Here is a 71,719-nt window from a genome sequence, read left to right on the forward strand (position 1 = left end):
GTAAATAATCATGAAAATAAAGAAAAAACATTAAACGAGAGGGTGTGTCAAACCTTTGACTGGTAGTGTAAATTAAGTGCCAGATCTGTATAAACATTTGTAAAGCATTACCCATATGAACAAAAGGTCTTAACATTAACCTTGAAAAACAAATAAACAAACAAACAAACAAACAAAAAACAGCGGCATGGACTGACAGTATTGTTCTTAATTTTAGAACCAACATGACACGAAGGCTAGAATTATAGTAGATCATACTGTAGATATTCTGAGGTATGTTTCTCTCAAAATATTGAAAAATATATATGTAAATGTAAATCTTGCTAGTACAGGCTAGCAGTGGAAGATGTATAGGAAGATGGGTCTGTGTGAGTAAGCTGAAGGGCTTAGAGGTGGGAGTGTCTGCTTGTCTGCTATATAAATAGGCTGCATCCATCTTCGTCAGAGGTTTGAGTCTCTATCAAGTTTCCCAGACTCAATTGCCTTCTCAGCCGCAAAAACTCATTAAACCTCAGCCAAAATGGAGGCAATCAAAAAGAAAATGCTTATGCTGAAATTGGACAAGGAGAATGCACTGGACCAGGCTGAGCAAGCTGAGGCAGACAAAAAAGCAGCTGAAGACAGAAGCAAACAGGTAGGTTACGATCACAGGTTCATCATCACATGCCAAAAACACAGAAAACCATGCTTCATCCAACAGTAGTCTCATTAAACAGATGAGACATTATGATTCAGAACTCCTGTTGAATGGGATCTAATCATTTGCCTTTCATAAGGTTAGCAATTAGATTGCTCTTACTTCAAAAGTTTTTTTCGAGCGTCTCAAGATGAGACACAGCATAATAATATTTTTTGTCATCTTCTAGAAATAAAATGAATGAACAACTTTTTACAGTAATAATCATTCAGGCAGATGTAATTTCTGTAGAAGTATAAGACTGAGATCCAATGCTTATCTTTGCCCACGTCTGACCTGACTGATATGAACATTCAAGGTGCGTAACTATCAGACATTCAGAGTTATACTTGTGATTTAATGTGGGAATCCCAGCCAGTAGCCTCTGTTCCTTGATTTATGACAGATTATTTCTTTGTCTGTCACTATTCGTCAACAGTAGTTGAATTGGATAGCGCTACATGTCAGTTCACCTGCTATGAATTTATGAATTCTGACTACCTCAAAAAACACTTTTTCTACTATGATGGTGGTGCATGGTATAACAGATTTGCACTGTTTTAAGAAGTGATCTGTTGGCAAAGACATACCTGTACTATCCCCCCTGTCCAAAGTAGCAAAATCTGTTATAGCGTAGTCAGTGATGTTAGTTTCACTTGTAGAGTTGTCACAGATTTTGTGTTCAATGGATACAGTAATACTGATTTGCACACATGAGTAGTTCTTCTGGGCACACTGGCTAATTGAATGGAAACCAACTCCAGAGGGTCTTTCTGAGTGAAAATAAAGTTTCTCTGACATTAACATGAGATTTAAGCCATCTGGGTAATTCAGGGAATTGGACTCAGTGCAACCCCCTTGGTACAGTACCATGACTGTGGATTTTGTTATCTTATGCCTCCATTTGAAATATGTCAGAATGAGATCTCCCAATGTTTAAAATGAAGAGGGAGGATGATTACAGCAAACAAAAACCATGTAAATATTGTTTGTAAAACTAAATAAAAGTTATGATAGTTTTACTGTAGTTTTATTGTATTAATCAAGTAAATAAATTCTGTAATGGGTACATTTTGAACAGGATACTGTGGTGTCACTAACTCTGTGTTTGATCTCCTGCAAATTAGCATGAAGATGAACTTCTACAAATGCAAAAGAAGCTAAAAGGGACTGAGGACGAGCTTGATAAATACTCTGAGGCCCTGAAGGATGCTCAGGAAAAGCTTGAGGTTGCTGACAAGAAGGCAGCTGATGTGAGTAATGCGATTCCAAAAGTGCAATTATATTGTGATTAGTGCATTTAGACTCTATCAGACCAGTCATTTCAGAAAATCTTATATACTCCTCTGTACCACAAGATAGGTCAAATTAGTGTGTTTGAGGAGATTTGACTCTTTGGGAGATGCAGTATTCTTTCTTCCTATGCACAGAGAAAGTAAGCATCACACACAATAAACAAACTAAATATCAAATTTTTGTACCTTCTCATACTGTTAGACAGAGTAAGCTCTGAGATAAGGCTGTGAAAAAAGTAATTATGCGGTCAGTGTAAACCAAGCCTATTGGATTGTGTTGTTGTTTTCTTTTTTTTTTTTTCCATTCTTATCCTGCCCTGCATGGACCCCTCACAGCTGTTGGGGGATTCAGAGCCCTATTTTGGCTATAACGTCAGCTGCTCAACCTTGACTGTGAACAATGGTTCAAGTCCATTTTAGGTGCATCACTCATTCCTCCCAGGCCTCAGTATCTGCCAACCTTTAATTTGGCAGATAGCACTTAGTTAAATTTAGTCCTGCTACTTCTATTGAACAACTAAGTTAATTACAATACTGAATAAGAATACTTAATTCTGTTAGGTATTCGAGCCAATACTAAGTATTACCGCCACAAATAAAAAAAAAATAATAATTATTTTGTATAGACCACCAAAGAACACCTTCAATAACTTTCTATGAAGGTTCGCAGTAATCCAGGTCATAATATATCTAAAATAAAAATAAACCTGAGTGCAGACATTATGGTGTTCATAGCTCAATCTTAGAGATTGGCAGCTAGATCACTGCCCAGAATGGCCCACTGACTGGCACATAACAGAAAATACTCACAGCATGTAATAGTCTCAATATAGAAACTACAGCTGTCATCAAACAAATGCCAGTAAAGTAGTATGGCAGTATAGTGTAGGGCTTTTCCAGCAAGCTTCAAACTCTCAACACCCACCTTTCAATTTCACAATTAAGAACACACATTATTATTAACTAATTATATAATTTGAATTTATTAGAACACTACCTGTATATATTAATCATTACATTAGAATTGATAGGTTGAGGTTCTCCAACTGCTCTCGTGTCTCCACACCTGGAATTAAGTATACAACACACACTTCCCCAGTGCCTGGTTTTCTGTTGATCTGGCTAATCCAGGATTTGCTGATCTTGGTGAAGCTAACTGGGGTTTGATTTGTTATTGGTTCTACAGTTTGGTTCTTCAAAAATCCTTTGCCGACTCCACCAGCAGTCGTAAAAGGGACATCATTTAATTGTCTGTACACAAAAGTCTCCACAAATAACTAACTGTGAACAACCATAGAAAATTTTCAGGGCCAATTTTTTAATAATTACTAATAGTATTAGTATTTGCCTGGTAGTAGTCTTGTAAAATGACAATAACATAATTCAGTTTGATTATTACCTTCCACATGAAACAGTACCTGTCTAAAAGTAATAAATTGGGAAACACTAAAAGATCTTGATGATTGCACAACAATCTCTCCATATGAAAAGGGGCATCCTTTCACCGATGCACTGATCATAACTGGTTCCTCTCAAAAGAATGGCGTATTGGGCAAATTTTCTGTAGTGTTGAAACCATTCAAACAAGTGGGCAACATGTGGACAGGCTGACTCAGAATGGGATGCTGAGCACATGTCAGAGGCGCATTGCAGATATTTTTATGACACAGCACAGCAGAAACAAGGTTACAATGTACCATGGTGCAAGGTTAATATCTAGTCTCTGAAAATAGACAGCTTTCAATCAGCTATGGTGCACATGCCTCTTTAAAACCTTTTCTTTCAGAATAAACATGGATTAAAATTACGTTTAGGAAAATCCGGGTAAGGCTAACTTAATTATAAAAATTGTTTGTTTGAATTGGTCTACACCATATTTGTCTGTGCTCAGGCTGAAGCAGAAGTGGCTTCCCTGAACAGACGCATCCAGCTGGTGGAGGAGGAGTTGGACCGAGCTCAGGAGAGACTGGCAACAGCACTGCAGAAACTAGAGGAGGCTGAGAAGGCTGCTGATGAAAGCGAGAGGTGACTCCTTGCTGTGATTTTGTGATTTTTATCCCTTTGTTCATGTAGGCTATGTTCAGTGTTGTGAGACATAAAGGAAATGTTATTACTTTATCCCATTATTACTGTTAGTCAGATAACATCAGGCTAATAGGCACAAAAGGAATTTCTCTGTGTTTTTTCTTTTTTTTTGAACTCTCTTTATTAATTTTCTAACATTTTGAACAATACAGTCATACAAAAACCACACATACTTACACTCTTACTAACACACAAGACAAGGGGACAGGTCAAGAAAAAGAAAATAAATAATAAATAATAATAATTTGAAAGAAACTGTTGATACGTATATATACATAAAAAATAATTGAAAATTTAAAAATACATTTATTTATTAAAAATAATAAATAAAAATAAAAAAGGGAAGGTCTTAGTACATGTTCCAATGTCTCTTTTTGACCTGTATTGTGTTCAGTTTCATTCGCTGTGCATCCTTCCAAATAATCATGGTCACATCCAAACAACCCAAAATATAATAAAACAACAGATTAAAAACAATTAAATTAATTAAAATTGAAAATAATTGAATTAACCAACTTGGATGCTCTAGGTCCTCATTCCCAACTTGAGGGCCGGAGCGCCCTTCTAAATCTTGCCAGCCGACTGTGCATTACAGTTAAAATGACCTATAAATGGTTGCCAGATCCTGTAGAATTTTCCTTCCCGTTTTTTCAATGAGGATTTTATTTTTTCTAGCTCCAAGTGTTTCATAACATCTGCCATAGAATTTGCGTGGGCTGGAGCTGTTTTGTTTCCAGTTGAGTAATATTAATCTACGTGCCAGTAGGTTGACAAAAGACATCATATTATGCTCAGCACAGTTTTTAACTATAGTCGAGTCAATAATTCCTAGAGTTGGCACAAGAGGGTCTGCATTTATTGGTCTTTGTAAAATCTTTGACAAAGTCTGAAAAATATTGTTCCAGTAGTTCGATATCCTTGGACAACTCCAGAACATATGGCCAACTGATGCAGGTTCAAGTACGCATCGGTCACATGAGGGGTATTTTATGTAGTTTTTGTTTGGTCCAATGTAAACGATGTACTATCTTGAACTGCAGGAGGCCATGTGTTACGGTTTTATCCAGGGGATGTAGGACCCAAGTGCAGGACGAAGCATGACGAGGCAGGAGTGAGCAAAGAACTGAGTTTAATTAAACAAAAGGAAAGCGCTGCTGAAAAAGCAGGAACTCCAAAGACAAAGAATCAAACCGTCCAAAAAAAAAAAAAAAAAAAAAAGTAACAACAAAAGACACAGGGAAACCGAGGAAAGCAGTAAAAAAAACAGTAGTATGACGCAACCAGGAACAAAGGGGAAGGCAGGGCTATATATGCACACACGAGGAACAGAGGGTTGACGAGACACAGGTGACACAAATCAGAAGACAAGGAGGAAATCAATTACCTGATCAAAAAATAGGGAAACACGGGGAGTAATACAACAGGAAATCAGAAACTTAACAAAATAAAACAGGAAACAGGAAGACAAGAAACATGAACGAAACTCAAAACGGAACACAGGTGAAACAAAACCAGAACCATCACACCATGCACTAGGTATGGGCATTATGGACTAAAAATTTTATCCCTATAATTTCTGGTATTTATCATGGTAATGATAAAAATGACGATAAATAAACACCAATTCAGCCTAATCTTTTTGACTATAATGCATCGGCAAGTTTTATCTGAGTTGTTTTTTTACCGGACTCTTTGGATGAAGTCGACCCTGCTTCTGCATCACTGCGCATTTTCTGGCTATCTTCATATTCTGGTTTGTGCTTGTGTTTGAGGTGGTGGAACAAATTAGTGGTGTTACTGTCCTTTTTATGCAGTATTTGTTAGCAAACCTTGCATGTTGTAATTTGCTGCTCCGCATCAGACTTTTTAACCCCTTCATGCCTAGTGTCGCGAATTCGCGACGCACTGTTTCCGTTCATACTGCAGCTGAAATAACGCATTACTCCAATGTCGGTTTGCTCTAGTTTCTCATAGGACCAGCCGGAGTGGTAAGCAAAAATACAAATATTTCATTTCTTTATATAATTGAAAAATCAATTCAGGCATTAAGGGGTTAAAACCAAACCAGATAATGGAGGTGGAGCCTCGTTTAGGAACGAGCTCCTCGCTGTCCAGCGTATCCATAGACATATACATAGACACCTCATTGAGCGCTGCTGCCCACTGGAGCGGTGTGCCTACAGGGGGGCCATCTTGGAACAGGGCCACTCACTCCTACAGTGCATTACATCTATGGAGGAATGGTGTTTCTACACAATAAAAGTGATCATAAATCGCTCAGTAGAAGTCCGGCATCTTTTCTTTACAATCTTCTGTCAGAAGCTAGTCTGCTGATAACATTAAATAGAATTTGTAAAACCATATTTTTTATCATGGCTACATGTGTGACGTTTTTAACAAATCAATACGTTTGGAAATCGGTCCAAAATTCAGCGAATAATTCTACTTTGAGATTGAGGAGTACCTCTTTCCTTCGTAAATTCATGCTCCGCTGCCTCTGGTAGCCCTGTACCAAGATGGCGGCGCTTTAGGCACGTCCCTCCACAGTCGATGCGGCGTCTATGTATAGGCGTGTTCGACTTCATGCAGATCTGTGCAGATCTGACTTGACGTGATGCATGCTGGGTTGAACAAGTTCATTTTAACCAATCATATTCGAGGTCTATGAGCATGAACAACCCAGCATGCATCACGTCAAGTCAGATCTGCACAGATCTGCATGAAGTCGAACACGCCTTATATATGTCTATGGGCGTATCTGCTCCGCCTTCCGCCATTGTCAGTTTGTCAATATTCCATATGTGTTGGGCTGCGAGTGTGTCGCGCACATATACACGTCATCTATGGGAATTTATCGTTTTTATCGCGGGATGACATATTTTTACCGTGGGGAATGTTTTTGACGATACATCCCTATCATGCACATACTGAAGATTTATGAATTTGTGTTAGGGCTGTCTGCCATTGCTCCTCTGTAATCTCCTTGTCTAGGTCTTCCTGTCAGGCTGATTTCAGATGATCCATAGTAGCTGTACCTCTCGGATTAGATAGTATTTCATATATATTGGATATACCTCCTTTCTTACAAGGATCCTGCTTAAGTATTGATTCTATTGAAGATTGGTTAGGGGAATTCGGATATGATGGATTATGCTGTTTTACAAAGCTCCGTACCTGTAAATATTTGTAGAATTGTGACCTTGGTATATTGTATTTTTCCTGCACACCTTCAAATGCTGGGAATACTTTATCTATAAGTATATCTAAAAAGTTATGAATTCCTTTCTCCACCCAATCATTAAACATTGTATTGTGGAATGAAGGTGCAAAAGAGTGATTTTCGACAAGAGGGCTTTGAAGTGAACTGGACTGCCATCCATAAAATTTTCGCACCTGACACCAAATCTTGAGTGTATGGGAGATAACTGGGTTAGCTACTGATTCAGGGCATACAGTGAGAAGAGTTGAAAATGGCCTTGCTGGAAGGGAAGAGGGATAACAACAGGTCTTTACTAAATTCACCCATATCCGAGTTTTTTTTTTTTTTTTTTGTGGCCAGTATAGGCCATCATCTTAGTGTTGCTTGCCCAGTAATAAAGTTTACAATTTGGTAGTCCCATTCCTCCTACTGATTTTGGTCTTTCTAACAAAGTTTTCCTTAATATAGTTTTTTTTTTGTTATTCCAAATACATTCTGAGACAATTTTATCTATGTTATGAAAGAAGTCTTTTTTGATACAAATGGGAATACACTGGTATAAAAAAGAAACTTAGGAAGCATGGTCATCTTGATTATGTTAATTCAGCCACTTAAGGATATGGGGATATAGGGCCATCTTTCCAAGTCTTCTGTTGTCTTGTCTAGTAATTTCTGAAAATGCTCCTTATAAAGATCTGTGAATGTTTTGATAACGTTGATTCCTAAATATGTAAACTGGGTTGAAACTTTAAAGGGCTAGTTCTCAAAAAGTTGTTGGTCATTAACCGTCTTAATTGGGAATAATATGCTTTTGTTAACATTGAGTTTATACCCTGAGATTTGTCTAAATTTGCTAAGGATAGAGATTATTACAGGGACTGATCTAGAAGGGTCAGATACATGTAATAACAAATCATCTGCGAACAGCGAGACCTTGAGGCCTCACACCATGTACAAAAAAGACGTGTATACATAACAACTTTTAATAGGGTAACCTCTCTTAACCTTTCAAACCTCACATCCACCCACCCCACCCCCCACCGCTTCCCAAACAAGTATTGGGGGAAAAGATTGTCCACATCCAAAGGCACTTTGCCATTTAATACACCTCAGAAGAGGAGGGGAAAGTAAAGAAAAGATTAAAAGAAAAATAGACTTGGTCTCTAAGCTCCTTTCTGATATACATACATTTTGAACCTCCAACATTCGGTCTCTAACTGTATTTAACTTAAAACACGAGTAAATTGCAGTAGCAACAAAAATGAATCACTGATTAAATAAACATGAAATACCTCATATTTGCTTCTCAAAGATCAAGATCAAAGCGAATCCCAACCATTACTTGCGTGTGTGTGGGGGATGTCAGTCCACTTTAGCAATCTTTTGGTTGTAGTAATCTTCGGCAGCTTTTGGGGAATCAAAGGAATGTCTTATTCCGTTGACATTGATTAAGACAAGATGATGAGTAGGCTGTAGGTAACGTTGGCCTCTCGGAGCTTCCTTTTCACCGGGTTGAAAGCGACGCGCTGTCTGCTGACCTCCGGACTCATATCTGAAAACAGATTAACACCTGGTCCCCTCCATACGTCAGTTGTCCCTTTGCTTTGCCGAGATCCAGTATCCTCTGTCTATCTGTAAAATAATGCAGTCGGATGAGAATGGCCCGGGGTCTCTCTTCTCTGGTTGGCTTCGGGGCTAATGTGCGATGCGCACGGTCAATCGTCATCAGGGAACTGATGTTCTCGGTCCCAAGCACTGTGGTGAAAAAATCCGTCAGGAACTTGATCATGTTAGCTCCCACGGCTCCTTCTTTAATACCGACCAGCCGTAGATTTTGCCTCTTGCTTCAGGTTTCTAAATCCTGACATTTGTCGTGTCGTTTCTTACATTCCTTGTTGAGAGATTCTTGTGTCTGTTCCAGCGCATTTACTCTCTCCATCGTATTGCTGAGTATATTTCCCATCTCTTCTCGTTTATTAGCTGCCTCTGCGTGTGCCAAGCTGAGTCGTGCTAACTCGCCGACTAGCTCGTCCCATATGTATGTTGGCTGTTTCTTCGCGGAGAGAAGATATGTCTGTCTTGATTTCTTTAAATGATGCCGCGATCTCAGTTTTTATCTGAGCCAGTACCACTTCTCTGGATAACTGCAGTTCCTCTCGAAGCATCCGCAGAGACAACATTGTCTCGGGTGTGGTCTCAGGTGTGGTCTCAGGTGTATCCTCAATTGCACTGCTTCGCGTGAATGGAGATTTCTGTGTTTGTGTCGCTTGTGGTTTTCCTCTGTGTGAGCCCTTCCTCATGTCAGGGGTTTGTTGCTAAGTAGTTAATGTTTAGGTTGTGCCCTGTTTGCGGTAATTGGAGGTTCAAACTTTTTAAGTATTGATTTATTTGGCGGAGCTCTTCTCCTCTGCTGCCTACTCCATTTTCTATTTGAAAATTTCACTCCTATTACACCTCTGTTTAGTAAAATTGACTCATCATCTTGTTTCAATTTACATCTGCTTATCCGAGACTGGGTCATGGTGGCAACTTTCTAAGGGTCCTGAGGTGTTCCCAGGCCAGATGGGTTATATAATCCCTCCAGCAAGTTCTGGGTCTACCCCTGGGTCTCCTTCCGGCTGGCCATGCCTGATAAAACTCCAAAGGGAGTCCCATGATTCTCTGTGGTAAAGAGCTGGTCCATTGTTCCACAACCAGGATGGAATCTGCAGTCCTTCTCCTGGAATCTGCAGTCCTTCTCCTGAATTCTAAGTTTGACTACTGGTCAGACTCTCCTTTCCAGTATCTGGGAGTAAACTTTCCCAGGGAGGCTGGGCATTGTGATAACCCAATAGTTGGAGCACACCCTCCCATCCCCCTTTTTAAAGATGGGTACCGCCACCCTGGTCTGCCACTCCACAGGTACTTTGCCAGACCCCCAAGCAAAAATGAATAAGCAAGACAGCCCAACAATATCCAGAGCCCTCAGCATCTCAGGGCAAATCTCGTCCACCCCTGGTGCCTTGCCGCTTGGGAGGTCCTCGAAGGCAAGTTCCATCATCATCCACATGAGCGTTGCAATCTCCCAGAAAAACTACGGAGTCCACAGATGTAGCCCCTTCCAGGACTCCCCCCAGGGCCTCCAAGAAGGCCATATACTCTGAACAGCTGTTCGGTGCATATCCACACTGACAACAGTCAGAGCCTTCCCTCCACTGATTTGTAATCACATGGATGCAAACCTCTCGTTCATCAGGGAGTATCCCCACACCTACCCGACGCCACTCACCCTGGACAACTCCAGAAAAGTAAAGATTACAACTATAGAGCCCAACTATATCCAGACGCTAAAAACCAGAATCTTGCCCGGAAAGGTCCTCTGCCAGGTCTGGCTCCAGATGGGGATCCCAGTTTCAATCCCAAGGCGTTCCCAGATCAGTTGAGATATGTAATCCCTCCAGACAATTCTGGGTCTACCCCTCAGTTTCCTCCCATCTGGCCATATCCAGTAAACCTCTAAAGCGGTCCCTTTCCCCTTTTTTAAGGGAAAGAGAAGTTAGAGAGCGCAACCAGGTGATGCATCTCAAGTTTCTGGCGATTCTGGCGGGACTGCCTCAGGTGACGCACAGTCAGCTTTATCTGAGTGCACCATCTCTTTAAATGAGATGTTTGCAACATAGGCAGCTGGAGATCCCTGTACAAATCTCCCTTACGACTAAACCTTATGACATCTCAGTTCAGCTGTTCAAGATTCTGTCCTGTCAGCTTTTTACTGCAGTAGAGGCTCACTGATTTAAGGTCACAAGGTGACAAGAAATGCATTTTTTGATATCGGGCTACACAGAAAGCAAAACAAACATCACACATTATTTTATTGTTTTTTGTTTTATTTTGAAACTCTTTGTAACATATGGTGACCGGATACCCAGCAAGGCCATGCAGTCTTCACAACAGCTTTGCCACATAGAGAGAAAGGGGCTCTACATCAAAAGACAAGCCACTGGAGTTTTTGGAAAGAAAATAGGACAGAAATTACTGAAGGGGAAAACATTAACAAATGTAACTGCACTGAGAGCATCATACTAAGTGGCTAACCACTATTCAAGTCTTTGAATAATTACACATCAGGAAAACTAAACTGGTCCTTTTGTGCTCGTGTATGCACGGATGGAGCTGCTGATATTATGGGACAGCTTTCTTTCTGGTTCAACCTGCTCAAATGAAGTCAGTCTGTCACTTCAAGGAATTAAAGTTCAAGTTGCCAGATAAAGTGACTGTATTTAAAGCCAAACACAAACTGTGGGAACAGTGAGTGAATGAAGGGATATATAACCTGTTTCAAATATTATAATGGATTTGGAGTGAGACTGAATTTGGGCCTTCATTCTCCCAGCTGGAACAAGATCACCTATCTTTGTTTTTGAGTTTGAGCATTATTTCCCAATTGAAAAAAAAAGAAAAAGACCCATGGACAGGGAAGGAATGGATCCGCAACCTATTATGTACACGTTGTCTTAAGTGAACTTGTTCATGCTGGATGAAAATCAACCGCTTAAGGTTGCAAATGACAGTGGCATCTTTCATCTTTCTTCATTAAAGTGAAGGTAGACTATCCTGACATTGCTGCAAAAACACTGAAGACTGTACTTTCATTTCCAACGTCCTATCTCTGTGAAGCAGGATTTTCTTCAGTGACAGCAAACCAAACAAAACTAGATGATCGCAAGCGATCATAAAGGGGTCCATGCCATAACAAAGTTGTCCCTGAGCAGGACACAGAGGCATGAGTCACCAGTAGCGCCGTTTATAGACCGTATTGCACGAAACTTGTTGGGCTTGTAAGGAGTCATCCACAGATCATTATTGTCAAATTTCAAGCACCTGTGGTGGTTTGTGAGACATAAACATGTAGCTGTTGTAGTGCCCCCTACCGCCCGAATTTGCCGAAAGTCAGCATGACTGTACGCAAGCATATTATAATGATGGTTTCATAAGGATTGGGTGACCACTTCAAAAGTTATAGGCCTTGTCATATGAAATGTGTCTGTGTCACCTGTAGCGCCCCCTGTAGATGTAATGTCATGCAACTTGATGGGCGTCTACACAATATGTTACAGATTGCGTATGCCGAATTTCATTAAGTTAGCTAGTTGTTAGCTAGTTGTTTCTAGGGCACAAGGTTCTCGAGATATGAGCCAAAACGTAAATTGACTTATTATAGCTGTAGGAATGTGTATTTTCACCTTGGCAAAGTGGAATGGCAGGACTTCTACCAAGTTACCAGGTTTGATGCCTTTCGCCCTTTCGTTTGTCCTGGCCAGACATTTGTAGGTACACAGAAAATTATGGCGAAGGCAAAGAAGAAGAATAAAAAAATCGCAACAAAATCAATAGGGATTCCTGCAACTTTGTTTACATGGACCCCTAATTATAAGATAAGATAAGATAAGATAAGACTTTATTCATCCCCGTGGGGAAATTAGGGTGTTACAGCGGCAGGAAACAACAGTGCAAGATGCAGAAGATACAAAAAAAATAGAATAGAATAAGAATAGCATACGGCAGACAAATATGTTATGTACAAAAAATATTTACATATTGCATCAGAGAGATTCACAGTGTCTGGTCTGAGTTAAAACAACCAATTTGGATTGAGGAGTTAAAGTGTTAAAGGAGGATAAATATATATATATGTTGACATTCATGAATATCATGAATAAAGACAACAACAAACTCCAAGAGTTAGGAAATGCTGATGTTGAAGAGTCTGACTGCTGAGGGGGCAAAAGACCTCCGGAAGCGTTCCTTCTTGCACTGTGGGTGCAGCAGTTGGCTGAAAGAGCTTCCCAAAGTCCCAACTGTCTCATACAGGGGATGAGAGGGGTTGTTCCTGATGTTGGACAGTTTAGCCAACATCCTCCTCTCCCCCACCTTAAATTATTATTATCACTATTATTAAATTATTTAAGATAATTCTTAATAATTGAGCATTTGTACGGGGCAAGAAATGATTTAATGATTTGTCTGCACAGAGGTATGAAGGTGATCGAGAACAGGGCTCTAAAGGATGAAGAAAAGATGGAGCTCCAGGAGATTCAGCTGAAGGAGGCTAAACACATTGCAGAGGAGGCTGACCGGAAGTATGAAGAGGTTAAATTTTTTGTTGTTGTCTATTGGAATATGCAATTTTATACCGATGTTGACTGAGATGCTCTTATGCAGCTTATGTTTCTGAAGAAACTGCATCAGAGAACTTCTGTCCTGCCGCAGAATTTGAATGGTCAGCAGTACAGACAATTTTAAAACCATAGAGTTAGCGTTTGAAATGTAATAGCTTCCCATTGACCAATAGATGAACGTTAAGTAACACTGACTAATCAAATTAACTATAGTCGACAAAAAAATGTTACTGTTGACTGGATGTATTATTATTAATATGCAAATCTATGACTTATACCAAACAAGTGTAAACTGATATATATTAATATATGTATATATATATATATGTTTTTATCCAGGTAGCTCGTAAACTGGTGATTGTAGAAGGAGAGCTGGAGCGTACAGAGGAGAGGGCAGAGCTGGCTGAGGCGTGAGTGTGTATATCATGCCCCCAACACCTATATTGTTTTCTTTGTTTTGTTTTTGTTAAGGATAGCTGCTATCATTTTCCTGGAGCACTGCTTCCAGCAACGTCAGATAGTGTAGTGATGCAACTGGCAGGGTTTATAACAGATTATGCCTTTTCATTACAGCAGTGAATGAGCATCATAGTATTCAACAGCCAAACAAAGACACATGCATTGCAACAACTGCATATGTCAGCTCTTTGAAACACGGTAAAAGTAATATTCCCCTCATTCAAACAGGAATTAATCAAATCCGAACATCTGTATTAAGGTTCCCACACCGTTAGAAATTCTTGATGATGTAAACATGGCTCCATTTCCTTGCCTAGTCCCAGTTTATTTTTTAATTTTCATTAATCTGACCTTTTCCTCTTAAAACTTAAAAACTGCTCCCTAGTTCTTGGTCCCATTTTGCATAATGAATACTTCTTTTAATAATTGCTCATGTTTTTATGCCAATACTTCTGGAATACTTTGGTAACAACGTAAAAGCAGGTCCCTAATGGGATGATTTCAAACTGGGAGAACTGCTTTCACTATTTTTGTTTTGGTAAAACCACTTATAATTTGTGCTCATAAGTAAGCAGTGTAAAGTAAGCAGTAATTTGATAGCCTTACTTCTCTCTATTTCTCTCCTTTCACTGATTTCAAACTAAACAAGTAAATGTGCTGAGCTTGAAGAGGAACTGAAGAACGTCACCAATAATCTCAAATCTCTGGAGGCACAGGCAGAGAAGGTAGGACAAGGACAATGTACTCAGACCAAGATGATGCAGTATGCTTTTAATTTTGGTTGACAAATTAAAATGAAAACTATTAAAAATGCGCATCCTATGCTGCTTTACAAAGTAAAAAATGTTGAGTGACTCTGAGTGGCTGTGGTAGAGAATGTTGTCAATGGGGTTAGAGGTTCAGTCCCTAGGACATCCACATGCCAATGTGTCCTTGCAAGACACTGAACCCAAAGGTAATCTTGATGGTAGGCAAGCACTTTGTGTGGCAGCTCTGCAGTCATTGGTGTGTGGTTGTGTGCCAAATGGTGTATGATAAACATTTGAAAACTGCTAAAATAAAAAGGTGCTTGAGTGCAGACCATTTACTATTTACTTTGAAAGAGAACAAAATACACTTTGATTATATTATCTGCAGAAGGGGACCCATCCATTCGTTATACCCATGTATCTTCAGGATCCTGGGATTTTCCCAGGGTGCTTGGAGACATTGCCCAAGATGTTGGACAAACCCTTTACTTGCCACTGTTTTATAACTAGTTTTTTATGTCAACAAACCTATGCAGGCATAGGGAAATATTTGCTGAAGGCCCAAGCCATTATGTTTGAACCTAGAACCTTCTTGCCAACCAGTGTACCAATGTGACACCCCACTTAAGGACCAGTGATTACATCATAGAACTGCCTCTAAATAATATTGTTTCTTATCACAGTACTCTCAAAAGGAGGACAAGTATGAAGAAGAAATCAAGATCCTGACTGATAAGTTGAAAGAGGTAAGACTTTATTTAAGTATTTTTTTAGAAACTGTAATCCCTCTAGGGCGGCACAGTGTCGAGGTGGTTAGCACTGATGTTTCACAGCAAGAAGGTCCCGGGTTCCGCGTGGGTTCTCTCCAGGTACTCCGGCTTCCTGCCACCATCCAAAGACATGCTCATTAGGTTAATTGGTGATTCTAAATTGGCCATAGGTGTGCATGTGAGTGTGAATGATTGTCTGTCTCACTGTGTTAGCCCTGCAATAGACTGGCAACCTGTCCATGGTGTACCCCGCCTCTCGCCCGATGACAGCTGGGATAGGCTCCAGCCCCCCCGCAACCCTTCACAGGAACGAGCGGTTACAGAAGATGAATGAATGAATTAATGTAATCCCTCTGTTGATATATTTTTGGATTCAAATCCAAGCTATACCTTAGACGTTTTCAGGAATAAGTTTTGAGAGGTTGTCATGCTGCAAATTCTGTCACAAATTGTTCACCTCACATGTTGTCCAAACACAAGGTGTTTTTATTTTATCTCAGGCTGAAACCCGAGCTGAATTTGCTGAGAGATCTGTGGCCAAGCTGGAGAAGACTATTGATGATCTGGAAGGTGAGGCGCTCATTACACTTTTTCACAATGCTCCTAAATACCCCCATTAAACACTTTAAAATCACAAACTGTCTAGAAAAAAGAAGCACCAGTACAAACCTATAAATTTTACCATGTTTAAATCAAATTTAAATACCAACCAATGTTCGGTGATGTTTAATCACATGAAGTAATGATAATGATAATCCACAGTTCTAAAAAATATTATTTTTTTTACTTTTTTTTTATTCGTCTGTGTGTCATATTGTGTGGGATTTGTGCAAACTAAGAGGTTATGATAGACTTTTTTGGGTTATAAAGTGAAGTACTGAAACATCTTGCCACCATCGTTCTGCTCTTTAAAGGTGTGAATAACAAAGGCATAACTACCTATCTATTTAATTATTGGCCATCTTCTCCCTCAAATTTTTATGAGCTGGAATGAGCTATGGAACATGCCATCGCCACATTTAGCAACTGAAACAAACCAAATAATTGCAGCAACAGCTTTATTCTGAAAGCATACACAATTCTTGCTTCTGCAAAAGTAAATATTTCTTGTAATTCAAGTAAATCACATTGATAAGTGGTTGGTGAGGCCGTCTTAAAAACAAGCAATCGCAAGTTTAAGAGATGATCGCAAGCGATCATAAAGGGGTCCATGCCGTGGCGAAGTCGTCCCCAAGCGAGATGCGGAGGCATAAGTCACCAGTAGCGCCCTCTATAGACCGTATTGCACGAAATTTGGTGGGCTTGTAAGGAGTCATCCACAGATTATTATTGTCAAATTACAAGCAGTTTACTGTGGTGGTTTGTGAGATATAAACATGTAGTCGTTGTAGCGCCCCCTACAGCCCCGAATTTCACGAAACTTGGCATGATTGTACGCAAGCATATTACAATGATGGTTGCTAAGTTTCATAAGGATTGGGTGAATACTGCCTTGAAGTCATATGAAATGTTTCTGTGTCACCTGTAGTGCCCCCTGTTGATATAATGTCACGCAACTTGATGGGCGTCTACACAATATTTTACAGATTGTGTATGGCAAATTTCATGAAGTTAGCTATTGCAGTTTTGAGATATTGAAATGTTGCTTGTGTAGCGCCCCCTAGAGACCAAGGGTCACAAAAGTAGGGGTGCTTATACAGAATCATATTATTACCAATGATCTGAAGTTTGATTAAGTTTGGGTATATACTTCACAAAATATTAGCTTTGGAGTTGTGGCACGCTATAAAAATTAATTAGCCATTAACTTTCTAATCAATAACCCTGCTAATTGTCTTTCGAGAACTTTTCATTATCTTTGTCCATAGATGATACATGCCAAGTTTGGTTAGAATTGGATGAATGGGCTAGGAGTTGATTTTGCTTTGAGGTGCAATTTTTTTCAAAATGGCAGACAGAAATTAGCATGGCTTAGTCCATTAAAAGGAGTACATTAAAGGGAGAAAAAAATTTGTTTCTAAGGCACACGGTTCTCGAGATATGAGCTAAAACATGAATAGGGTTATTATAGCACCACCTAGCTGTAGGCATGTGTATTGACACCTTGGCAAAGTGACATGCCAGGACTTCTACCAAGTTTGATGCTTTTGGCCTTTGCCTTTTAGTCCTGAGCAGACACTTTTAGGGAAAAAGAAAAAAACAAAGGTGAAGAAGAATGATAAAAATCACAACAAAATCAAATACTAATTATGGCTATATAAAGTGAAGTGCTAGTTCAGGGAATTTTGGTGGTAAAATTATCAGATTTACCGAGGCAATAAATGGTCGTGATTGTATTAATGTTACTGTTACTGATACTGGAAGTACAAGTAACCAAGTTTGATTACAGCAATTGACTGGAATGTTAATCTCACTATGTATCAAATTCTGCACTACTGTGACAAAGAAATTTCCCAAACATGGGAGAAATAAACAATAAGAAACATACACTGTTCAGGCATAACATTATGACCACTAACATGTGCAGTGAATAACACTAATTATCTCTTCATTACGGCACCTGTCAAAGGCAGTAAGTGAACAATTTGTCCTTAAAGTTCAGAATATCTTGAAAAAAGCAGCTCTTGTGGTGTGTTCCCGGTCTGCAGTGGTCAGAAAGTCGGAAGGATGACTTGAATTTATTTCTAATGTCTGCAATGTTTTAGTAACAAAGCTCATGAAGTCATTACTACTGAGGGCTAAAGGAATAGATGGCTCAACAGAGCTGTGGCTCTTTGTCAGCCTGGCTACAGTGCTGAAAAGAAATCTGAGGTTGTTCTTGTTTTCTTCTATTAATGATGAATAATATGCTGTTCTAATATTACACAGAGCTTGTTTTATAAGTTGTTAAACTATCTTTCCAGGCTATGTGAGCTTCTTCAGAATTAATGTAATGCTGTTCCTTCCAGCTTTCAGACTGCCTGCTTTAAACTGCGCAAGTGTGAATTATACCAAGGAGCTAGCCTCACCTGCTTGATTGAATACAGTGACCTTCACTGAGTTAAATCGAAAGAAATTAACTCTTTATATCTAGTTTCTGCATCATCAGATAAGCATCTGCTGTAATGAAATTTCTTTACTTCTCTGTAATCCATCATTGTAACTTTGAGGAAATGGTCAGACCAAAGAAGGTTATGAATAAATGCTGTCGAACCTTCAGTTTCTATGCTTAGCGTTAGGACAAGATCTAAGGTGTGATTAAAACAATGAGTTGATCTGCTTACATTCTGAGAAAAGCCAACTGAATCTAATAATGACGTAAATGAAGATCTACATCTTCATCAACATGGATGTTAAAGTCACCTACTATAATGACATTGTCTGTTCTAAGTACTAAATCACATATAAACTGAGATAATTCATTTAAAAATTCAGAATAAGGAGCAGGTGGGTTATACACCTATGATTAATAGATAAATTAGAGTGGAAGATTGCTGCCACTCCTCCTCCTCTGCCTGTCCTTTGAGGAATGTGATCATTACTATGACTGGGTGGGGTAGACTCATTTAAACTGACATATTCATCATCCTGCAGCCACGTTTCAGTCAGACTAAATAGATAAATATGATGATCAATTATCAAATCATTCACTAAAAGAGATTCAGACGAGAGAGATCTGATATTTAAAATATTTATTTTTCTATTCTTCTGTTCTACCAATAAATTTGTATCGATCAGTATTAGGTTATTTTGAATAACTCATCTTTTGTTGAATCTTGATTTAAAGAAGATACCAGAGATGCCAGATACCAGAGCACAGGTCTAGTGAAATCCATGCCTAAACTGTAAAGGACCAACAAAGGTGGTCATAATGTTGTGCCTGATCAATGTACCAAACGTACAGTATACCATGCAGGGAGAGAGTGGTGCATTCAGAAACTTCCTAGAGCTATTCAGGGACACTTAACAACAACACATGTGTTATAACCTGAGGTTCTCACAACAGGTTCTGCCAGCAGAGTAGAATTTTCAGTTCACTCTATACAAGCGTGACAGAAATAAACTGTAGGAATCATTGACGAGAACAGTCCATCACCAATATTCAAAAAACTGAAAAAGGTAAGAGAACACATAGCGCTAGTGGTAGTTAGGCATAGTTGTTTGTTCTGAAAGTTATTGTGGAACAGCTCCACAAGTATAAGACCAAAACACAGCTGTACCTTATGACCAACAACTAAAACGGATGATAAGAAAAACTTGCGCTTAATCTCAATTTCTCAATTTCCAATTTCTCTGGCATTGTCTTAGTTTAACTTGTACTATTGGTGCCAAGTGGTAAAATTACACTGTGACATAAATGAGTAAGGCAGTTTTTCTTCCCCACTGTAACCAATAATTTATTAGGGAAAATGTCTATGTTATGTCATGAGATATGTCATGATTAGGCACTATCTCAACATTTTTTTAATATAATTCAATTAAGGTAACAGAAATTAATTGACAGCTCTGATATTACCTCTCCCAAAGCCTTCCCAACATGCATTTATATATATTTTATTTTACATTATTTTTATTTTCAAACAGAACTGCAATTCCACAGTTCTAATTTCAACCTCTCTGTATTAAATGTGTTTTCTTTTGCAACACACACCTTCCCTGTGCTGTGTGTGTGTGTGTGTGTATATATATAGATGAGCTTTATGCACAAAAACTCAAGTACAAAGCCATCAGTGAGGAACTGGACCACGCTCTCAATGACATGACCTCTATGTAAGTAGGAATATGTGTAATTACTGTGAGAATCATGTTCATTACAATTTTTAGTCTAACATTACTTTATGTAAAAGTCATTTTGCTAACTTAAAAGGGCATATCTGTGATACATGAGGATGTAAAAGACTTACAGTACTCACAAATTTGTTTGCAAATTTTTTTATGCAGTCATTTAAACAAATAATTGTTTTCTGTAAAACTATATTCTGCCACCATTTGCTATGTGCGTAAGCATTACTTGTAAATCACCATCGTTATGAAAATGCTCCCTGGTCCGTTGATATAAAGAATTCTCTGCTTAGTTATGACAACCTTGATTTCTTCCTAGAAAATTTGATAAATACCCATTTGTAGCATTGTTGCAAAGGGTCACTTAAGACATATGTTCCTTCAACACTGTCTCTTGTTTGTTTTGATTGCAGTTAAACATTCAGAAGCACAAGCTGTCATGTGACCTTTACTGCTGAACATTGAGTCTTCACTCGTCTTTGAACTTCTGTGTCAATTCTGTGCCGTACCACTGATAAACAAGAGCTGGAAGAAAATGCTTGAGTCAGTGCATTTGTGTCCATACCCGTGTTTGTTATTTAAAGTTTTACTGTTTTGTTTTTTTGCAATTAGTATAGCTAATACATTACCCAGTCCCTACAAGAGGCTTGTAGTATTCACTTAGGACCTCAAGACTGACCAGTTGATTGTGACATGGGGATTTGGTGTGTGTTTGTATTAATGAAAAGCAAATGCAAAGTGGAGCGGGTGATTTGTTGAGAGTTTCGTTTTGTTATAGTTACAAGAAAATTCTCAATATATAACTAAATAACTCAAATACATAACTCAGTTCTATACTGATACTTCAGGAATTTCATCTTCCCTCGTAATTATAAATGGTAGTGGTGGTGTACAATTTTTTTATTGCTACTTCCAAAGAGACCTCAGATGGGGATGAATATGCTGGCATTAATACCTAATGACTCTTGTGCTTCCTGAAAACTGCCTGTCTTCAGAAAATCATCAACATTTTCTCAAAAACTGTTTTCTGCTGATTACATTAAATCAAACCAAGCTTTTCTCAATAAATATTAGCCTACTAGGAATTTCCAATCTAGTAAAGACCTACAAAGGAAAAATATTTTATCCAAAGTGTTTTACTTTTTTTGGTGACTGTTATGTAGATTCTGCCCGGGGGAGTCCTGTTGCAATTATATCCACATGTTTTAAAAGCGGATGTTTAAAAAGAATATGGGGTGTTTATGCAGAAATGTTGAACCACTTAAAAGTAAAATGTGATTACTAGTTTAGTAAACGGATTCATTTTAAATTAGATTAATTATGCTCCATTTTTACTTCTCTACTTCTCGCACTAGGCAAATTACCACAAAGCTAAATTTCTGTCCTGTCTTGTCCTTGTCTCATTGCATATTGTGTGTGTGTGAGAGAGAGAGAAAAAGAAACATAACATCATCAACATATCCATAAACAGGTTTGTGTATTTTCTGCTATTTCAGGCCCCTATTATCCATCGCATTTGCAAAAGTCCAACTTTGTCAGTAATTTGTGCACGATGTGGTGATGACATTGAAGGCTATTGTGGTTCATTTGTGATGCTTTTGTTTGTCTGGTATTCCTCAAATCTAAGGTAAGCATATAAAACTGATGTCAGTAAGTCCCTTATAGTCATCCATAAACTGCATTTAAAATGACACTGCTCCTCATATTAGCAATAGCAATTAGCAATTTTAAGTTCATATTAAGGTTATCACTGCTTAAATATTTGGACAGATTGCATATTGATGCTTTGTCAACTTGAAGTTCAGAGACAGTGTGTTCATAATGATATATCTTATATATACACCTGTGCGGGCTTGTGTGTCTGGGTCACTGAGGTTGTGATATGTTGATAATGGACAGCAAGATCTACTCTTTCATCTGCTTTTAGAAGTAACATATCATTTGGATGGCACACAGAGAGCATCTATGCAGTTTCGTGAACATAAGCACATTGGCTGATAAGCTAAAGTTAGCTGAGCATTAATTTCTCAAGCTCTACTTAATGTTCTATGTACAACTAACTTGTAAAGGATCAAGTATTTTCTAGTCATAAGGCTCAAGTCCAAGTGAAGTCACAAGTCATTGGTATTAAACACCATGTTAAGTTGCAAACCTTTACATTTTGTCAAGATGAGGTTAAAGTCATCAAATCAATGACTTGAGTGCGACTAGTGTCCAAGTTATTTGACTCAAGTCCAAACCTCTGCTATTTAGTTTTCCAGAGACAGGGGGCTTGCATCAGGGTGTATTTTTGTTATTTATTTATTTTTTTCATATGGATGGATACCCAATTTTGCAGAAGTATGAATTTGGATAGGCCTTTAGGAGAAACCCAACTAAGAGATTATGCTTAAAGGGCAGTCAAACCGGCTATGAATCCTTGAACAAGTCTAGTCAATAAAAGATGGACATAACTGTGGTTAAGATGCTTTCCCAGAACCTTGTTGAACCATCTTTGCCAATTTTCCTGTAACTTCAAATGAATTAGCTAAACAGAAAACATGATTCAAAATCCAAAGATATTAACTATGTGTATATATACATAGAACTTATATACACACAACTTGTTAAGGTTGGAAAATTGGGAGTGAAAATTGGCCAACACACCTCCATAATTATCACTTGCAAGGCACAAGGAACCCCCCAAGGCTGTGTTCTGAGTCCCCTGCTCTACTCCCTCTATAAGACTGTACATTCAGACATTGCACCAAAACATTTTAAATATGCAGATGTTACAGTGGTAGTATGGCTATTATCTGACAACAACTTTTCAGCCTATTGGGAGGAGGTGGAGATGTTGTCTTCATGGTGCAGAGACAATGGAAGGTCCCCAAAACTAAAGAGGTGGTTTTAGACTTCAGGGCAGAGATGCAGAGGACTGAGCATTCCCAGGAGAGTGAGTTGTTACAAGTGAACCGGAGAGCACATCTTCTGTCTCTGGTTGCCAAATGGTAAAATAGGTAAGGCAGCACCTATAACCCCACAGAACATTCACAATTTCTGCAGCGCTGCTAAAGAACTTCTACGACGCTACCATCTAGTTCATGCACTCTGGTAGCATCGCATCAGAGTGGCCACTTTCTGGGAAGAGCCTCCACCCCGTCATAGCCAAGACAAAGAGAATGAAAATGAGCTTTGGTAACACTTTATAATAACTGTGATAATAACTGTGATGATAACACTATGAAATATTAGTAAAGCATTGGTAAATACTTAATTCATTATTTATAAAGCATTGCTCCTACATTAATAGACAAATGTAGTTGCTTTCTTCTTAATTCAATAGCATTTATATAACGTGTTTAATAATGGTATTTCCGTACTTTACAAATGAACAGGGACACCTCCGATGAAGATGCCTAGGATGACCATGGTGAGGTGGAGATAGGGAGGAGGAGTGTTGCGCATTGAATAGCCTGCAGATGAAGCGACATAATCACGTGATTTTAAAGCACAGGGACGAGAGAATGATTGGCTGGTAGAGGGCGGGTAAATACACTGCCTGGCCAAAAAAAAAGCTGCATAAGTGATGATGGTTGGCTAAGGTAGGGTAAGATTTCATGGTAAGCCAATCAGCGACAGGGCAGTGTTCAGTTGGGCAGTTGTTGTTTACACACAAACGCGCGTATAGCAGTATCACACAAGCAATCAGAGATAGCCTGCAGCAGTTCAGAGCATTCAGAGGTAAAGTTGCCGTTTTCAAGGTGGAAGTATAGGCACTACTTTAACCTCATTGAGGTAAAAGGCAAGGACGTACACATGAAGTGTACATACGCTCAGAAAAACAATCTAATTCTTAAATGTATTTAAACATATATATTTTTTACGCAATAGTTACTTTCCCTGGTAACTAATTACTTTTATAGTGGAGTAATTCAGTTACTATCTCAGTTACTTTTTGGGAGAAGTAACTAATAACTATAATATTTATTTATTTATTTTTTTAAAGTAACGTGCCCAACACTGCTAATCAGTGAGGCTAACTGGAAAAAAAGGCTTCAATTTGCTAGGGAGCATAAAGATTGGACACTGGAGCAATGGAAAAAGGTCATTTGGTCTGATGAGTCCAGATTTACCCTGTTCCAGAGTGATGGGGGCATCAGGGTAAGAAGAGAGGCAGGTGAAGTGATGCACCCATCATGCCTAGTGCCTACTGTACAAGCTTGTGGGGGCAGTGCTATGATCTGGGGTTGGTGCAGTTGATGAGGTCTAGGTTCAGCAACATTATGTTGCCCAAAGAATGAGGTCAGCTGACTACCTGAATATACTGAATGACCAGGTTATTCCATCAATGGATTTTTTTCTTCCCTGATGGCATGGGGTTATTCCAAGATGACAATGCCAGGATTCATGGGGCAAATTGTGAAAGAGTGGTTCAGGGAGCATAAGACATCATTTTCACACATGGATTGGCCACCACAGAGTCCAGACCTTAACCCCATTGAGAATCTGTGGGATGTGCTGGAGAAGGCTTTGCACAGTGGTCAGACTCTCTCATCATCAATACAAGATCTTGGTGAAAACTTAAAATTAAAAAAAAAAAACAAAGAAAAGAAAAAATTTAATAAATCTTGTGACATTGCACAGCAGAAGCTTATCACAACAATGCCACAGCAAATGAGTGTTATAATCAAAGTTAAAGGCGGTCCAACAACCTTTTTCCTTTTTTTTTTGGTGGCGAATTATTTTTTTTGGCCAGACAGTGTACTTCATTAGCTTCATTAACCCGCAAAATAGCACGAGTAATCTATTGCAACATTTAGAGCGGTGCCACACTAACATTAAGTTGAACAGTGAAAAGAAATCAAACTGAGGACGAGAGCAGAGGCAAAACAAAGCAGTTAAAGTTAGCATTCTCCCATTCCGTGATGCCACTTGAACCTCAAGAAGTAAGGAGACTTGTGGCAGAGTATGTGGTTGAAGACATGCAGCCACTGTCAACAGTGGAGTCTCCAGCTTTTAGAAAGCTTGTCAGGAAGATCCCCGTCCAGACTAGCAGTGACAAGGTAAGCTATCGTTGCCTCAACAGGTTCATTGTCACTGGGCTATAGGCTATAATTATAAATAGCCATCAGAACAGCAACATAACGTCAATGCGTATCCAGATAAAACATACAAAAAAATTTTAATGGGGGGGGGGGGTCATGAAGCCCTTCACAGTCGCACTAGACATCCTACAGCACATGTGTCAAACTGATCCGTGAAAGGGCCACTGTGGCTGCAGGTTTTCATTCTAACCATGCAGAAGCACACCTGACTTGGCTTAATCAATCAACTGAACTGCCTTCACACAGTCACTTCAGGTGTCCTCTTGCTTGATTGGAACAAAAACTTGCCAGCCACACCCACTGCATGGGTGCTGCATGGTTGGAATGAAATGAAAACCTGCAGCCACAGTGGCCCTTTCACGGATCAGTTTGACACCTCTGTCCTACAGGGTGAGGACACTTGTTTTTATGGGATGCTTCAACCAGCACTAGAGGTTCTGATGGCCAAAACCTTAGCAATGACAAATCGTCTATCGCCAATAACTACTGGGTTGCCTCAGCTTATTGTGGGAGCAATCACAACTCGATTTGCTGCAACAATTGATTCCAAGGCTGCACTGCTGGCTTCCGTCTCACTGCCCAAGTTTAAGCTGCGCTGGGTAAAAGAGGAAACCAGAAGAGACCACGTCACTTTCCTCCTAACAACAGAGGAGCCTGCAGCCCTGATGCCCGATGCCGCTCAGCCTGCTGCTGAGGAGGACTTTTTCTCCTTTGATGAACAGGCCAGTGTCTCGGCTGATGCACCAATGTCGGCTGAAACAGAGGTAACATCTTACTTGAATTCTGCCCCTGTGATGGAAAGCCTCCATCTGTTTCAAAGAATAAAAAAATCACACTTCATTATAATGCACCAACACCATCCAGCGCACCAGTAGAAAGACTTTTCAGTCTCGGGAGTCTTGTGCTCACCCCAAAATGCAACCGTCTTGATGATGGACGCTTTCAGCGTCTTGTCCTGGTGCGCTTCAACAGATATTTCAGTCAAGTAGTGGTGGTTGTGGAATAGGTTAGCTCCCCATTATAGAACCTTAAGCAGTCTATACAGGTCAATTTTACAGGCCGGGAGTCATTGACAGACTTCATGCACGGCGTGGTGAGCCAGCCAGCCAGCCGGCAACACAAGTTTCATGTACCTTGATGAAAAATGCAAAAAAAAAATTGCATTTTATGTTGTTATGGAACCTAATAATATAGTAATCATTAACCTGACCCCTTAAGTAGCCTACAGTAAAATAATTACAGCAGTAGTGATTTTACAGCATGTAGTGATTTTAATGCAAACAGGTCATTGATACAATAAAATTGAAAACTGAACGACACTGACTGTGTATACTGGGGGTGGGCAATTATTTTTCCCAAGGGGCCACATGAGAAACCGTAAATATCTTGGAGGGCCGTGGCAATAGGCTGCATTGGTATATTTTATTTTGTGCTGGTGTTTTTAGTAAAGGGATGATCAAGAAAGCAATTAGTCATACTTAAAGCTTGAAATGCTTTACAATGAACACATTCTCTGATAAAGTGCAGTTAATTAAATCTTAAATGAAATCTGTACCAATGAACTTATAAAATATAAACAAATTTATACACCGACAAAAAGTTTGACGTGAATTTTTGAAAGATTGGTGGAAATATGAGGTGACTTCTTGTTTCACCACTTGTGAGGGAGCTGTACTCACTCCCTCACTTGTCAGGTCAGCCCTTTCTTTTTGCATATTTACTTTTATTTAGTATGTCTTTATTTGGTTGATATTTGTTGGCTAGATATGGAGATGTTTGGTGCATTGACTTGGTTGCTGTATTTTCTCCAGGGTTTGTTGTATTGGTGTTGGTGTTTTTTTTTTGACCATTTTCTCTTTTGGAGGTGTTCCGGTCGAGGTGCTGTTCAGGAAGTGCACTTGAACGCCACACAGACACCAGGTGCCTTCAATACAGACCGGACCATCTAGGATTAAGAGGGGGAGAAACTGGGGTTGCTCTCTTTTGTATTTTCTTTGTTAAGTCCAATATTAATTTAAGATTAAAATATTTGTTTTGAAGTTAATGTATTTTAAAAGGGTTTAATTTAAAAACTAGTTTACAATTGTAGTTTCTAGGTTGGTTGTTTTCATTTTTACCTTTGTTCTTTTTTTAAAATGGTTTAGTCTACACTTAAGAGGGGGGTTTAAGTTAGCCGGGGTTTTTCTTGGGGGGGTGGGCCTGGAACTGGATGGCTTCTGCTGCCAGGTTATATTTTTTTGTATTTGTTTGTTAATAAAGTGTTCAGAGCTCTGAGTTCGGTGGCTTGGTCATCATTTTGGAACACTTTATGCTTCTTCTGAAGGCTCCTCTCATTCTGGGTGGGGGGGGTGAAAATATCAATCCCCAACATTTGGTGTCAGAAGTGGGATGAGACGCTGCAGTTCTGGAGAAGTGGAGTGAACCATAATGGGGCCTAAGCCAAGAATCCTGCGATCTGTTGACCCTCATCAAGAGGAAAGGCAAGAGTGTGGAGCTGTGGGAGGACAATCTCCATTGGAGGAGCACCAGGAAGGCCCACCAGTTACTGGAGATGGGGAAGCTCTCACTTCCATGCTTCAGCAGTGCCTCCAGTTCCAGAAGGATCTCACAACCAGGTGGGAAAAAGATTCCTTGAGGCAGGAGCAGAGATGGCGCCAAATGCAAATACAGATGAATAATCTCAGAGATGAAATAGAGGGACGCCCAGAACAAGCAGGTCTCCTAGCTCAGCCACCACCAGTGCCTGGAGATGTGAGGGAGGCACCTATTCCTCAGCCACCTGCCCATAGAGAAAATGCAGAACGGTTTTGGTCTCAGTCAGCTATTCCACGACTGGAGGAAGGAGATGACATAGAACAGTATCTCGCCACATTTGAGAGGTTGGCAGCAGCCTACCAATGGCCAGAGCAAGACTGGGCTGTGAGGCTGGTTCCGTACCTGACTGGAAAGGCTCGAAGTGCCTACGTGGCCATGGCAGCAGAGGACACCTTTGAGTACCAGAAGGTAAAAGAAGCAATTCTGGCTAAATTTGAAATTAATGAAGATGTTTATCAGCAGAGATTTAGAGATCCAGACATACAGCCAGGGGAAACTCCCCGTGAACTATACACTCGCCTGTCTGGACTCTATCAGAAGTGGGTGCAGCCTCAAGCCAAGAGTAAGGCACAAATTGCAGAAGTTTTTATTCTTGAGCAGTTTTACAGATGTCTTTCTCCTGAGATCAGAGTTTGGGTGCGGGAGCATGCACCAGCGTCTGCACGGACAGCAGCCCAGCTGGTTGAGACCTTCCTCAGTGCCAGAGGTGGTCCAAAGAACTACCGCTATGAAGCAATGCCGCGGAATCCAGCACCACAAGGCAAGTTTGTTGGCTCTGGTAGAGGTGGTGGTTCTGCAGTCCCTAGAGAAGTGGGTAGATCTTTAAATCAGCTAGAAAATAAAAGTTCTAATCCTGCTAAAGCTACACCTACCTGTTATTATTGTGGCCAGGAAGGACATATTAAACCCGAGTGTCCAGTTAGGAAAGCCAAACAGGTTTATTTTTGCACAGTACCCAGGCCAGAGGCTAGGCTGAGTCAGTCTGAGGGGAAGCGGCAGTTAGCTCCAGTGAAAGTAAATGGGAAACCAGCAATAGCATTGCTAGATACTGGAAGTGTTCAAACTCTGATTCATCCATCTGTCCTTCGGGAGGGTTACCAACTTGAGGGGCAAGGCCTGTCTATTACTTGTGTCCATGGGGACAAACATGGGTATCCAACCACAGAGGTTTATCTGGAGGTTGAGGGCCAGACTTACCTAGTGTTAGCAGGGGTGGTTAATCATTTGGCCTATCCGGTCATTTTGGGCCACGATATCCCTACCCTTTTGGATTTAGTCCAGTCACACAAACCAGTTAATGTGGTTACAAGGGCACAAAGGTTGCAGTTATCACAGCCGGCAGGAGAAGTGTCAGTGCAGGAGGAAGCAGTAGCCGGGGTACAGCAGGGAGAACACGGTCAAGCACCAGTTCAGGCAGATACTAATCCTTTGATGGATATGCCTTATGCTAATGCAGAAGTTCCCACTAGTAATGCTGAGAGGGTGAGGAAATCTAGACGGCAGAGAAGGCAGAATAAAATGCAAGGCACAGCAGACATAGTAGCAGGTTCATTGTTGGATATAGAGCAGGCAGATGCACCAAGTTCAGGAGGTACATTTCAGCAGCTACAGCAGCAGGACAGCTCTCTTCAGGACATGTTTAAGCAGTCAGTGACTTTACAGGGGCAGGACTTGGAGGTTCTAGAGGGAGTCAATTATGTTCTAAAGGGTGGGTTGCTGTACCACAGAGCTGGGGATTCTAGCTTGTTGCAGCTTGTAGTGCCACGGGATTTAAGGAAGAAAGTCTTGGAGCTAGGACATAGCATACCCTGGGCGGGGCACCTGGGCTCTAAAAAAACATTTGATCGAGTTGCTAGTCGGTTTTATTGGCCATGTTTGCAAAGGGAAGTGCAGAATTACTGTCAGTCATGCCCAGAATGTCAGCTGTCAGGAGATAAAGGGGTCTCAAAATTTCCATTACAGCCGTTACCCATTATTGATGTCCCTTTTAGCCGTATTGCCATGGATCTTGTGGGTCCTTTAGAAAGAACACAGGCAGGACACAAATACATCCTAGTGGTCTGTGATTATGCAACAAGGTACCCCGAGGTATTCCCACTAAGGGATACCTCAGCTAGACAGATAGCTTATGCTCTCCTACAGCTAGTTTCAAGAATGGGTATACCTTCAGAAATTTTGACAGATCGGGGCACAAACTTTTTGTCCAACACCCTTAGGCAGGTGTACAATTTGCTAGGGATTAAAAGCATTAGGACCACTCCCTACCATCCGCAAACTGATGGCCTGGTTGAGAGGTTCAACCGCACTTTAAAGACCATGCTGAAGAAGTTTGTTTCTGCAAATGGCAAAGACTGGGACAAATGGCTACCTTACCTGATGTTTGCTTACCGTGAAGTCCCACAGGCAGCTACAGGATTCTCTCCTTTTGAGCTGGTGTTTGGTCGGCAGGTCCGCGGTCCATTGGATGTCCTCAGAGAGAACTGGGAAGGCTCACAAGGGAAGCCAGAGAGTGTCCTGTCTTTTGTATTACAGATGAAGGAGAAAATGCAGCAGACGGTTAAGCTGGTCCGGAGAAATCTTGAAAAGGCACAGCGTAACCAACAAGCCTGGTATGATCAATCAGCCAAAGAAAGATCTTTTGATCCTGGTCAAAAAGTTCTCCTCCTTCTTCCTACTACAGAGAACAAGCTGTTGGGTAAATGGCAAGGTCCATATACCGTTACCAAAAAGATGGGGGCCACTACTTACGAGATCGAGATGCCAGAGAGAAGAAACCCCAAGCAAACATTCCACATTAATTTGTTAAAGGCTTGGAAATCCCGGGAAACTTCGGCAGAGCCACAGATGTTTGTGCGAGCAGTGGAAGAAGAGGATGATGCTGTTGGTGAGTTTCTCCCAGAGGTGCAATCTAGTGTCTGTCTGGATCTCTCTCATTTGTCTGTAGAACTGCAGGGGGAGCTTCTTGCCATCATTCCCCCTGAACTTTTTGAAGAAAAACCAGGGAGCACAGATCTGGTCAGACATGACATTAAGTTGAAAGATTTCACACCAGCGCGGCAGCGAATGTACAGAATCCCCGAAAGACTGGTTCCAGTGCTGATGGAGGAGGTTCAGGTGATGATTGACCTAGGAGTCATTGAACCCTCAACAAGTGAATGGAGCAGTCCTGTGGTTCTGGTGGTCAAAAAGGACGGTAGTATTCGATTCTGCATCGACTTACGTAAGGTGAATGCCCAGTCGCTGTTTGATGCATATCCTATGCCCAGACTTGAAGATCTCATCGAGAAGGTGGGCAAGGCACAATACATCAGCACTCTGGATTTGTGCAAAGGTTACTGGCAGGTGCCCCTCACCGAAGCTGCCAAACCTCTGACAGCATTCAGAACACCCCAGGGCCTCTGGCAGTTCACCAAAATGCCTTTTGGATTGCAGGGTGCACCAGCAACTTTTCAGAGGCTGATGGACAAAGTCTTGGCAGGAACAGCATCCTTTGCTGCTGCCTACCTTGATGATATCGTGATCTACAGCAACTCATGGTCAGAACATCTGGTGCATCTGCAGGAGGTTTTGCAAAGGATAAAGAAGGCTGGTCTAACCATCAACCCCAAAAAGTGCTCTTTAGCCAAAAATGAAACCAGTTACCTCGGCTACATTCTTGGAGGTGGTGTTATTCGGCCACAAAAGCACAAGCTGGAGGCTATCGAAGCCCGAGAGCGGCCAACAACGAAAACCCAGCTTAAGTCTTTCCTGGGCTTAGTGGGCTGGTACAGGAGGTTTATCCCAGACTTTTCCACTCGAGCTGCCCCCTTAACTGACCTCACACGCAAGTCCCAAGGAAAATTTGTTTGGGGTGAGGAGCAGGAGAAAGCATTCCTGGATCTGAAGGGTGCCCTTTGCAGCGAACCGGTGCTTCAGAGTCCAGACTTCGACCTGCCATTCACAGTGCAAACGGATGCCTCAGGACGGGGAATTGGAGCGGTCCTACTGCAAGGGCAGGGGGAGGAACGGAAGCCAGTGGCCTACATAAGCAGGAAGTTGTTTCCCAGAGAGATGCGCTATTCTGCTGTGGAGATGGAATGTCTTGCAGTCAAATGGGCTGTGGACTGTTTCAAGTATTATCTGCTGGGAAGAGAGTTCAGCCTTGAAACTGACCACAGAGCTCTAAAGTGGTTGGAATCCATGAAAGACACCAACTCTCGCATCACCCGATGGTTCCTGTCACTGCAGCCTTATCGTTTCCAGATCCACTACAGGCCAGGGAAGCAGAATGCAGTAGCAGACTACCTGTCTCGCTGATGGCGAGCCTTTCAGAGGGGGGTAGAAATGTGAGGGAGCTGTACTCACTCCCTCACTTGTCAGGTCAGCCCTTTCTTTTTGCATATTTACTTTTATTTAGTATGTCTTTATTTGGTTGATATTTGTTGGCTAGATATGGAGATGTTTGGTGCATTGACTTGGTTGCTGTATTTTCTCCAGGGTTTGTTGTATTGGTGTTGGTGTTTTTTTTTTGACCATTTTCTCTTTTGGAGGTGTTCCGGTCGAGGTGCTGTTCAGGAAGTGCACTTGAACGCCACACAGACACCAGGTGCCTTCAATACAGACCGGACCATCTAGGATTAAGAGGGGGAGAAACTGGGGTTGCTCTTTTTTGTATTTTCTTTGTTAAGTCCAATATTAATTTAAGATTAAAATATTTGTTTTGAAGTTAATGTATTTTAAAAGGGTTTAATTTAAAAACTAGTTTACAATTGTAGTTTCTAGGTTGGTTGTTTTCATTTTTACCTTTGTTCTTTTTTTAAAATGGTTTAGTCTACACTTAAGAGGGGGGTTTAAGTTAGCCGGGGTTTTTTTTCTTGGGGGGGTGGGCCTGGAACTGGATGGCTTCTGCTGCCAGGTTATATTTTTTTGTATTTGTTTGTTAATAAAGTGTTCAGAGCTCTGAGTTCGGTGGCTTGGTCATCATTTTGGAACACTTTATGCTTCTTCTGAAGGCTCCTCTCATTCTGGGTGGGGGGGGTGAAAATATCAATCCCCAACATTTGGTGTCAGAAGTGGGATGAGACGCTGCAGTTCTGGAGAAGTGGAGTGAACCATAATGGGGCCTAAGCCAAGAATCCTGCGATCTGTTGACCCTCATCAAGAGGAAAGGCAAGAGTGTGGAGCTGTGGGAGGACAATCTCCATTGGAGGAGCACCAGGAAGGCCCACCAGTTACTGGAGATGGGGAAGCTCTCACTTCCATGCTTCAGCAGTGCCTCCAGTTCCAGAAGGATCTCACAACCAGGTGGGAAAAAGATTCCTTGAGGCAGGAGCAGAGATGGCGCCAAATGCAAATACAGATGAATAATCTCAGAGATGAAATAGAGGGACGCCCAGAACAAGCAGGTCTCCTAGCTCAGCCACCACCAGTGCCTGGAGATGTGAGGGAGGCACCTATTCCTCAGCCACCTGCCCATAGAGAAAATGCAGAACGGTTTTGGTCTCAGTCAGCTATTCCACGACTGGAGGAAGGAGATGACATAGAACAGTATCTCGCCACATTTGAGAGGTTGGCAGCAGCCTACCAATGGCCAGAGCAAGACTGGGCTGTGAGGCTGGTTCCGTACCTGACTGGAAAGGCTCGAAGTGCCTACGTGGCCATGGCAGCGGAGGACACCTTTGAGTACCAGAAGGTAAAAGAAGCAATTCTGGCTAAATTTGAAATTAATGAAGATGTTTATCAGCAGAGATTTAGAGATCCAGACATACAGCCAGGGGAAACTCCCCGTGAACTATACACTCGCCTGTCTGGACTCTATCAGAAGTGGGTGCAGCCTCAAGCCAAGAGTAAGGCACAAATTGCAGAAGTTTTTATTCTTGAGCAGTTTTACAGATGTCTTTCTCCTGAGATCAGAGTTTGGGTGCGGGAGCATGCACCAGCGTCTGCACGGACAGCAGCCCAGCTGGTTGAGACCTTCCTCAGTGCCAGAGGTGGTCCAAAGAACTACCGCTATGAAGCAATGCCGCGGAATCCAGCACCACAAGGCAAGTTTGTTGGCTCTGGTAGAGGTGGTGGTTCTGCAGTCCCTAGAGAAGTGGGTAGATCTTTAAATCAGCTAGAAAATAAAAGTTCTAATCCTGCTAAAGCTACACCTACCTGTTATTATTGTGGCCAGGAAGGACATATTAAACCCGAGTGTCCAGTTAGGAAAGCCAAACAGGTTTATTTTTGCACAGTACCCAGGCCAGAGGCTAGGCTGAGTCAGTCTGAGGGGAAGCGGCAGTTAGCTCCAGTGAAAGTAAATGGGAAACCAGCAATAGCATTGCTAGATACTGGAAGTGTTCAAACTCTGATTCATCCATCTGTCCTTCGGGAGGGTTACCAACTTGAGGGGCAAGGCCTGTCTATTACTTGTGTCCATGGGGACAAACATGGGTATCCAACCACAGAGGTTTATCTGGAGGTTGAGGGCCAGACTTACCTAGTGTTAGCAGGGGTGGTTAATCATTTGGCCTATCCGGTCATTTTGGGCCACGATATCCCTACCCTTTTGGATTTAGTCCAGTCACACAAACCAGTTAATGTGGTTACAAGGGCACAAAGGTTGCAGTTATCACAGCCGGCAGGAGAAGTGTCAGTGCAGGAGGAAGCAGTAGCCGGGGTACAGCAGGGAGAACACGGTCAAGCACCAGTTCAGGCAGATACTAATCCTTTGATGGATATGCCTTATGCTAATGCAGAAGTTCCCACTAGTAATGCTGAGAGGGTGAGGAAATCTAGACGGCAGAGAAGGCAGAATAAAATGCAAGGCACAGCAGACATAGTAGCAGGTTCATTGTTGGATATAGAGCAGGCAGATGCACCAAGTTCAGGAGGTACATTTCAGCAGCTACAGCAGCAGGACAGCTCTCTTCAGGACATGTTTAAGCAGTCAGTGACTTTACAGGGGCAGGACTTGGAGGTTCTAGAGGGAGTCAATTATGTTCTAAAGGGTGGGTTGCTGTACCACAGAGCTGGGGATTCTAGCTTGTTGCAGCTTGTAGTGCCACGGGATTTAAGGAAGAAAGTCTTGGAGCTAGGACATAGCATACCCTGGGCGGGGCACCTGGGCTCTAAAAAAACATTTGATCGAGTTGCTAGTCGGTTTTATTGGCCATGTTTGCAAAGGGAAGTGCAGAATTACTGTCAGTCATGCCCAGAATGTCAGCTGTCAGGAGATAAAGGGGTCTCAAAATTTCCATTACAGCCGTTACCCATTATTGATGTCCCTTTTAGCCGTATTGCCATGGATCTTGTGGGTCCTTTAGAAAGAACACAGGCAGGACACAAATACATCCTAGTGGTCTGTGATTATGCAACAAGGTACCCCGAGGTATTCCCACTAAGGGATACCTCAGCTAGACAGATAGCTTATGCTCTCCTACAGCTAGTTTCAAGAATGGGTATACCTTCAGAAATTTTGACAGATCGGGGCACAAACTTTTTGTCCAACACCCTTAGGCAGGTGTACAATTTGCTAGGGATTAAAAGCATTAGGACCACTCCCTACCATCCGCAAACTGATGGCCTGGTTGAGAGGTTCAACCGCACTTTAAAGACCATGCTGAAGAAGTTTGTTTCTGCAAATGGCAAAGACTGGGACAAATGGCTACCTTACCTGATGTTTGCTTACCGTGAAGTCCCACAGGCAGCTACAGGATTCTCTCCTTTTGAGCTGGTGTTTGGTCGGCAGGTCCGCGGTCCATTGGATGTCCTCAGAGAGAACTGGGAAGGCTCACAAGGGAAGCCAGAGAGTGTCCTGTCTTTTGTATTACAGATGAAGGAGAAAATGCAGCAGACGGTTAAGCTGGTCCGGAGAAATCTTGAAAAGGCACAGCGTAACCAACAAGCCTGGTATGATCAATCAGCCAAAGAAAGATCTTTTGATCCTGGTCAAAAAGTTCTCCTCCTTCTTCCTACTACAGAGAACAAGCTGTTGGGTAAATGGCAAGGTCCATATACCGTTACCAAAAAGATGGGGGCCACTACTTACGAGATCGAGATGCCAGAGAGAAGAAACCCCAAGCAAACATTCCACATTAATTTGTTAAAGGCTTGGAAATCCCGGGAAACTTCGGCAGAGCCACAGATGTTTGTGCGAGCAGTGGAAGAAGAGGATGATGCTGTTGGTGAGTTTCTCCCAGAGGTGCAATCTAGTGTCTGTCTGGATCTCTCTCATTTGTCTGTAGAACTGCAGGGGGAGCTTCTTGCCATCATTCCCCCTGAACTTTTTGAAGAAAAACCAGGGAGCACAGATCTGGTCAGACATGACATTAAGTTGAAAGATTTCACACCAGCGCGGCAGCGAATGTACAGAATCCCCGAAAGACTGGTTCCAGTGCTGATGGAGGAGGTTCAGGTGATGATTGACCTAGGAGTCATTGAACCCTCAACAAGTGAATGGAGCAGTCCTGTGGTTCTGGTGGTCAAAAAGGACGGTAGTATTCGATTCTGCATCGACTTACGTAAGGTGAATGCCCAGTCGCTGTTTGATGCATATCCTATGCCCAGACTTGAAGATCTCATCGAGAAGGTGGGCAAGGCACAATACATCAGCACTCTGGATTTGTGCAAAGGTTACTGGCAGGTGCCCCTCACCGAAGCTGCCAAACCTCTGACAGCATTCAGAACACCCCAGGGCCTCTGGCAGTTCACCAAAATGCCTTTTGGATTGCAGGGTGCACCAGCAACTTTTCAGAGGCTGATGGACAAAGTCTTGGCAGGAACAGCATCCTTTGCTGCTGCCTACCTTGATGATATCGTGATCTACAGCAACTCATGGTCAGAACATCTGGTGCATCTGCAGGAGGTTTTGCAAAGGATAAAGAAGGCTGGTCTAACCATCAACCCCAAAAAGTGCTCTTTAGCCAAAAATGAAACCAGTTACCTCGGCTACATTCTTGGAGGTGGTGTTATTCGGCCACAAAAGCACAAGCTGGAGGCTATCGAAGCCCGAGAGCGGCCAACAACGAAAACCCAGCTTAAGTCTTTCCTGGGCTTAGTGGGCTGGTACAGGAGGTTTATCCCAGACTTTTCCACTCGAGCTGCCCCCTTAACTGACCTCACACGCAAGTCCCAAGGAAAATTTGTTTGGGGTGAGGAGCAGGAGAAAGCATTCCTGGATCTGAAGGGTGCCCTTTGCAGCGAACCGGTGCTTCAGAGTCCAGACTTCGACCTGCCATTCACAGTGCAAACGGATGCCTCAGGACGGGGAATTGGAGCGGTCCTACTGCAAGGGCAGGGGGAGGAACGGAAGCCAGTGGCCTACATAAGCAGGAAGTTGTTTCCCAGAGAGATGCGCTATTCTGCTGTGGAGATGGAATGTCTTGCAGTCAAATGGGCTGTGGACTGTTTCAAGTATTATCTGCTGGGAAGAGAGTTCAGCCTTGAAACTGACCACAGAGCTCTAAAGTGGTTGGAATCCATGAAAGACACCAACTCTCGCATCACCCGATGGTTCCTGTCACTGCAGCCTTATCGTTTCCAGATCCACTACAGGCCAGGGAAGCAGAATGCAGTAGCAGACTACCTGTCTCGCTGATGGCGAGCCTTTCAGAGGGGGGTAGAAATGTGAGGGAGCTGTACTCACTCCCTCACTTGTCAGGTCAGCCCTTTCTTTTTGCATATTTACTTTTATTTAGTATGTCTTTATTTGGTTGATATTTGTTGGCTAGATATGGAGATGTTTGGTGCATTGACTTGGTTGCTGTATTTTCTCCAGGGTTTGTTGTATTGGTGTTGGTGTTTTTTTTTTGACCATTTTCTCTTTTGGAGGTGTTCCGGTCGAGGTGCTGTTCAGGAAGTGCACTTGAACGCCACACAGACACCAGGTGCCTTCAATACAGACCGGACCATCTAGGATTAAGAGGGGGAGAAACTGGGGTTGCTCTTTTTTGTATTTTCTTTGTTAAGTCCAATATTAATTTAAGATTAAAATATTTGTTTTGAAGTTAATGTATTTTAAAAGGGTTTAATTTAAAAACTAGTTTACAATTGTAGTTTCTAGGTTGGTTGTTTTCATTTTTACCTTTGTTCTTTTTTTAAAATGGTTTAGTCTACACTTAAGAGGGGGGTTTAAGTTAGCCGGGGTTTTTTTTCTTGGGGGGGTGGGCCTGGAACTGGATGGCTTCTGCTGCCAGGTTATATTTTTTTGTATTTGTTTGTTAATAAAGTGTTCAGAGCTCTGAGTTCGGTGGCTTGGTCATCATTTTGGAACACTTTATGCTTCTTCTGAAGGCTCCTCTCATTCTGGGTGGGGGGGGTGAAAATATCAATCCCCAACATTTGGTGTCAGAAGTGGGATGAGACGCTGCAGTTCTGGAGAAGTGGAGTGAACCATAATGGGGCCTAAGCCAAGAATCCTGCGATCTGTTGACCCTCATCAAGAGGAAAGGCAAGAGTGTGGAGCTGTGGGAGGACAATCTCCATTGGAGGAGCACCAGGAAGGCCCACCAGTTACTGGAGATGGGGAAGCTCTCACTTCCATGCTTCAGCAGTGCCTCCAGTTCCAGAAGGATCTCACAACCAGGTGGGAAAAAGATTCCTTGAGGCAGGAGCAGAGATGGCGCCAAATGCAAATACAGATGAATAATCTCAGAGATGAAATAGAGGGACGCCCAGAACAAGCAGGTCTCCTAGCTCAGCCACCACCAGTGCCTGGAGATGTGAGGGAGGCACCTATTCCTCAGCCACCTGCCCATAGAGAAAATGCAGAACGGTTTTGGTCTCAGTCAGCTATTCCACGACTGGAGGAAGGAGATGACATAGAACAGTATCTCGCCACATTTGAGAGGTTGGCAGCAGCCTACCAATGGCCAGAGCAAGACTGGGCTGTGAGGCTGGTTCCGTACCTGACTGGAAAGGCTCGAAGTGCCTACGTGGCCATGGCAGCGGAGGACACCTTTGAGTACCAGAAGGTAAAAGAAGCAATTCTGGCTAAATTTGAAATTAATGAAGATGTTTATCAGCAGAGATTTAGAGATCCAGACATACAGCCAGGGGAAACTCCCCGTGAACTATACACTCGCCTGTCTGGACTCTATCAGAAGTGGGTGCAGCCTCAAGCCAAGAGTAAGGCACAAATTGCAGAAGTTTTTATTCTTGAGCAGTTTTACAGATGTCTTTCTCCTGAGATCAGAGTTTGGGTGCGGGAGCATGCACCAGCGTCTGCACGGACAGCAGCCCAGCTGGTTGAGACCTTCCTCAGTGCCAGAGGTGGTCCAAAGAACTACCGCTATGAAGCAATGCCGCGGAATCCAGCACCACAAGGCAAGTTTGTTGGCTCTGGTAGAGGTGGTGGTTCTGCAGTCCCTAGAGAAGTGGGTAGATCTTTAAATCAGCTAGAAAATAAAAGTTCTAATCCTGCTAAAGCTACACCTACCTGTTATTATTGTGGCCAGGAAGGACATATTAAACCCGAGTGTCCAGTTAGGAAAGCCAAACAGGTTTATTTTTGCACAGTACCCAGGCCAGAGGCTAGGCTGAGTCAGTCTGAGGGGAAGCGGCAGTTAGCTCCAGTGAAAGTAAATGGGAAACCAGCAATAGCATTGCTAGATACTGGAAGTGTTCAAACTCTGATTCATCCATCTGTCCTTCGGGAGGGTTACCAACTTGAGGGGCAAGGCCTGTCTATTACTTGTGTCCATGGGGACAAACATGGGTATCCAACCACAGAGGTTTATCTGGAGGTTGAGGGCCAGACTTACCTAGTGTTAGCAGGGGTGGTTAATCATTTGGCCTATCCGGTCATTTTGGGCCACGATATCCCTACCCTTTTGGATTTAGTCCAGTCACACAAACCAGTTAATGTGGTTACAAGGGCACAAAGGTTGCAGTTATCACAGCCGGCAGGAGAAGTGTCAGTGCAGGAGGAAGCAGTAGCCGGGGTACAGCAGGGAGAACACGGTCAAGCACCAGTTCAGGCAGATACTAATCCTTTGATGGATATGCCTTATGCTAATGCAGAAGTTCCCACTAGTAATGCTGAGAGGGTGAGGAAATCTAGACGGCAGAGAAGGCAGAATAAAATGCAAGGCACAGCAGACATAGTAGCAGGTTCATTGTTGGATATAGAGCAGGCAGATGCACCAAGTTCAGGAGGTACATTTCAGCAGCTACAGCAGCAGGACAGCTCTCTTCAGGACATGTTTAAGCAGTCAGTGACTTTACAGGGGCAGGACTTGGAGGTTCTAGAGGGAGTCAATTATGTTCTAAAGGGTGGGTTGCTGTACCACAGAGCTGGGGATTCTAGCTTGTTGCAGCTTGTAGTGCCACGGGATTTAAGGAAGAAAGTCTTGGAGCTAGGACATAGCATACCCTGGGCGGGGCACCTGGGCTCTAAAAAAACATTTGATCGAGTTGCTAGTCGGTTTTATTGGCCATGTTTGCAAAGGGAAGTGCAGAATTACTGTCAGTCATGCCCAGAATGTCAGCTGTCAGGAGATAAAGGGGTCTCAAAATTTCCATTACAGCCGTTACCCATTATTGATGTCCCTTTTAGCCGTATTGCCATGGATCTTGTGGGTCCTTTAGAAAGAACACAGGCAGGACACAAATACATCCTAGTGGTCTGTGATTATGCAACAAGGTACCCCGAGGTATTCCCACTAAGGGATACCTCAGCTAGACAGATAGCTTATGCTCTCCTACAGCTAGTTTCAAGAATGGGTATACCTTCAGAAATTTTGACAGATCGGGGCACAAACTTTTTGTCCAACACCCTTAGGCAGGTGTACAATTTGCTAGGGATTAAAAGCATTAGGACCACTCCCTACCATCCGCAAACTGATGGCCTGGTTGAGAGGTTCAACCGCACTTTAAAGACCATGCTGAAGAAGTTTGTTTCTGCAAATGGCAAAGACTGGGACAAATGGCTACCTTACCTGATGTTTGCTTACCGTGAAGTCCCACAGGCAGCTACAGGATTCTCTCCTTTTGAGCTGGTGTTTGGTCGGCAGGTCCGCGGTCCATTGGATGTCCTCAGAGAGAACTGGGAAGGCTCACAAGGGAAGCCAGAGAGTGTCCTGTCTTTTGTATTACAGATGAAGGAGAAAATGCAGCAGACGGTTAAGCTGGTCCGGAGAAATCTTGAAAAGGCACAGCGTAACCAACAAGCCTGGTATGATCAATCAGCCAAAGAAAGATCTTTTGATCCTGGTCAAAAAGTTCTCCTCCTTCTTCCTACTACAGAGAACAAGCTGTTGGGTAAATGGCAAGGTCCATATACCGTTACCAAAAAGATGGGGGCCACTACTTACGAGATCGAGATGCCAGAGAGAAGAAACCCCAAGCAAACATTCCACATTAATTTGTTAAAGGCTTGGAAATCCCGGGAAACTTCGGCAGAGCCACAGATGTTTGTGCGAGCAGTGGAAGAAGAGGATGATGCTGTTGGTGAGTTTCTCCCAGAGGTGCAATCTAGTGTCTGTCTGGATCTCTCTCATTTGTCTGTAGAACTGCAGGGGGAGCTTCTTGCCATCATTCCCCCTGAACTTTTTGAAGAAAAACCAGGGAGCACAGATCTGGTCAGACATGACATTAAGTTGAAAGATTTCACACCAGCGCGGCAGCGAATGTACAGAATCCCCGAAAGACTGGTTCCAGTGCTGATGGAGGAGGTTCAGGTGATGATTGACCTAGGAGTCATTGAACCCTCAACAAGTGAATGGAGCAGTCCTGTGGTTCTGGTGGTCAAAAAGGACGGTAGTATTCGATTCTGCATCGACTTACGTAAGGTGAATGCCCAGTCGCTGTTTGATGCATATCCTATGCCCAGACTTGAAGATCTCATCGAGAAGGTGGGCAAGGCACAATACATCAGCACTCTGGATTTGTGCAAAGGTTACTGGCAGGTGCCCCTCACCGAAGCTGCCAAACCTCTGACAGCATTCAGAACACCCCAGGGCCTCTGGCAGTTCACCAAAATGCCTTTTGGATTGCAGGGTGCACCAGCAACTTTTCAGAGGCTGATGGACAAAGTCTTGGCAGGAACAGCATCCTTTGCTGCTGCCTACCTTGATGATATCGTGATCTACAGCAACTCATGGTCAGAACATCTGGTGCATCTGCAGGAGGTTTTGCAAAGGATAAAGAAGGCTGGTCTAACCATCAACCCCAAAAAGTGCTCTTTAGCCAAAAATGAAACCAGTTACCTCGGCTACATTCTTGGAGGTGGTGTTATTCGGCCACAAAAGCACAAGCTGGAGGCTATCGAAGCCCGAGAGCGGCCAACAACGAAAACCCAGCTTAAGTCTTTCCTGGGCTTAGTGGGCTGGTACAGGAGGTTTATCCCAGACTTTTCCACTCGAGCTGCCCCCTTAACTGACCTCACACGCAAGTCCCAAGGAAAATTTGTTTGGGGTGAGGAGCAGGAGAAAGCATTCCTGGATCTGAAGGGTGCCCTTTGCAGCGAACCGGTGCTTCAGAGTCCAGACTTCGACCTGCCATTCACAGTGCAAACGGATGCCTCAGGACGGGGAATTGGAGCGGTCCTACTGCAAGGGCAGGGGGAGGAACGGAAGCCAGTGGCCTACATAAGCAGGAAGTTGTTTCCCAGAGAGATGCGCTATTCTGCTGTGGAGATGGAATGTCTTGCAGTCAAATGGGCTGTGGACTGTTTCAAGTATTATCTGCTGGGAAGAGAGTTCAGCCTTGAAACTGACCACAGAGCTCTAAAGTGGTTGGAATCCATGAAAGACACCAACTCTCGCATCACCCGATGGTTCCTGTCACTGCAGCCTTATCGTTTCCAGATCCACTACAGGCCAGGGAAGCAGAATGCAGTAGCAGACTACCTGTCTCGCTGATGGCGAGCCTTTCAGAGGGGGGTAGAAATGTGAGGGAGCTGTACTCACTCCCTCACTTGTCAGGTCAGCCCTTTCTTTTTGCATATTTACTTTTATTTAGTATGTCTTTATTTGGTTGATATTTGTTGGCTAGATATGGAGATGTTTGGTGCATTGACTTGGTTGCTGTATTTTCTCCAGGGTTTGTTGTATTGGTGTTGGTGTTTTTTTTTTGACCATTTTCTCTTTTGGAGGTGTTCCGGTCGAGGTGCTGTTCAGGAAGTGCACTTGAACGCCACACAGACACCAGGTGCCTTCAATACAGACCGGACCATCTAGGATTAAGAGGGGGAGAAACTGGGGTTGCTCTCTTTTGTATTTTCTTTGTTAAGTCCAATATTAATTTAAGATTAAAATATTTGTTTTGAAGTTAATGTATTTTAAAAGGGTTTAATTTAAAAACTAGTTTACAATTGTAGTTTCTAGGTTGGTTGTTTTCATTTTTACCTTTGTTCTTTTTTTAAAATGGTTTAGTCTACACTTAAGAGGGGGGTTTAAGTTAGCCGGGGTTTTTCTTGGGGGGGTGGGCCTGGAACTGGATGGCTTCTGCTGCCAGGTTATATTTTTTTGTATTTGTTTGTTAATAAAGTGTTCAGAGCTCTGAGTTCGGTGGCTTGGTCATCATTTTGGAACACTTTATGCTTCTTCTGAAGGCTCCTCTCATTCTGGGTGGGGGGGGTGAAAATATCAATCCCCAACACCACTTTGTCATTGAATCCACTGGGCTGACAAGAAAAATTGGCAATTTCTGTCAATAAGACAACCCACAGTATCTGCAGACATCAGAGTTCAGGTTTAAAACTCAAACACATCAAGTGATATGAGCCAAAAAGAGACTTTTGCTAATTGCAGCGCCCCCTAGTAGCCGAATGACACCCAATTTGGGATGTCCCCTCGGGATGGAGTCTCTAAAGGTCCTTCCAAATTTAGTTTTGATACGTCACACCGTTCCCGAGATATGAGCTTGTATCCCGTTTGCCGCCTTCGCCGCCGATTTTGATTGGCTGTAGCGGCCGAGCGGATTTGAAGCAGAAGACGCCTGATAGTAACGTTTATCCGCATTGGTCAGAAGACGGTCTGTGCTGATTTTGGTGAGAATCTGACAAAATTTACGACCGCTGAAAATTTTGTTTCGCTTTCAACAAAATCCAATATGGCGGACAATTCAATAGGGCGAAATTAACATCATAGGTATCGTTGATCTCGGCATGATCCAAGGAGTCCAACAGTATGAGGAAAAAGAAAAATAAAGGGGGAAAAAAGTCTATCTCAACGGCCAACAGCGTTGTGGTCCGCTGGGGGGCTGGGTCGGGCGGCTATTGTTGTGATAGGCCATACCTGTGTTCACGTATCACTGCCTATGCTGATAGCCAATCACATTTCGTCCATGTGGGTAAGTCCCACCCATTTAGTCAGGCTGTTGCAGCTGTCACTTGTAAATCAGCTGGAGGAAAACTATACGCAGACAAATAGACCTGTCAAATAATGTTATGTAACATACTTAATATAACTCTTATGAGTGTTCAACAGCTCATTATTTATTTAATTAAAAACATCATATTATATTAAATTACTCCAATTATATATATATACTGTCATTAATGTTGTTGCAAGCCATAAATGTTTCCTACTTTATGTGGTGGAATAATATATTTTTCAGTTTGACACAGTTTTTTTTAAAAATATCTTCCCTTTAAATTGTAAAACTTCAACATTATGTTTTAACTTCAGTGCCGGTTTGATGATAGGCTCCCGCTAGCAACGCGGCGAATTAGCCGGCGGCTAACCCCACTAGCCTCCGCGTTAGCTCACGGCTAACTGCCGCGGCTAATTCGTGGTTAACTCCCGCGGGTCCGCGGTTAAATCCCGGTTAGCTCGCGGTTAACTCCCGGTTAGCTCGCGGTTAACTCGAGGCTAGCTCGCGGTTAGCTCGAGGCTAGCTCGCGGTTAGCTCGAGGCTAACTCCGCGGTTGAGTCCGCGGCGGTTAGCTAGCGGCTAGCTTGCTCCGTTAGCTCCGCTAGCTTGCTAACATACATGAGCTATGCTGGAAGGCTAGTCGTCGGCTAAATCACCGGGCGGCTAGTAGTTAGCGTCTGTTAGCAGTTGAGCTATTCACTGACCTAATAAGGTGAAGGAAACGGGTCAGGGATGTTGTGTCAGGAGTTTCAGCAAAGCAGCCAGATATAATTTGTGTTTAAAATAAAGGAAAAGGTCAAACATGACTGAGAAGTTGTCATTCAGTCAATGAGAGGAGCTATAGCTAGGAGGCCCAGCAGCTGTGTGAAAGCACCAACTGAGGAGGGAGGGAGATAGGGAGGGAGGGGGGTTCATGGGGTGTTCTGCCTCCCTACTGTAGTGAATGTAATGCTGTAAGAGTCCCTAATGTTTTGTCAGTCTGTGTCTGTAATGCTATAGTGGGAGGGGAGATGGGAGGTTGGAGTGGGGGGGTCATAATGTCAGGTTCTGGCCCCCTACAGTACTGCAGTAATGGTTTGGGGGGTTTTAATGTTTTGGCAGATCCTGTTATCCACTGAGAACTCTTTTCCCGCCACTCGGGTCTGGTTGTCATGGCTACCAGGGTCAACTGCTCCTGTTAGAATGTCAGTTGGAAGACGGGGAGAGAAAGAGAAAATGCTGAAACCACGCCTCGAACAGGAAGGACTTGTGGCCAAACCGTATATCCAATCACTGAACCGACTTAACTTTGGGCATCTTGCGGCTTTCCTGAACGTCTAGATATGCAGTTTGTGGGTAAAATGAAGAAATGTGACCTATTTAAAGCGATTCAAAGAAAGGTTACTTCTGCTTTCCTCCAGAAATGTTCCTGCCTTTTTAACATGGCAGTCTATGGAGCTGTGGATGGGTGTTGCTGGCGCATCTTTGTGTCTGACGCCAAAACTATAAGACTTACAGCTTTAGCAGACGAATTTGAGTGAGAAGACAAATTTTCCTACGTTTCTATGTATAAATTATGTCTGTCATGTGAAATTTGTGGCCACGGGAGCAGTTTCTGTTTTTCTTTTTTGACTAACTTTCTTCTCTCCTCCTCACTCTAGCTGATGATGTCATCCACTCTAGCACAAACATTCCGCGCAATACACACCCATTATAAACCCTGAAATTTGAGTAAAAACCTACACAACTCTGAGGCTTCATAGTTTAAAAACGGTAAAAGTTGTCGATAAGTGAAGTGAATCTCTGAAGAGAAGGCAAGAGTACCTACGTTTTAAAGTTTAAATGAAGTCTCTCTGTGAAAGTATGCCAGATTACAATAGTGCCTCGTGCCTATGGCACGAGGCACTATTGTAATCAACAGACATTTTCAACAATGAACTGCTCTGGCATACTTTAACCGAGAGACTTCATTTAAACTTTAAAACGTAGGTACTCTTGCCTTCTCTTCAGAGATTCACTTCACTTATCGACAACTTTTACCGTTTTTAAACTATGAAGCCTCAGAGTTGTGTAGGTTTTTACTCAAATTTCAGGGTTTATAATGGGTGTGTATTGCGCGGAATGTTTGTGCTAGAGTGGATGACATCATCAGCTAGAGTGAGGAGGAGAGAAGAAAATTAGTCAAAAAACTGTACAGAAACTGCTCCCGTGGCCACAAATTTCACACGACAGACATAATTTATACATAGAAACGTAGGAAAATTTGTCTTCTCACTCAAATTCGTCTGCTAAAGCTGTAAGTCTTATAGTTTTGGCGTCAGACACAAAGATGCGCCAGCAACACCCATCCACAGCTCCATAGACTGCCATGTTAAAAAGGCAGGAACATTTCTGGAGGAAAGCAGAAGTAACCTTTCTTTGAATCGCTTTAAATAGGTCACATTTCTTCATTTTACCCACAAACTGCATATGTAGACGTTCAGGAAAGCCTCAAGATGCCCAAAGTTAAGTCGGTTCAATGATTGGAAATATGGTTTGGCCACAAGTCCTTCCTGTTCGAGGCGTTTTTTCAGCATTTTCTCTCTCTCTCCCCGTCTTCCAACTGACATTCTAACAGGAGCAGTTGACCCTGGTAGCCATGACAACCAGACCCGAGTGGCGGGAAAAGAGTTCTCAGTGGATAACAGGATCTGCCAAAACATTAAAACCCCCCCAAACCCTTACTGCAGTACTGTAGGGGGCCAAAACCTGACATTATGACCCCCCCATCATGCTAATTGCTAACATTAGCAGCTAATGCTAGAATTAGTGGCTCATGTGTGTAAATATACATGTTAAAAATTACTATTTGAGGGTATTGTGAAGCTATACCACACTAAGCCAATGCTAAAATTAGTGGATAGCGCATCATGCTAATTGCTAACATTTGTGGTTAATGCTTTACTGCCATGAGTAGCTAGCGTGCTAGCCGCTCGTGGTAGTAAAGACATGCTAATTTCTAGCATTAGTGGCTAATGCTTTACTACCAAGAGCAGCCAGCGTGCTAGCTGCTCATGGTAGTAAAGACATGCTAATTGCTAACATTTGTGGTTAATGCTTTACTGCCATGAGTAGCTAGCGTGCTAACCGCTCGTGGTTGTAAAGACATGCTAATTGCTAACATTAGCGGCTAATGGTTGACTGCATGTAAAGACATGCTAATTGCTAACATTTGTGGCTAATGCTGGAATTAGTGGCTCATGTGTGTAAATATACATGTTAAAATTACTATTTGAGGGTATTGTGAAGCTATACCACACGAAGCCAATGCTAAAATTAGTGGCTAGCGCATCATGCTAATTGCTAACATTTGTGGTTTATGCTTTACTGCCATGAGTAGCTAGCGTGCTTGCCGCTCGTGGTAGTAAAGACATGCTAATTGCTAACATTTGTGGTTTATGCTTTACTGCCATGAGTAGCTAGCGTGCTAGCTGCTCATGGTAGTAAAGACATGCTAATTGCTAACATTTGTGGTTAATGCTTTACTGCCATGAGTAGCTAGCGTGCTAGCCGCTCGTGGTAGTAAAGACATGCTAATTGCTAACATTAGCGGCTAATGCTTGACTGCATGTAAAGACATGCTAATTGCTAACATTTATGGCTAATGCTAGAATTAGTGGCTCATGTGTGTAAATATACATGTTAAAAATTACTATTTGAGGGTATTGTGAAGCTATACCACACTAAGCCAATGCTAAAATTAGTAGCTAGCGCATCATGCTAATTGCTAACATTTGTGGTTAATGCTTTACTGCCATGAGTAGCTGGCGTGCTAGCCGCTCGTGGTAGTAAAGACATGCTAATTGCTAACATTAGCGGCTAATGCTTGACTGCATGTAAAGACATGCTAATTGCTAACATTAGCGGCTAATGCTAGAATTAGTGGCTCATGTGTGTAAATATACATGTTAAAAATTACTATTTGAGGGTATTGTGAAGCTATACCACACGAAGCCAATGCTAAAATTAGTGGCTAGCGCATCATGCTAATTGCTAACATTAGCAGCTTATGCTAGAATTAGTGGCTCATGTGTGTAAATATACATGTTAAAAATTACTATTTGTGGGTATTGTGAAGCTATACCACACTAAGCCAATGCTAAAATTAGTGGCTAGCGCATCATGCTGATTGCTAACATTAGCAGCTAATGCTAGAATTATAATAATAATAATAATAATAAATTTTATTTATAAAGCACTTTACATCAAATATCTCAAAGTGCTACAGGTTAAAAAGAAGAAGAAAAGGTTTTAAAAAAGAAAAAACATCTAAAGGGGACCAAAAGCTTTGCTAAAAAGAAATGTCTTAAGACCTTTTTTAAAACAGTCAGTGGATTGTGGTGCCCTCAAGGTGTCAGGGAGGGCATTCCACAGACGTGGGGCAGCAGCACAGAAGGCCCTATCTCCCATGGTCCTCCGTCTGGTTCTGGGTATGTGGAGGAGGTTTGATTGAGTGGAGCGGAGGGAGCGTGTTGTGTTTTGTGGATTGATGATTTCTTTGAGATAGGGGGGTGCGTGTCCATGGATGCATTGGTGAGTGAGGAGGGAAACTTTGTACTCAATCCTGGTGGAGACGGGAAGCCAGTGGAGTGAGTGGAGAATGGGGGTAATGTGCTCATGTTTCCGCACTCTCATCAGGATCCTAGCTGCAGAGTTTTGGATGTACTGAAGCCTCTGCAGACTCTTGCTAGGAATCCCGATGAGAAGTGCGTTACAGTAGTCCAGTCTGGAGGAGACAAAAGCATGAACCAGCTTTTCAGCATCTGAGAGGGAGAGAATGGGGCGGAGTTTGGAAATGTTACGGAGGTGGTAGAAGGAGGTCTTGCAGAGGTGATTTATATGGGCTTCAAACGTGAGTTGAGAGTCCATTTTTACACCAAGATTAGTGACTGTTGATGAAAGGGGGATGTTGGCGCCAGAGAAGGTGATGCTGGTTATGGATGATGATTTGGTCTGGTGAGGGGTGCCAATCAGTATGGCTTCGGTTTTGGAGCTGTTTAGTTGGAGGAAATTGTGCTCCATCCATGACTTTATCTCCTCCAGGCAGGAGGTGAGTTTTGATGGGGATGACAGTGAGGATGGGGTTGCAGCTGTGGCATTTACATAAAGCTGCGTGTCATCAGCATAGCAGTGGAATGAAATTTTGTGACGGCTGATGATTTGGCCAAGGGGGGTGAGGTAGAGGATGAAGAGGATGGGGCCAAGGACTGATCCCTGGGGGACACCGCAGGTGACTGTGTGTGGATGTGATTTGGAGTGACCCAGGGAGATGTATTCTGTCCGGTTTGTGAGGTATGACTTGAACCAACTGAGAGCAGTGTCATTGAGTCCAGTGGTGAGGTGGAGCCGGTTTAAAAGAATGCCATGGTCGACAGTGTCAAAAGCAGCAGAAAGATCCAGGAGGATGAGGAGGGAGGGAGAGCCACCATCAGATGACATGAGGAATTCGTTTGTGACTCTGACGAGGGCGGTCTCTGTGCTGTGAGCGGAGCGGAAACCGGACTGGAATTTTTCAAAAAGGTTATTATGTTTGAGGTGGTCCAGAAGGTGGGTGGCAACTGCTTTCTCAAGTACTTTCGATATGAAGGGGAGATTAGAAATGGGCCTATAGTTGGATAGGACGTCCGGATCAAGAGTGGGTTTTTTGAGTAATGGTCTGATTATGGCATTTTTTAAGGCAGGGGGAACGTGACCAGTTTGGAGGGAATGATTTATAATAGCGGTGATCAGGGGGGTTAGGACAGTGATATGGGTTTTCACCAGGGAGGTTGGGAGAGGGTCCAGAGGACAGGTCGAGGATTTCATCTTCCTGATGATGTTCTGCACCTCTTCTGATGAAACCACAGGAAAGCAGATTAGGGGTTGTGAGACAGTATACGCTGTAGGAACAGTTTGGGTGGGAGGACCAAAAAGGGCAGAGCGAATATGTGCAATTTTTGATGTGAAAAAATCCATGAATTTATTGCACTGCTCTTCTGTAGTGGCAGTAAGTGGAGGGGGTTGTGGTTTGAGAAGGTGATTTACGGTGGAAAAAAGCTGCTTGGAATTTCCTGGACTGTTTCTGATGGCATCGGAGTAAAACTGTGACCTTGCATCTTTGAGGGACTGAGCATATTTTTGCTGTTGCACCCGGTACATTTGTTTGTGGACAGTGAGGCCAGAGGCTTTGAAGCGCCGCTCAAGGACTCGCCCTGCTGCCTTCATCTTACGAAGCCCATCTGTGAACCAGGGAGCTGAGCGGGTGAAGGTGACTGTTCTGGTTTTAACAGGGGCATGGAGGTCCAGGAGGCTGCTCAGATGGCTGTTGTAGTAGTCCACTGCTTCATCGGCTGATGAAAAGTGTGTGGAAAGATGTTGAAAGTCTGCTGCCAAGAGTTCTGGGTTTATGTTTTTTAGGTTTCTGAAACAGATATTCCGCTTAGGCTTGGAGAGGCTGGATGGGGATTGCAGATCCATAGAAATGGCCTTGTGATCAGACACACCTAGGTCATACACCTGCAGGTTGGTGAGAGGGGCAGAATTTGTAATGACCAGGTCCAAGGTGTGTCCCCTGGTGTGCGTGGGGACATCAACAAGTTGTTTTAAATTAAAACAGTCCAGTATCTGAAGAAATTCAGCTGCAAAAGGGGAGGAGGGGGTGTCAACGTGGATGTTCAGATCACCTAAAATTATGACATCGGCAGAGGATGTGCAGAAAGTTGTGAAAAGATCTGACATCTCAGTGATAAATGACGGGTTTGGTTTTGGTGGTCGGTAAATGAGGAGGAACAGCACAGGGGAAGGGGACTTAGATTTAAATGCAAGGCATTCAAATGAAGACAGTTCAGGTAATGGTTGCAGAGATAGCTCCAGATCGCTGCGATAGATAACTGACAGGCCGCCACCGCGTCCTGTGCTGCGAGCTTTCTGGAGGTAGCTATATCCCTGGGGACAGCTCTCATTTAAAGAGGAAAAAGTATTTGGTGGGTGCCAGGTCTCTGTAATGCACATATAATCCAGACGTTTATCCAGGATATGGTCATGAATAAGGCAGGATTTGTTTGTAATAGACTGTGCATTTAAGAGTTCAATTTTGCTACTTGATGATGCAACAGGTCTTTGCACTGGCCGTAGCAGACTGAAATCCACTCCGCGTTTCCCATTTAGCTCACTGAGAGGTGTTGCCATGGAGACGCCCAAACTACTTATCCGGTGGGAGACAGCGTTCTGATGACGTATGCATGGACCGGGATGGACCGGGATGGTAGGACTTGTCTGTGAGCAGACAAACTTTCTGCGGGAACTTCTATGGATGTAGCGTGGGCGGCGGAGAAGTCCAAGTTGCTTAATCACTGCAGTGCATGGTGGAGTGAAAAAACTGTTGAGATTCATCAGCTGGTTGGGGGTGTAACTCAACATAGTGGTGGTGCCGGCAACAGCGTGGAAGAAGTGCAGGTTGTTTTTAGCCGCGTAGCCAGGATGCTAGCTACAAGGACTTCCAACTCTGCGGCAGGGGCGATGGGTGGTTTCAGACTTCCCAGATGCACTTCACGATGGCAGGGACAAGCTGAGCCCAGGTTGTCCTGTGTCCACTTTGCCAGCTGAGGTAGCAGCAGCGATGACCAATTCCAGGGAGTCTCCGAGCAGGTGTTGTACGAGCAGCAACCGCTAGACTCGAAAACTACCTGATACTGACGTTATTTTGGCCCAGCGTCAGGATGGAAAAGGAGAGACACCAGCAAGCTCGAGTCCAACACAGCTCCCACCACACAAGCAGACAGCAAGTCCAACAGCAGTGAAATAGGCCTCGCCGATGGCAACCAGCAGAAAAAAAATAAATAAAACAGTTGATCACCAAAACGACCAAAACGCGAACCGGAGACAGACCCCACAAAACGCAACAAAAGTGTGGAAAAACAAAACAAACAATCAAAACAAAAAAGGCTATCTATAACTGTACAGCTAAAGTAACGAATATACAAGAATTTAAGAAAAATAATCGGGAATAAAATAGTAAAAAATAAAAAATCCAAACAAAAACAGGTCAGACGGAGCGGCTTGAGCAGCCAGCGTCCCCGTTGCCATGGCTCATGTGTGTAAATATACATGTTAAAAATTACTATTTGAGGGTATTGTGAAGCTATACCACACTAAGCCAATGCTAAAATTAGTGGCTAGCGCATCATGCTAATTGCTAACATTTGTGGTTAATGCTTTACTGCCATGAGTAACTAGCGTGCTAGCCGCTCGTGGTAGTAAAGACATGCTAATTGCTAACATTAGCGGCTAATGCTTGACTGCATGTAAAGACATGCTAATTGCTAACATTTGTGGCTAATGCTAGAATTAGTGGCTCATGTGTGTAAATATACATGTTAAAAATTACTATTTGAGGGTATTGTGAAGCTATACCACACTAAGCCAATGCTAAAATTAGTGGCTAGCGCATCATGCTAATTGCTAACATTTGTGGTTAATGCTTTACTGCCATGAGTAGCTAGCGTGCTAGCCGCTCGTGGTAGTAAAGACATGCTAATTGCTAACATTAGCGGCTAATGCTTGACTGCATGTAAAGACATGCTAATTGCTAACATTTGTGGCTAATGCTAGAATTAGTGACTCATGTTTGTAAATATACATGTTAAAAATTACTATTTGAGGTGTGCTTTTTCAATACAGAACCCCGGCAACAGCCCACTCGGCACTTCAAAAATTTCCGCGGGAATTTTCTAGTTATTTCATGGTCCTGTGTTGCAGTGCTTCATGAATTAATTTTATCTGTCAAACTCGCCCATCAAAGTCGGTGGGCGGATCCTAACACCTGATTGGTTACCCTTCACATCAAGTCAAGGCAAATTGATTCCAGATAATGGATTGATGCATTCGTCTCATGTCCCCCACTCCAGTCCAGTAGGTGGCGGTAAATGCACCTATAAGTTGGTTGCCAACCCCCAAAAAAAGACAATAATTGAAGAAAAAGAAGAAAAAAAATAAACTTTATTGGCTAAAAATCAAGTGGAAGGCTCGGTCCCCTGCTAGCCCCAGTGTTGATACAGCGTGCGAGGCGCAAGACAAAATGTTAAAAAGTTGTTGGGAAGGAGCTGCTGAGTGAAGCAGCGAATTTGATTGAGGAAGCTCTGAGCAGAACTCCTCCGGCTCCGGCGGCTCAGTCACAGCAGATATCTGCCGCTCCATCACGTACACTTATCCAAGGTAAGCTAAATAATTTAACGTTAGCCAGGTGTCGGGACACGGGTGTGGGTTAAATTAGATAACAATTTGGAGTTGGATAGAAAATGTATTTGTATGCGATAGGCTCATTATGCGTCATGTGATACAATTATCCACTGCAACTTCCAATTGCTGATATTTAGAAAGTGGAATTTCCCCATTGATCCATCAATTATGTGTTAAGCAGAACAGTTGTGCATGAAGCACCACATATTTTCAATCACTGGCAAACTGGGACTGTAGACAGGAGAACTAGCATCCCAGGATGAGACACATCTGAATAACATCATGCATTATTGTCTTAAGGGTTGATATATTCTGTACTAGAGTTTGAATGGATTTTATAAAGCACTTCGTTGTACTTTATGAACATTTTTCCTGCTGTGCCAACTTTTATAAAATTGGGGTCGAGGATTTGGTTTGTAATATGGGTCTGGTCTGTCTCTTAGGTCATTTGGGAGGACCATGCGCCAAATTAAACAGTTGAGAAAGGGACTGAAAGATGTGATGGTGTGGCCCCTGCTGACATCTAGGCCAGATGTTGTCCCACTTATTTTGCCTAAATGGCTGAAATGCAGTTCACACCACAGGTAAGTCAGTAATTTAGTTATATTTGTGGCTTTATTTAATGTATTTTCAATGACTAGGCTGATTATTTTTCCATTTATCAAGAATGTGATCTGAATATTCTTTCACCAAAATAAGTTCTCCTTTTTTAAAATAATTACATTGATGTGTTCTTTAAATGGTAAATGGTAAATGGCCTTGCTTTTATATAGCGCTTTTCTACCTATTGGTACTCAAAGCGCTTTACAGTCATAGACACATCTACCCATTCGCTCACACAAGCACACACACATTCACACACCAGTGCCACGCACTGGGAGCAACTGGGGGTTCAGTGTCTTGCTCAAGGACACTTCGGCATGTGGCACATTACGGGGATCGAACCGCTAACCCTCTGGTTCGTGGACAACCCGCTCTACTTACTGAGCCACAGCCGCCCTAGAAAAAAATCATATGGCCAGTTGAGGACAGTGATGATGAAGACTTTGACATAGAATCCACATGCCACATCACTGGCTTCCTAAGGATGTTCATTGAAACGGGTATAAACACCTTATTTGGCTAATGTATTGCTCTCTTTACAAATGCTTCTATGTCTCATGGATAGATATGATCAACTAAAGTTAACTAAATGTTGTCTTGAATCCATGTTGTGACTTTTAGCTTCATCAGGCACACTTGCCCAGCTGCTGACATTCTGGGTTGGCTGGGAGAAGCTTCCTCCTGAACTGAGTGGAGATTTCTGGTGGAACCCTTCCTACGTCCTCCACATGCTTTGAAACACTAAAGCTGCCAGCTAATTTCAAAGCCTACATCGACTTTGAGAAAGCACTTGTCTCTGCCATAGTGCACAGACTGGATCTTGGCTTGTTTAAGTTGTTTTTCAGACAGATGTCATTGAATGCACTGTTCAGTAGGTGAGGTTAATTGACACAAGTTCAGTGTCTTTAAAAACATTCAACATACTGTGCAGTAGTTTACAATTTATTTAATTTTTATTCAACACATTTTTTTTTTCCATTAACTGAAACAAAACAGCAAACTTTTTCAGTTTATACTTGCTCGTTCTAAGATGCTTAATAAAAGCATGGGTTGGACATCAGTCTGCTATGATTCTTGATAAAACCTGCACAGTCTCTACATATAATCCAAGTGCATCCAAGTAGCAAAATGGCAACCTCCTCATCTGAGAGCTCACGGTCCAGCTGAACCTCAGGGACTGACACAGTGCCTCTATGAAGTCTGTGAGGTCTGTTCCAGTCGATCCCATAGTCTTCATAAACCTGAATGGATGACAAGCGTGATCAATCTTCTACTATATGTTGCCTATTCAGTTTTATAAAATAGTACAGTTATGCCTATTGTAAACCATTGAAACTACAACTCAGAGGTTGATCTTTGAAAGTGTTAATTATTTTTTGCTTAACCAAACTTTAGAATAGGATATTTTGTGGCTTCAAGAAAACTGCAAATAAAATGACTGATGCATTGCAAATGGACACACACTGGAACATTATCTTAAAATGAGCTAGGCTAACTAATATATAATTCATATTTAAATAATAACTACAGATTAACAATAAACTGAAATAATGCCCATATGATACTCACTTGGAACACGCACACCTCTTACATTCAGATGATCACGCATTAGCTTGTAGCCGGTGTTTGGATGTCTTCTGTGGACTTCACTAAATAATACGGTCCAACTCCTCATCATTCACAGCTGAATAAAGGTCAGTCTTTCTGCACAAGCAAAAAACATTAACATCGAGTAATGTTACACTAAACGTAATATCCTTTCTGAATGGATGAGAGTAGTTCATAAAGTGAAAACACGTGCATTTAGTCCTACCTTAAACCGCTCTGTTTCATGCGTCTCCTGATGGTCCCCTTTGACACTCCGAGCATCGCTGCAATTTGACAAGCTGGTAATCCACAAAGAACTTGATGCTCCAGAACTGCTCGCGGTATGTCAAACACCAAACGCCCTGGGGGGTATTCCAGAAAGCGGGTTACGGTATGTGAAAACTCTGAGTTTGTTAACCCTGAGATGAGGGAAACTCTGAGTTATCCGTTCCAGAAAGAGAGGTAACTTAAACTCTGGGTCTGTTACTGCGGTAACTTACTCTGTGAACATAACCTGCTCGCTGGCAGGTTTACTATAAGAAACCCAGAGTTTCTACCTGTCTCCTCCCACACGAAGAAAGCAGTTAGACATGGATTGCCCATTCATTAGAAATCCAATCGACATCGAAGCCGTATTGATTAGAAATGCATTACGTCGTGAGAGAATCTTCCGACCCAGATTAGACGTTTTATCATTTCCCGAGGATTTTCTTTTTGAACGCTACCGCTTTTCATCCAACAGTAGGCTATCATTTATCTCAATAACCTTCTCCGGCCATATATCACCAACCTCACACACCGCGGACGAGCACTCACATCAGAGCAAACTTTATGCATAGCGCTACGTTTTTTTTGCTAACGGCAGTTTTCTTTATAACATCGGGGATGCAGAGCATTACGGAAAGGCAACAGTGTGTAGAGCTGTGAGGAAGGCAACCCTCGCACTGAAACGCCTGTTACCAGTGATGGTGGTGTTCCCCGGACACAAACCTGTTCGCACCATCAAAGAGGAATTCCACAGGATTGCAGGTTGTGACTGATGTAGAAATCATATATTCTGTTATTTTAAATTATGATATAGGCCTACATTCTGCTGCGGCCTCAGAGTGGGGTCAGTACCTTAATTAGCTGTCATTTTGCAGGCCTTCCAAATGTGATAGGATGCATAGATGGGACACAAATCCCTATTACCGCGCCTACACAAAATGAAGGGGACTATGTGAATCGAAAATCCTTTCACAGCATCAATGTCCAGGTATGTGACCTACCATCTTAAAAAATATGTACATGAAAATGTATACATTACAATACAACTAACTCATGTCATTCTCTGCACTGTAAAGATCATATGTGATGCAGCTTCTCTTATTACAAATGTAGAAGCTAAGTGGCCTGGCTCAGTTCATGATTCCCGGATCTACCGGGAGTGTAGTCTGAGCAACAGATTTGCACGTGGCAAGGAAGCTAAAGCTTTGTACAAATGTTCTTTGTCTCCCTTTCTAAATGCACTCAAATGTGTCCTCTATAATTACAGGAGAGTTTGATGGCTACCTGCTGGGGGATCGAGGCTATCCATGCCAGCCCTCTCTGTTGACCCCTTACCCTGACACTGAGCCGGGGCCCCAACAACGTTTTAATGTGGCCCACTGCAGGACTAGAGCCCGGGTTGAGATGACCATAGGCATACTCAAATCCCGGTTCCAGTGCCTGCGTAAGCTCAGGGCCCCAGAGAGGGCATGTGACATCATTGTGGCATGTGTTGTTCTCTATAATATTGCAATTATTAGAGGAGAGCAACACCCTGCCGTACAAATCAACGACGCTGAGGATGACCATCCCATCCCTGCAGATGTTCAGGATGGAAGGGCTGTAAGGGACCTCATCGCCCAATGACAATGCACCCACCTCAACTGGCGTTCAAGTAATAGAATTTCCAAGTCTGTTGTTCTGATTTGCCGGTCCAGGTACACCATTTCTTTTTTGTTTTTTTTAATGGTTTTCATTAGGTGCACCCTGTACAACTCTTTTACCGGCAACTGGGAAACATATGGACGACATTTAATTCCTGCAGTTCTACATACAGATTTAACATGGTATTGACCGAAAATCTCACTGTGTCAAGCTGTGCTCTAGAAGTTGATGGACCCTCCTCTTGGTGATGCCCAGCCATGTTCTGTTGAAGGACAAGAATGTGCTAGTTTGTCCATTATCTATGCTCATCACTTCAGTGTACATGTCAAACTCCAAATTCCACTCAAGAATGTAAATGAATATGAATGGGTAGAGCACTGCCAGTAGCTATACATAATATTAAGACACCCCTCCGGATCTCTCCCTGTGGCAGCAGACAGCGTTTCCTCATCATCATCATCATCATCCTCCTCCTCCTCCTCCTCCTCCTCCTCCTCCTCCTCCTCCTGTGATGCAGGAAAAGATACTGTTTCAGAATACTTTGAACTACCATCTGAGGCAAGATCTGAGTATGGAATACTTACAGCTGCAGGGTTAACGATTGTTTCAGTCGGAGGCTGAACCAGGCAGATGACACCATCCACAACTGTTGGGTGGGTGGATATATATTTGTTAAAAAGTAGGCTATATATATATATATATATGTAAGTTTTATTTTAAAAAAAGACATAAGTGTATACTTGCATCTGATGTAGGCACTTGTGTCCTGGGGGGTGACAGGCTCAGATGAGCTTCCCCCGGGGATGCCTTCAGCCACAGGGCGACCCCTGTTTTGGCTGAGAGCCAGCTCCTCAGCCTCTGTCAGAGGTGGTGGAGGTGGCCCTCCACCCGTTTTTCGGGCCTCTGCCTTCTTTCTGTTGGCTGAGCAGAACTCAATGTTTGCAATCTGAATTAATATTTACTTTACGTTTAATAGCCTAAGTCAATTAAAAAAAAATAATAATAAATCAAAGTGAGGTGCAATCATAGCCTAGCAAAATATGCCTTACCTTTTTGAATGATGTTTTTATGTTTCATTTTGAGCTGCTTCCAAGTCCTCATTTCTCCTGTTGGATTGCACCTAAATGAAAAACTCAGATTTCATTCCTACTTATATTCATAACTATAGGCTATGCTACGATCTTACGGTTAATTGTTACGTCAATGGAATAGTACATTCAAACTTACGCGTTGACTCGGGCAGCAATTTTCTCCCATGCCGTCTCTCTCTCCTTCGCTGCTGCAGCTGTGTTGCATTTGCGGCGAAATATGTGCTCATATTCTCCGTAGGCCAGCATAAGGATCTCCAACTCCTTCTCACTGAAATAAGTTGATCTTTTTTTGTTCTCGGTTGTCATGGTGACTCGTGGTATCGGGGCTCCATTGATGATGGCTTTTTATAGTGGTTGTGCACGTGCGTAACTCGAGGTTAACATACTCAGAGTTGATTGAACTAACTCAGATCAGCTGTTCTGGAACCGGATATTCAGAGTTTCCCGACTCAGAGTAAGTCAACTCAGAGTTCAGGGATAGACTGAGTTTGTTGAACCTGCTTTCTGGAATACCCCCCTGGTCTTGTGTGTGTTGTGCCTGTTGCGCCCTGATACCAGAGAAGCGGTGGCGTACTTCTTCTAAATTTGCAGTCACTGTACGGTCAATACATTCCTCTCCTTTAGACGCTACATGCTCTGGGTCAGAGCGTCCTGCTTCCACATACTCTGCCAGGTCTAAAATCTCTCTCACCAGCTCACCACAAAGTTCACGGGGATCCTCCATCAACATAGCCGCCATGTTTTGAAAGACTTCTTTCGGTTTCAAGACTTCAGACCAAAGCAATGGATTAGACTAGATTCGCATTAGCCCCGCCCACTGACTTTGATGGGCGAGTTTGACAGATAAAATAAATTCATGAAGCACTGCAACACAGGACCATGAAATAATTAATTAAATAGTGAAATAATTATATATATTTTTTACATAAAATAATTGGTATTTTAATTAATCAATGACACATTTAATTAATTATTTAGTGGTGTATTTAATTATTTAATTTTGGCACTTTTAGTCCTCCATACCTTTCGGATTATGTGGCTGTAATCCTCATATACCTCCATGAGGAGGGTTTGCTCCGCTGCAGAGAACATTTCTGCACGCTTTCCCTTGCTTTTCGGCACTCGACTATAATGGGCTTTTTATTTTCCCTGTGGGCGTGCACAAGTTGAGACTTAACAGGTGAGGCTTGACTAAGCGTCAGGTGGAGCCGGCTGATTTCACTTGATGGAACGACTTGGAGCTAGATTGGGAAGTGGAGCTTAGTCAAGCTTCAAGCTTACACCTAAGTCTGGCAATTCTTAGCTACGTTGATGGAATACCCCCCAGAGATACTCACAGGAAGAGGGGGGAAGAGGGGGGAAGAGGGAAGAGGGGGGAAGGGGGAAGTTAAGTGACTGAATAACTGGCCATAACTTGACAAAAAATACAATCATGCCCTGCTTTTTTGTATGAGTAACAAAATAGTGCAAATAAAAACAAGAAAGGCTCAAAAATGTTAAAACATTTTAACATTATCCAGTGCGATACACTCCCATGATTTTCAGATCGATGGCTTTCCACCTGGGGTGGACCTTGTCGTATTTTTGTTTTTTTCTCAGTTGAGACTCTTTAAGCGACAACTGTGTGTTTTTTTTCGGTGTCGGCTGTTGCTTCATTTCATCACTTTTCTGCACAAATGAAGCGTACGTCAGCATGATTCTTCTTGAGGTGGGTGATCAAATTTGATGATGTATTAAAGAAGACGCCTTGTTTCTTGTTTCTCTCATAAGCAACGCTTAGCAGTCATTGCAAATTGCAAAGTGTAGGTGACACTTGGAAATACCTAGCCTGGGTGTTCCCATACTGCTTTGCGCGCGATTTCATTAGGCGCGTTCGACTTGTCTGCGCCTGTCTGAGTCTGACTTGCTTACGTCAGCGTGATCTTACGCCGACTGTAGGGGTGGAGCATAAAACGGCTGCAGACAAGTCGGACACGGTCAACTTCGTGTAAACAATGGCGGATGTCGCGGTGTTTGCATTCGTTGTTGCCGACGAAATAGAAGCTTTGGAGTTACCGGAATTTATACCCGTGTTACAACAAGCATGCTGTATGCAAAGGATTGTGAATAGCAGCAAATCTACTGAATAAGGATTAAGTAGCATAGTGCTTTGGTCTCCAATCTTGGCTTAAATGAACTGCTGATTAGGCTACTTATTTGAATATTTACTTTTACACCCAAAGTCGTTTAGCACCTGTAACTCAACCATGAAACGAATTCACAGAAAGATATTGAGATGGAGATTAAATGCCATTTGTTTTCATTTCTGGACAGACAGGTGTGAAGAAGAACCCCAAAAATCTACTAACCGTTAACAAGATTTGAACTACGGACGGCCGATCGCCAGACTGACTTGTTACCCACTAAACCAGTTTAGGATGATACTGAAGAAGCAGTACTACGATATAAGTAAAGGATAATGGACGACACTTCTACAAATTTAATGCACGCGTTCTAGATGGTAAAACTGCCCAACGCGAAGCCTTAGAATGTAACCTGCGTTGTGTCGGGCTCTGCACACGCCCGGACTCGAACCAGCAGCACCTCGGATCGGGAGGCGAGCGTGCTGACAGTTGAGCCAATAGCCCAGGGTATTTTTATTTTTTATTTTATACTCTAATGGAGTGAAGTCCATTATCTCTCTTATTCTACTGTTACCAACATGTTAAAAATGCCTTTTTACTGTTTAATGGAAGAAATGAACTCTGCATTGAGCTGCAGTCAGATGTACAACGTTTTCAGTAGGCCAGCCTACCATTGTTGCAGAAATCACATATAAGAAGGTATCCCTTCGATTTCTGTACATTTCGCATATTCCAACATAACGAAGCGAGAAACGTCAAAATCGTCATGAGGAGATTCCTCCCAAACTGCCCAATCACGTCTTTGACCTGACGTCATGAGGGCGGGTTTCCGGTCGTGCAGTTCGTTGGAGAGCAACTGCAAGATCTGTCTGCAGGCGAAGACTCCCGCGATATTTTAAGGTCATGTGACATGGTGACGTAGTGGTAAGTCCCTCCCTAGTATATACAGTCAATGGTCCCTCCCCGTCTGACTCAAGTCGGACAGGATTTCTAACCAGCATGCATTGCGTCCATCCCAGCATGCATTGCGTTCATCCCAGCATGCATCACGTCAAGTCAGACTCAGACAGATCTGCATCAAGTCGAACGCGCCTATTCTCACTGCAAAAGCAGTCTGGAAACCATCGCCCTTATTTTCGCCTGAGATAGGGAACCAATCACAGAACGGGGGGGGGGGGGCAGCAAGACGATGACGACGTCTATGCGCGACACCGAAGCTTGTAGTGTGTTAATCCAACATGGCAGCGGACCTAACGTTACCGTTCGATGCAGCCTTAGACAGTGTTTTAAGTAGCTTAGAACGCAAGTTTATTTTAAAAAAGAGCAACGTTTGGCGTTGAAAGACTTCACTGCCAAGAAGGATGTGTTTGCTCTGCTACCAACAGGCTTTGGCAAAGCCTTATTTACCAGCTAGCCCCGTTGGTGGCTAAGGCTATGGGGCTTAGCGAGATAGACTCTGTGGTTTTTTTGATACAAATAGGTCTGCAGAGTGACCGTATATGCCTTCTACCCTCATATTGACTTTGCACAAACGGCAATAATCATTAAACGCCATCGTCTTCTCATGGACAGTAAAGCTTCTTCTTCCTCGTCGAATTTCTGTCGCTCTACATACGTCATCTGGTGTAACTGATACGATTGGCTATGAATCGCGCGCAAGGCAGCATGGGAATTACTATGCAATTGATAGACATTCGTAGCGCCCAATAAACGGCTCTAGGCATTTGTAAAACCACGCCTCAAATACGAGAAAATGAACACGTAGTTTCCAGACCAGCATCTCATTGAGATGTGCAGTCGCGTCAGCCAGGCTAGGAAATACCTCCAAACCACGGACATCTCATGCATCGAGCGAGCAAGCTTGTTAGCCACTGTTAGCAACCCACGAGTCTAGCGTGTTGTTGTTGTTATACGTCATCACGCGCGCGCCTGTAAACGTCCCATGCTGCGTTCATGCAGACTCGGAAATGCTGAAGCCTACAGAACAAACGTCGGTTATAAAAACCCGATCCCGATCCCGATATTACATTTTTAAGTCAATCTCGGCCGATAATATTGGAGGGCCGATACTATCAGACATCCCTAGTCGACACCATCGAATTGAAGCTTTGACAAATCATTCACCATTATAGAAAAGGGAACCACAACAAGCTTTAAAGAGGGATGTTGTACCCAGTTGCCTAACAATGAGAAAGAACTACTGTTTAACTTTTAGAACTCTGTGACATTTATACCAGGGTAAATTATTGCTTCAATTCTCAGTCCATCTCATTTTTTGCTCATATGCATCAATAAAAGTACATGTAAATCGGATTGGATTCTCTCTAAATGTTGGTTTGTTTGACATATGTCTTTGTAGTTGTTTATATTACTGATCCATTTCCAATGATCCTGCATTTTTATGCATTTATATTTGGCATTCTGACCTGTGTAACAACACAAAAACGTGGTTTGTTAAACACAAAGAAATTTCATATAGTGCATGTGTCACATTTCATCATTTATTCATTCAGTTTTTGTACATATTCAAATTCTATCAACTCTGTAGCTGCATTAGCAAGCGAAAGCAGTAAAAGTATACTATATAGTACTTAATTGCAATCTTTTGTTGTAGCACTTGAGAGACCACCACATCTGTATCAGACATTTCTGCACAACAGAATATTATTCCCAATTATACAATGAATATAAAATCAAAATTATTACATGAACCACACATTTATTACTATTATGGAATTGAATTCTCCTGGAAAGATAGAGTACATCCTGTCTTGAGTTTCTTTCCTTCGGGTGTACCACGAAAGAATTCTAGATAAGATGAGAACACATATTTATTCATGACTTTAACCTTCCCAAAGATGTCCAGCTCTGTTTGCTGGTCATGGTCAACAGTATTCATAATCTGATTCGATTTAAAGTACAGTGCATTTTCCTTTGCAATAACTTGATCCAACCAAATTTGCCTGTTCTGTGGTGCCATTTCATAGTTATCAACAGTGCAGCCATAAAATCCTCGTCTCATTTCTTTAGGCCAGGTCTGATCAGTTACCATAGGATGATCATCCCCCACAAATGCTGTGCAGAGGGGACTGTCCATCCCTCGTGAACGGCCTACTTCACAGCCAATGACGCTCATAAGGAAAAGTGAGAAAATTCGGAAGTTACGCACTGATGCTGAAAATACTGCTTCCATAAAATAATGGCCCCATCTCTCACAGTTGTAGTTACACTGCTGGAACTGAAAGGTCTGCCGACAGAAATCAATGAATTTCGATGGTTTGAGACCCTCTCTTAGCTGCTGCAAGGTGGACTCACCCTGCTGGTCAGCAAAATTCTGACTGAAATGTTCTATTTCACCTCGATTGTCGATGTCAATGAACTTACCCACCAGACATATACTAAGATTTTTGCTATTTACTTCGTAAATGCATTCATTGAGAACATAGTAAATGTCTGAAGCAACTTCCTCTTTGGCATTGTACCGTATCTCCACAAGCAGATCATGAATGTTATTAATATGCTTGAGGACAATGTTTTCTTCTGCTCTTCGCTCTGGCTCTGTAAGCCAAATTGCTTTCAGTTGTCTTGGATTATGGTCTGCAACATAATCAGGTGCACGCCTTTTTTCATTCTCCCCAAAGAACAAGCTCCAAGTAAGTCCCTCCAGGCAATCAATAGAAGGATACTTTTTGCGCAACACCATTGGAACAAACATCTGAGGCTGGCTTGGCCATTCCAATGTCTGAAGATACAAAATATTTCCTTTATAATTTGGAGACTCTGGGCCTGCACAGCCAAGTTCAGTTTTTACTACCAGGTCACCTCTTTGGTTTATTTCAGCAATTACTCTGCTGATATGGTCATGGGACCGCCAGACTCTGTCAGTAGCAGTCATTATCACTCCATCAGAGTTAATTGATAGAAAAGTGTTATAGAGGTGCAGCTTTATTTCCACTCCAAAAGACCTGAGAAGCTGTAACAGCTGCAACATAAAGTGTTGGTCATTTCCAAGGTTGCAACTGATGAGGCTGACAGTTCCAAGATGACTAAAGATGTTTTGGGTTTTCAAGGTGGAGACAAATCTAGCAAGTTCCTCTGAGCCACAACCAGCTAACTGGACTCCACTGGTATCCTTCCTGCCATGGCCAACCAGTACAATATCATGGTTTCTTGTAGAAAATGAATGACTTCCCCGCAGTGGAAGCAGTGCCTCCTTGTAGTACTTCAGCAGAGTTGATTCATTGGGGTGCCTCTCAAACAGGTAAATCGCTGACTGAATCACTGCAGGGTCCTCTTCCATAATCACTATAGTTCGGTGGTAGTATTTTGTGTTATCATCCCTAAGGATCATATGATGTAGGTTAGACACATTGTCTGTCTCAAATGCTTCACTATGCTTAAGTAATATAAAAAAAACTTGTAAAAATACACAGTGCAAGACCTGACTCCAGCTATCAGCGAGTCTCTTTATTTAACAGAAAAGTCAGAGTTTCTCTAAAATACTGATTTGTTTGGAGTTGGGGTATTTGTAGGGATCAGCTTGCTATATTTTAGCATCTCTACAATGTCTTACTTAATTTAATTTGTGTACAGTGAACCCCAGACTTAACTCTATATGAACTGTCCAGTCTAAATTTTTTGTGTTATTTATTTATTCAGGATAGGCTAAGGGTGTATAGCCAATTTCAAGGATATCACAGGCTATGCTATGGCACAGTGTTGCTTTATCTCAATAATATTTTATTATTATTTAAACTAACCGCATAATATGCCAAGGTTATTAATATGACTTGGTGGTCTTCATATTATTCCCTCTCAGTTACATTAATATTGACCAATCTGCGTTCTACTTATTTCCTGTGAGAAACTGCACCTATTACATCTGACTGCAGTTTTAAACTGTGTTAAAAACACCCATTTATTATATCATGTGGTGCCTCACCTGTTTCCTGTTGTGCTGAATTGAGTCCTTTGAACACTTGTTTCTGTAATGTAAAAAAATAACTGATTAAATATGATGTTTGCTGCTCAGTCAACAATTTTAATTCCATTATATTTACAACTGTTTATACAAGGTCAGGTCACCATGACAACAGACTGAACAATTAATTCCAGACATCACTGTCCTCAGTAATACATTTCAGTGTTCTTTTGAGGGATTCCAAGGTGTTCCCATGGGATATTTTTAAGATTAAAATTCCTTCTACAGGTATTTTGTTTGTTGTATTATTTTGTAGAAAATGATGCAGTGTTATTTAGCTTCACATTAATTCATTTTATTGTTGTTAATAATATATTATGGTTTAAGATGTGAAACATTCATTCATTCATTCATCTTCTATATCCGCTTAGTCCTGTTAAGGGTCGCGGGGGTTTTAGTTTTAGTAATAATGATAGTTTTAACTTCCAGTTGTCTTCACCAAAGCCACACATGCCTGATGGAAAAAAAGGATAATAATCTTACCATTTACTCCAGCTGTGAAAGACAGGTGAACTATAATAACACAAAATCCACAGGGTTTCAACATGGCTTTGATGTTTTGTGCAGAGCAGTTGAAGTGAAGATCACAATGAGTACAGCTGAAAGATGAGCTGCAGGTCTTATCTATATCCACATTTGGTTAGATAGCAATGGAAATGACTAAGTAACGTTTATGACCGTACAGGTCGCCAGTTAAACATTGCAAAACTGGAGTTACATTTGGTCCCTCTGGTTAACTGCTGTACTATAGGTTGAATTCAATTAAATTCTTTAAAATTGTAGACTGCTATACTTACTTTCTTTTGTTTCTGAGAATTGTCATTACTGATTTGTCTGAATATGTGCATCACAAGGATACATTCCTAGCAGGGGTGCCCACACTTTTTTGGCTTGCAAGCTACTTTTATAATGACCAAGTCAAAGTGATCTTCCCGTATATATATATATATGTATACCAAGTCATATTAATTGTTGCTACAGTGTTAAAAGCTCTATCCATCTCTGTTTTTATTTTTATCAAGAAAATTGGTGCACTGCACCTTTAGAAAAATGGCACTGTCCCTTTAAGAAAGACAGTAGTCTTGAGTTGTTGTTGAAGTTGTGCGTGGCTGTGGATGTGTGCCGCTGAACTGAGGGCATGTTGCAAATATAAAGTAAAAATAAATAAAGATGAACGTTTGTCTTGCTGTTTGTTTTGGAGTTGCAACGGATGAATGTTTTAGACTAACATCTAAACATCGCGATGTACCCACACTACCTTCACGATCTACCGGTTGTTGGGCCTGGGTACTAAGGCACTCAGTGTTGGGGTTTGGCTATCATGAATAATTAATAATTATCAAAAATAATTATTTATTATTAAATAATTGGATCTGAATTACTAGATCACCTCGGGGCACCACCCTTCTAGGAAGGGAAAAGATAGCCAATTAATCAAAACAGTCTCATAAATTATACTAAATTGTCAATTTGGAGTTCAGATTAATAATTAACTTAATAACTATAACCAAAATTACCACGTTAACAACTAGTTAAAGTTGAAGGAATTTGGAGTTCTTGGCAGTGTAGAGGTTGGCAACATTCACTCTTGTGCAATATTAAACAGACAGGTATATTTAAAAGACATTTATTAACAAGAATAAAAGCAAACATACAATCTAACTACAGTGTACAGTGTGTGTGTTTGTGTGCGTCAAAATGGCCGCTGGTTGTGGGTGTGCCAAGATGGCCGCCGGTTGTGGGCGTGCCAAGATGGCCGCTAAGATGGCCGCTTAAACACAAAGGAAACAAGATGGCTGCTGAGTGGGGACACTCATGTGCGGTGTGCTGGCTGAATGCCTTTGTGGAATGTGATAAGAGGTGCCAGGTTAGAGAAAGGATGGTTAGTTTAGCATGCAAGAGACCCTGAGTCTATGTGTTGCATAATCTAAACTAACATCAAGTCACTATACTAAACAACTCAATAAAAACAAATATCACATCAAATCAAAGTTCTATGCTTGGCTTAGCTTAGCTTGACTAGGCCCAGGTCATACTACCAGATTTGGTGGAAAGTCAATTTCTGGTGTGTTGCTCCTGTGGCTGGCGGTTCCTGATGGAAAGCCAAACCGAGAAAAGTTGAAGTCCTTGCTGTGTGTTCCTGATGGCAGACGTTGGAGGGAAACTGGCCGCTCCTTGAAGTCCTTTGAAGTGGCTTGTTAGCAGCTCGGTGCTAACTAGCCGTGTGGCTCCTATTGTTTGGGAGTTTAGCCTGCAAACCTTCTGTTTGTTGGCTAAAAGACCTGGTGTAGATTCCTCAGCAGGATCTCGCTTCGCTGCTGTAAGGAGAACAGGCCTGGCACCCAGCTGCAGCCGAGCAGCTGGGGGGTCTCCACGTGGAGGTGTGGAGTTGTAGAGGGTAAGAGGATGAGAGAATAAGGGCGTATTCACACCAGGAAGGTCCGTTAGTTCACTTGCTTTGGTCCGGACCAATTTTTTTTTTCAGTGCGGTTCGCTTTCACACTGTGATTAATTGCAACCGGACCAGAATTTATAAACAAAAACACATGTGCTAAGGTCGTTCAGCCATTGGCTGGTAAACGTATAGGCGGGGTAAAGAAGGAAGCCAAATGTCCCACGTAAATAGGCTACAATGGAGACTTTGCGTACTGTAGGTCTACTTGTTATTATGCTAGCAATATGGTTTATAAACTTACAGCTTGTGCTCGAGCATCAAGACCGTTTGATGCAACATGAGTTTAACCATATCATGCTCGTTATTTTGCAACGGCTCATCTCTACCTAACCTACCTGCGTTTGTTTGCTTCACGTGTCTCTCTCTGTCGTGTGTGTCACTGGGCTATCCTACATTTCCCATAATGCGCGAAAACTACGGGAAACTACGGGAGCTCGTCAAATCCAAAAAGGTAGATTTTTGCAACTTGGGTCGGATCGAGGTCGGGCTGCTTTCACACCATAAAGGAACCGCACCAGGGTTCGGTAGGAACCGCTCCGAGACCACCTCCTCAGCTGGGTCTCGGTCCGCTTGTTTGGTCCGCACCAGAGTTCGAGTGATTGTATTCACACCAGTCAAAAAGGTCCGAACCAAGCAAGGAAACGAACTTGAGTTCGTTTTAATCGAACTAAACAAGGCAGGTGTGAATACACCCTAAGAGAGAGAACAAAGGCCAAACGGTGCATTTTATATGACCTGATGACCTCAGAGGTCACATGCCACTGTCAGCCAGTGAACTGCTTGGTCAGTTTTCACACCTGGAGGATTGTGGGACTTAGAGTTTCCAGGGCTTCCCTTTGTCTCCAAGACAAAGACAAAACATGTGGTTAACTTGATTATGCATGGTGAGCTGCCATAGCTCACCACCAGGTTCAGATCCCAACACGGTCGATCACGATCGATGTAGTGAGCACCCCTGATGTAGGGGGTCCTGTTGTCCTCGCTATCTCTCCCCCTCTCTGGAAAGTGAATTTAAGACATTGCCCTGCGGAAGAACCCTTCTATCGGGCCAATCTTTACACCTTAGCAGTAAAGGTGCCATTTCTGATGCTGTATAGACACATGCAATGGGGCCTCTCTGAACGCCAAAAAAGACAGATTTACAATTCTTTGGAATTTCCCACTCTCTTTTTTCTGATCTAATTAGTCTTGAATTGAAAGAACATCAACACAATCTCAGGAACGGACAGATGAGGCGTTATGTCTCCTGCTTCATATGGACAGAATCTAGAAGCCTTAATGTTATACTCCATAATGTTTTAAATCTGTGATTCATGAATTCTTCCTTGTCAGAGATATACACATGCTTTCTTTCTTTCTCCACCTCTCCCACAGTGATCAGGGGAGGGAAAACAGATAACGGTGGTAAATACCTCACCTCCCAGAGCAAAACTCTGATATGTTCTCAATTCAATTCAATTCAATTCAATTTTATTTATATAGCGTCAATAACAATACAAATCGTCTCAAGACGCTTTACAAAAACCCGGCCTGAAACCCCCAGAGCAAGCCTGAAGGCAACGGTGGCAAGGAAAAACTCCCTTTTAACAGGAAGAAACCTCGAGCAGAACCCAGCTCATATGGAGGGACCCATCTGCCTAAGGCCAGCCGGGTACAGACAGAAGAAAGAGAGAAGAGAACAGCAAAGAGAGAGGAGAAGAGAACAGCAAGATAAACATACATCTGTCATAGATACACATATCTGACTAAAGCGTACATGTGGAATCTTATGATACAAACTGATGATGTTACATGACAGTTTGAAAATGTAAGAGGAATCATAGGCAGGTTGGAGAATTGTTCATTCAGGTAGGAGTGGATAACTGCAGGATTCCATGAAGACTGGGCAGGCTGATGAGACCACGACAACAGATGTAGTATGGAGCTCTACAGGAAACGCACAACTCCAGGCCAGAGATACTCACAAGAAGAGGGGGGGGGGGGGGGGGGGACACACACACACACACACAGCAGTAAACATTCTACATAGTAATAGCACAGAATTGCATGACTAGTAGTAGATAGGAAATTAGAGGGCAAGAGCTCTGTGCCAGAGAAAAGAAAGTGGAGGATGCGAGAGAGGAGAGAGAAGAAAGAAGGAGGACATGTGTTTGGTGCATCGTCCCCCAGCAGCCTAGGTCTATAGCAGCATAACTAAGGGATGGTTTAGTCCAGCCTTAACTATAAGCTTGATCAAAAAGGAAAGTCTTAAGCCTGACCTTAAAAATAGAGAGAGTGTCTGCCTCCCGAACCCTAACTGGGAGCTGGTTCCACAGGAGAGGAGCCTGATAGCTGAAAGCTCTGCCTCCCATTCTACTTTTTGAAATTCTAGGAACCACAAGTAGGCCTGCACTTTCAGAACGAAGTGATCTGTTGGGATGATATGGTACAATGAGGTCTTTAAGATACGATGGAGCTAGGCCTTTAAGGGCCTTGTATGTAGGGAGGAGGATTTTAAATTCTATTCTAGACTTTAAAGGGAGCCAGTGAAGAGAAGCTAAAACTGGAGTAATATGATCTCTCTTGCTAATTCCTGTCAATGCTCTTGCTGCGGCATTTTGAATCAATTGGAGGCTTTTTAAAGAGCTATTTGGACAGCCAGACAGTAATGAATTACAGTAATCCAGTCTGGACGATACAAATGCATGAACTAGTTTTTCAGCATCACTCTGAGACAGGATGTTCCTAATTTTGACGATATTACGCAGGTGAAAGAAGGCAGTCCTGGTTACTTGCTTTATGTGACATTTAAAGGACATATCCTCATCAAATATAACACCAAGGTTTTTTACAGTAGTACTGGAGGCCAAGGTAATGCCATCCAAAGACACCACGTGATTAGATAATGAAAGATGCTTAGGACCGAATACAATAACTTCTGTTTTGTCTGAGTTTAAGAGTAGGAAATTACAGGTCATCCAAGCCTTTATGTCTTTAAGGCATGCTTGGAGTTTAACCAGCTGATTAGTTTCATCTGATTTCATGGATAAATATAGCTGGGTGTCGTCTGCATAGCAATGAAAGTTTATGCCATGTTTTCTAATAATCTTGCCTAATGGCAACATGTATAACGTGAAGAGTATTGGTCCTAGCACAGAACCCTGAGGAACTCCGTAACTTACTTTTGTATAAGTAGAGGAATCATTATTGACATGAACAAACTGGAAGCTGTCAGATAGATAGGATTCAAACCAGTCTAATGCAGTTCCTTTAATCTTGATCTCACTTTCAAGTCTCTGTAGTAAAATATTATGATCAATAGTGTCAAATGCAGCACTAAGATCTAGCAGAACAAGTATAGAGACAAGTCCACTGTCTGAAGCCATGAGGAGATCATTGGTAACTTTAACCAAAGCTGTTTCTGTACTATGATGAACTCTAAAACCTGACTGAAACTCTTCAAACAGACCATTCTTGTTTAAGTGGTCACACAACTGATTAGCAACAACTTTTTCTAGAATTTTGGAAATAAAAGGAAGGTTGGAGATTGGTCTATAGTTGGCTAAAACATCTGGATCTAGAGTGGCTTTCTCGAGTAAGGGCTTAATTACAGCAATCTTAAAAGACTGAGGCACATATCCTG

General features: G+C 42.4%; 4 protein-coding genes across 4 annotated transcripts; all 4 read left to right on the plus strand.

The window, feature by feature from the left end:
• Positions 1–404: 404 nt before the first annotated feature.
• LOC311501404 (tropomyosin alpha-1 chain-like) lies at positions 405–21,031 on the plus strand. The gene is made up of 10 exons (XM_084563201.1): positions 405–634; positions 1,804–1,929; positions 3,863–3,996; positions 13,267–13,384; positions 13,753–13,823; positions 14,522–14,597; positions 15,305–15,367; positions 15,892–15,961; positions 20,062–20,140; positions 20,566–21,031. The coding sequence occupies exons 1-10, from the start codon at positions 521–523 to the stop codon at positions 20,567–20,569; spliced, it is 855 nt and encodes a 284-aa protein (XP_084419327.1). The 5' UTR covers positions 405–520; the 3' UTR covers positions 20,570–21,031.
• A 6,620-nt stretch (positions 21,032–27,651) lies between these two features.
• LOC311501264 (uncharacterized protein) lies at positions 27,652–32,461 on the plus strand. The gene is made up of 2 exons (XM_084562983.1): positions 27,652–28,118; positions 28,801–32,461. Exon 2 carries the CDS (start codon positions 29,266–29,268, stop codon positions 32,128–32,130), a length of 2,865 nt encoding a protein of 954 aa, XP_084419109.1. The 5' UTR covers positions 27,652–28,118; positions 28,801–29,265; the 3' UTR covers positions 32,131–32,461.
• Positions 32,462–32,914: 453 nt separating this feature from the next.
• On the plus strand, positions 32,915–37,724 carry LOC311501689 (uncharacterized protein). The gene is made up of 2 exons (XM_084563650.1): positions 32,915–33,381; positions 34,064–37,724. The coding sequence occupies exon 2, from the start codon at positions 34,529–34,531 to the stop codon at positions 37,391–37,393; it is 2,865 nt and encodes a 954-aa protein (XP_084419776.1). The 5' UTR covers positions 32,915–33,381; positions 34,064–34,528; the 3' UTR covers positions 37,394–37,724.
• Positions 37,725–38,177: 453 nt separating this feature from the next.
• On the plus strand, positions 38,178–43,178 carry LOC311501886 (uncharacterized protein). Its single transcript, XM_084563934.1, has 2 exons — positions 38,178–38,644; positions 39,327–43,178. Exon 2 carries the CDS (start codon positions 39,792–39,794, stop codon positions 42,654–42,656), a length of 2,865 nt encoding a protein of 954 aa, XP_084420060.1. The 5' UTR covers positions 38,178–38,644; positions 39,327–39,791; the 3' UTR covers positions 42,657–43,178.
• The last annotated feature ends 28,541 nt before the right edge of the window (positions 43,179–71,719 follow it).

Source organism: Chelon labrosus, assembly GCF_963514085.1.
Source record: "Chelon labrosus genome assembly, chromosome: 16".
NCBI classification, from domain to species: domain Eukaryota; kingdom Metazoa; phylum Chordata; class Actinopteri; order Mugiliformes; family Mugilidae; genus Chelon; species Chelon labrosus.

What these genes read in the sequence shown, in the direction of transcription:
- LOC311501404 (XM_084563201.1), top strand. Translation starts at nt 521, where the DNA reads ATGGAGGCAATCAAAAAGAAAATGCTTATGCTGAAATTGGACAAGGAG. An exon ending in CTGAAGACAGAAGCAAACAG is followed by an intron (nt 635 to 1,803) that starts GTAGGTTACGAT and finishes CCTGCAAATTAG; the next exon opens with CATGAAGATGAACTTCTACA. An exon ending in AGGGCAGAGCTGGCTGAGGC is followed by an intron (nt 13,824 to 14,521) that starts GTGAGTGTGTAT and finishes AAACTAAACAAG; the next exon opens with TAAATGTGCTGAGCTTGAAG.
- LOC311501264 (XM_084562983.1), top strand. Translation starts at nt 29,266, where the DNA reads ATGGATATGCCTTATGCTAATGCAGAAGTTCCCACTAGTAATGCTGAG.
- LOC311501689 (XM_084563650.1), top strand. Translation starts at nt 34,529, where the DNA reads ATGGATATGCCTTATGCTAATGCAGAAGTTCCCACTAGTAATGCTGAG.
- LOC311501886 (XM_084563934.1), top strand. Translation starts at nt 39,792, where the DNA reads ATGGATATGCCTTATGCTAATGCAGAAGTTCCCACTAGTAATGCTGAG.